Source organism: Patella vulgata, chromosome 4, assembly GCF_932274485.2.
Source record: "Patella vulgata chromosome 4, xgPatVulg1.2, whole genome shotgun sequence".
NCBI lineage: Eukaryota > Metazoa > Mollusca > Gastropoda > Patellidae > Patella > Patella vulgata.
Window position 1 is genome coordinate 15,428,076 of NC_065882.2, and position 72,089 is coordinate 15,500,164.

The 72,089-nt window shown below is 37.8% G+C and overlaps 1 protein-coding gene, 2 long non-coding RNA genes and 1 pseudogene across 6 annotated transcripts; 2 read left to right on the top strand and 2 right to left on the bottom strand.

Moving 5' to 3' along the window:
- The first annotated feature begins 17,431 nt into the window (after window positions 1-17,431).
- Window positions 17,432-23,439, top strand: LOC126818693 (uncharacterized). The gene is made up of 5 exons (XR_007679310.2): window positions 17,432-17,673; window positions 19,632-19,717; window positions 21,320-21,564; window positions 22,125-22,230; window positions 22,718-23,439. It is a non-coding gene; the product is annotated as an uncharacterized LOC126818693 (long non-coding RNA).
- A 4,545-nt stretch (window positions 23,440-27,984) lies between these two features.
- LOC126818633 (uncharacterized) lies at window positions 27,985-39,074 on the bottom strand. 4 transcript variants are annotated; one of them, XM_050546156.2, is made up of 3 exons: window positions 38,707-39,074; window positions 31,325-32,057; window positions 27,985-28,720 (listed from the first exon to the last, which is right to left on the bottom strand). In XM_050546156.2, the coding sequence occupies exons 2-3, from the start codon at window positions 32,034-32,036 to the stop codon at window positions 28,164-28,166; spliced, it is 1,269 nt and encodes a 422-aa protein (XP_050402113.1). In that variant the 5' UTR covers window positions 32,037-32,057; window positions 38,707-39,074; the 3' UTR covers window positions 27,985-28,163. The 4 variants fall into 4 exon arrangements, 3 of the variants coding, with proteins under 3 accessions (XP_050402113.1, XP_050402111.1, XP_050402112.1); XM_050546154.2 differs by lacking the exon at window positions 38,707-39,074 and adding an exon at window positions 37,593-37,758; XM_050546155.2 differs by lacking the exon at window positions 38,707-39,074 and adding an exon at window positions 37,476-37,607.
- A 3,662-nt stretch (window positions 39,075-42,736) lies between these two features.
- Window positions 42,737-48,398, top strand: LOC126818685 (uncharacterized). Its single transcript, XR_007679301.1, has 3 exons — window positions 42,737-42,952; window positions 45,116-45,130; window positions 47,915-48,398. It is a non-coding gene; the product is annotated as an uncharacterized LOC126818685 (long non-coding RNA).
- Window positions 48,399-51,458: 3,060 nt separating this feature from the next.
- Window positions 51,459-53,066, bottom strand: LOC130012495 (cytochrome P450 2D16-like; annotated as a pseudogene).
- Window positions 53,067-72,089: the final 19,023 nt, after the last annotated feature.

Consider the following 72,089-nt stretch of genomic DNA (forward strand, 5'->3'; position numbering starts at 1 on the left):
GAGTCAAGGAGTAACACCCCTACGCGCAAGCGAATTATTGAAATGAAATTAAACCATATGTTAGTCCCGAAATGACCTAGTTTGTGTCGAGTGGACGTTAAACCCCATTTCTCTCTCTCTCCAGTGCAAGGGCAAGTCACGCACCGAAAATGGTGGTTGTCGCGCCCGAGGCAGATTGTAGTAAGATTTATAGAATTTTTGCTCTTTGAATTAATAATGGCATTTATATTATATCTTTAATTAATAATTGGGTTGACATACATGCATTGTAGGGAAGTCAGATCTTATCCAGATTTACAAATAAAGAGTTACAAAACTAAAACATAACTAGTTCCATGTGGAAACAAAATATCACCAGATAACACGTGTGACAGTTTTTGGTGGTAAGTTTCCATTGTCCATATAAGGGTGGTTTTTGACGTCATAAGAATAATTAACCAGTCATTTAAATAATTATGCCATATTTGACAAAGATAATTGAAAGTCCAAAGCTACAAAACTATCATATATCTGGGCATTCGTCAGACAGCCGCTGGATTCCAGGGGGAGAAGGTGTAGCAATTTCTATCAGCAGACTGGCTCAAGCGGGTCTTGGAGGACTGGGATTGAAAGAATGACTCTATTGTAATCTATACTTGTATCTTATGTAACCAGTGCTTGATATACAAAATGTAAAAACGAACTGTTGCATTGTTATTCCTGGGGGCGGGGGGGGGGGGTGCTCTAACCCCTCGTTTCTTGGGTTCTTCGGAACGAGTCGCATTTCTATAGTTCCTGGAAAGACCGATGCCGCTCTCGCGGTGGTGGCCAAGAAAGTTCCTCGGGAATTTCCTCTTGTTGGTGTAGCAATACCAAGGGCCTGGCAAAGACAGCGTCTAGTCGTTTGGATGAGACGAAAAAAAACAAAGCTCCGCGTCATGATGGCGTACACGAAAAAGTTGGAATTCGATATAAGAGTAGGCTGTAGTGTCTCTATTGTTCATAGATGTAAGGTGTACGCCCATCTACATTACCCCAGTCGACGCAGACAAGTGGCAGTGTGAAGCTCGCTTTTCGTGACTGGTGAATAACGAAACTCGTTTTTCGATATTGGCAAATAACGAAAAACAAGTAGCTCGTTTTAAATTATTCAGACTTGAATCCCTAAAAGGCAGATTTCAAGGGTGTATATCTACAGAATATCTACCAAACAAATATCATTAAATAAGTTGTCTAAAACGAGTAAAAGAAATCATACAGAACTCTTTCATGTGGAGTCATTGACAGATATGAGCCGATGTAGTTTTGTGAGTAAGGGACTGGTTCGCTAACCTGGAGGTCCCAGGTTCAACCTCGGTGTTGTCCACGAAAGTTCCTGGTGATTTTCGTGTTTGGTTGAACTTGAACTTGAACTTTTATTACAGGCGAAGCAAAAGGTTTGCTATAGCCAAAAACATATATACAGGTATAAATAGTATGCATTGTAATTAATATATACGTATAGATAACTGTATAAAATATATTATCCCCCTCCCACCTTTGATAACTGAAATATAATAACATATACATACATAATTAAATAACCCCACCCCAACAGTTTTTTGTCTAATTTTCATTGAGTGATACAGATATTTCCAAGATTAAGCAGTTTTATATTATTATTACCGTGATTCATGAGGCTTTTAGTTTTTGAAGAGATGGAAAAGACCAAAAATATCGCGAAAAATATTTTCTACGGATGGATATATAAGCGGGACAGCACAGCAGAAAGTGAAATTCATCTTCAACAGCTTTCAGGTTACAACAAACATTTGCAAAATCTTTTATTTCTTTCGATTTTATTATATCGCCCGGTTTCAATGTTTAGTTGGAATAGACCACAACGAAAATGATATATAATAGTTTTATATTTTACTTGAAAATTCGATTGGAGGTAAATTCTGGTTCATGAATAGTTTTATATAATTTGTAAAACCGTAGTTTACTTTAGTCTTCTATTGTGGCGAATAATTTCTGGTAAAATTGGTCTTTTATACGAAGTTCTATTTGTGATAAAATTGATATATCAAAAGCATTTTGATGATCCCATATATAGGAAAACCCAAGTTATTTAAAATTAATTTAATTTCAGCTGCCCAGTTTAAAGAACCACGTAGCGAATCGTTATATAGAAGAATATAAACATTAGATAGTAATGAATTCTTTTCTTTCAATAATTTGAACCAATATCTTATTATTCTTATTTGAAGCTTAATTATAGCTGGAAACATTCCTAATTCGCCTAGCATACGACAGGACAGTTTTTGCCTAGTTTTAAAATATATCTCATAAAATCATTTTGTACTTTATCAATTGATTTAGCATTATGAAAACCCCAAACGTCACAGTTAAAAACAGACGAAGCTAAAAGGGCCCCCGTTGCTTTTCTGTCCTGTTACGCCACACGTTTTTCTGTTTTGGAGAATTTACCATTATCACATAATAAAAACCCTCCAGATGTATTGATTGACAATATAAAATTTTAAGTTTATCGGTAGCCTACCACGGTAAAATATAACTATTTTGGTTTTCTTAGCATTTATTTCTACATTCCAAATTTTACAATAATGGATACATTTATTTAAAAGTAATTGTAAAGTTTCCGGTGTCGTAGCAAAGAGGGCAGTATCATCTGCAAAGAGTAATGAATATATATATAGAGAATCTCCTACCAGTCTTTTTTTATATCAAAAAATATCAACACAAGTTGATAAATTAATAAAAAACGAGGCTCTGCCGAGTTTTGTTTTACTTTATCAACGAGTGTTGATATTTTTTGTTATCAAAAGAGACGAGTAGGAGATTTTATTTATCACCCAATCCCTTCTTACATGCACAAATAGATAAATATAATTCTTTGTTGTAGATTTCACTTTTACTGAACATTACGGTGTAGGCATACATCATTTTTTGACAGCAATTCAACCATTGCAAAGTCCTTTATATTGACCCAGTGTTTCCATTAAGGTCAATTGAATAATAATAGTTCATTTTTTAATTAAAAAAAGATACTTTTAATAAGAAATGAATTGTTCTTTGAAAATAAAAAAAAGTAGTTCCTTTTCAACTGACCAATCAAATTCATGTAAAGCGATATCTACTGTAGAATGTATTATTGGGTGATAAAGTGATATAATCTAGGTGTATAAAATTTGTATCGTCGTTGAATAAAAACTCTCTTAGGTCGTTAATAAATACTAAAAATAAAAGAGAGGACAGTGATTCGCCTTGTTTAACTCCTGACATACTGAGAAATGACGTAGATAATTCACCTTTAAACTTAACAAAACTGCTCACTTTACTGTACATTGATTTGATTATAGTCACCATTTTAGAGCTTACACCGATTGAATTAACTTTATACAACATCTGATTTCTGTTCACTGTATCAAAAGCGTTACGCAGATCTATAAAAGCACAATAAAATTTTTGGCGATTGTCTAGTGAGTGACTAATTAATCCATCAAGAATAAAAATAGCATCAATTGTACTTTTATCTTTTCTAAATCCAAACTGAGTTTCATCTAATTTATTATTGTTTTTGCACCATGTGTACAGTCTATGATTTAGAATGATAAAATAGATTCTTGAAAAAGTTGACATTATCGAAATTCCCCTGTAGTTGTCCGGCAAATTAAGATCACCTGCTTTTGGGTACTGGAACTAATACGCCTGCAGCATTCAGGTTAACAACCACTATCATAAATTGAATTAAAAATTGTAACCATTAGAGACAATAAAATATCAATACTTTCAATAAAAAATTCACTACATATTCGATCAATGTCGCTACTTTTATTTCTTTTCAGTTTTTTAACTGCAAGTGGTATTTCGTCATTTGATATAGGTTTGTTTAGTTGATCAAATTTTCTGTTATTGAAAAAAGTTATGTCAAATTGAGGATTAGTTTCATAACCGTTGCCATACACGCTTTCAAAATACTTTAAAAATTCGCATGATTAAGATTTGACGCTTTCAGATTTTTATTTATTTGTAGAGCATCCACGAATCCTTTGGGATTAGATTTAGAAAGGGCACACAGATAAGATCCCCATGCTTTATTGTATTTCAACTTAGACTTTCTTTTAATTTAATTGAACCCACTTCGATGCAGATTAAATAATATTTTGTTACACTTACAACGATTTTTTAGAAAAGTATTTCTACTTTTATTGAATTTATTTCAGGCTAATTTACAAACACTGTTAAACCATTTAGTTTCTTTAAGATTCCGTTTTTTATTATCTCGAATGACATCATGGTTGGTTTTAGTTTTTTTCAAATAAAGAGACAGTTATGTGACGAAAAACATCAGTGATATCTCTGACAAGAACATGAATGATACCGTTATTACACAGAACAGTGCTATTTAGAGCTTCATACGATGCACTCTGTCACATCCGACCGCTGATCACCCCGGCACTCTGTTACATCCGACACCATTTTCATGTCCCGATTTATTTCCTTATTACTTCAGCCAAAAAATCTCTGGGTAATTCGACCTCTGTACTTGCTTATAACTACCTCACGAAATTCATTAATCCTATATACGTCCCATTTAATAACCTGTTCTATCGTCTTGTTTTCTCTAGCGTCATTAATTATACTGCCATTGATATAAATTAGAGATTTAACACGGACGGAGGGACACAAAACTGATCCCCAGTGTAGCAAAATAGTACGCTAAACCCTATTTCAATCAATTATTGACATATATTGACACAACTATACATCCTCCAATATACATTTTCATGTGGACGTATATTGTCGTCGCCCCTATCCGCCCGGACGTCCACAATTTGTTTGTGAACACTCTACAGGTCACAATTCTTATCCGATTTTGACGAAACTTGAAATATAGGTTTATCGCCAAAAGATCTCGGTTGTTTTTGATATTGCCATGTATCGGATCGAAACTATATGGATTATGGCCCCTGCTTGTACGGAAAATCACTTTTTAGCTTGTGGACCCTATAGAGGTCACAATTTTTTTCCGATTTTGTTGAAACTTGAAATATAAGTTTAAAACCCAAAGATCTCGGTTCCTTTCGATATTCACACATATCGGACCGTAACTTCCTGAAATATGGCCCCTGATTGTACGAAAAATCGCCTTTTGTTTAGCTTGCTCTCTATCCATCTCTTGCAAAATGTGGGTGTATCCTGCCTGGCAGCCGCTGGTTGGATAATTTGCCGCTTTTGACCGGAATGTTCACACCCACCTCAAATCTGCTTCTAATTCGTATTTTACACTAACACCACATTCGTTGATGCAACTGGTCATTAATACGTATATCAATTACATGTAATACATGTCACAAAATTTTATAAAAACAAAAGTAAATATAATATAAACCAGGAACAGTATGCTCCGACTTTAGCTGAAATAATATGATGCAATTAATCAATTACGTAAGAGGCTTGACCATATCTTGTGGTCATTTCTCGTTAATTATAAATTAATAACAAGGAACTAGATCATCACGAATTTAACCTGGCTGTTACCATTAGTAACATCATTAAAAACTCCACCCTTGAACATCCCGGAAATCCCCTAAAACCTATAAAAGTAGCTCGAACGTCCAAAGTTTCAGTCACATCAAGGATTAACCATGTTTGCTAAGAGTGTGTTTGTGTCTGCTGTAGTCTTCACCGTAGTTCTCCAGCATGTAATGGGACAAATGTGGTGGATGAATAATAATCGACTACAATCACAGACACAATCAGCAACCGGTATGTATTTATTGTTTTTCTCTTTTATCTTAGTCATATATATCTAGATTAAAGGGCCAACCCCGATAATATTTTGGAGAATTAAACTGCTTAATTTTGTGCTAAAATCCCATAAAATTCTCTACCTTAGGACCGAGCAACTAACTCAACATATGTGATACGTTTCCAAACAACTTAAAACCGGCAGTCTTTATCTGGAAATGGATACCGGTGTCCCAAGCTGTATTATGCGGTGTCTGGATAAAACCAGACTTTTATTTCATAAAAGTAATATGTAGGTGACTCTCTCTTGTCAGCGGTGCAGGACAAAGGGCCTGACAACAGACAACACGTAGTCATTCGGACGGAACCTAAAGCCGATATCCCGTAAATTCGATATAAGAGTAGGCCATAGCGCCGCTGTCCAGACAAAATTAGCCCAGTCGGAGCAGAACAGTGGGAAGTTAAATCCCTTTCTATTTCATTTCATTTATATATCTATTGTCTTTGTCATTCATCGTAGCCATAGCCATATATATTTTGAGAGAGTAAAGTGAAAATACAATTATTTTTTTTTCTTTGGGCGGGGCGCGGTGGGGGTGGGCAGTTTGCGGGACGTTAAACCCCTTTCTTATTTCATTTGAGAGAGTAAGGTGAAAAAAGAATTTTTTTTTTTTTTTTTTTTTTTTTTTTTTTTTTTTTTGGGGGGGGGGGACATTTTTCCTTGTAGTCGGCATTTCTAAGTCTTTTACATGACAATATAAAACTAATGTAACATCCTTTATGCCGAATGTTTAAAACCAACAATGTAACGATTATTTTAGACGAGGTGATAACCTGCGTAGGTAGAAACTTTGGCAACAACGGAGAAGATAATATCGCCGTTACAATCAAAGATGCTCCAGCTAGTGCAGCTACTATAGCCAACAACGGATGGTTTGGGGTATGTCAAGTTTTAATTGATTAAAGGAGCTAAACCTGTAACTTAAGTTTTCCATAAATTCGAAACTAAAACCACGAATCAAAATTCAATATTGGCCCATTTCAATCTATACTGATGTTGTTATTTTGTCGGGACAATACGGGATCCTAATATCCTATACTTAAGACATACTGGACATTTTAAAATTAGTACACGGGTCGTATCTGCTATGGTTTCCAACGCCATTTGTAATGAACATGATATTATTGTCATCAGTTGCAGGCGAATTCACATAATTGCATTTGATATTTTGCAAGAGTTTTAGTCAATGGATACCATGTCCCAATCCACGCTAACATTTAATTAAGAAAACAGAACTAAAAGTATATGATCGAATCACCCGGCTTTGATTCAATCGGATTAAAATTTGGCCCAGTACTTATAGCTGGCGCTTGCTTTATCGTCTTCAGAAAATGACGAAAGTTGCGAAAGTCTCAATTCATCATATCCTTTGAAAACTGAACGAAACTGAGCCATATTATTTTTAGAGATTCAACTTTTGTGGTATTGCAGCTTGCAAGGGATTCAATATACCTTGAATGATGCTCAGTTGTTTTTTGAAAAAAAACCCCAAAAAACAACAAAAAATAGTATTTTTGCATTCCGAAAAAAACAACAAAAACCCCCCCAAACACTTAAAGCCATTTGGAGTGTTATGGCGGATCGCCTTGCAAGAAGAAACAACGTATAGTTATTCGGATGGGAATAAAAACAATTGGCTTGCACCCTTGACAGTTGGAATTCTAAATAAGATTAGGCCGTAATGCCGCTGTCCGGCAAAATTTCCTCATAGCACGCTGCATGGCATATGCCCGTCTTCATTAGCGCAGTAGGAGCAGAAGAGTAGAACGTTAAACCCTATTTCATTTCATTCCATTTTATTTGAAGTGTATATACGTTTCTCTGCTTTTGATATTGTGGGCGAAGGCACTGCAGCAGTGACAAGAGAATAACATTTTTGTATTCCAAAATAACAGTAAATTTAAATGCATATCACGTTTCTCTTGTGTTGATATATTGGGTGAACGCACTACAGAAGCGAAAAATAATAATAATTGTATTCTGAAAAAAAAAAACCCCAAAAAACCAATTTGAACCATTTGACGTGTATTTACGTATCTCTGTTTTTATATAGTGGGCAAGCGCACTGCAGCAGAATAATTTAATTGCTGAAATACGAGTAAAATCTAAAAATCTGGACGGTGTGTACTATATAGTGGTAACAGAACGATCAAGAGATGAGCAAGTATGTACGACTGATGGTGTGGGAGAAATCTCTATTAGGTAAGTATCAATTTAACGTTTTATTCTCATTTAGGCCACCGCGCGCAAGCTTTTTTATTTCCGTGTGTGCAAGAAAAAATGGGAATCCCTCGTAAATGGCGTCATAGGTGAGGATTTCTCTTTACAGCATGGACCCCGACATTGTTTACGTTCAGTCCAAAACATCTACTAGTTGCAAGCTGAATTTTCAGCAACAAGAGCGGTTGGTTGATTTAGTTGAAGAGTACCTGTGTTTGTACGTCAGAAAGTAAACATCCGATTGAACACGCATGCGCACACTTCACGCGAGAAAAGATGTTGCGAAAAAGCTGCGAAAAGGTCTCTTCGATCAATTTGTCTTCCGTCCTTCTTTTCTTCAACAAATGGGCTAATGGAACTGGTAAGATATACAATGAGGGCAATTTTGCCCCGCCAGCTGAGCTACGACATCTCTTTTTTGACTGTTGTCAGATGATCTTTAACTCACGCCTTTACATGCCTCTAAAAGAATAACTGACTTGTTCAAAAATTTTGCTAATTTGGTTTATTTTTCTTCAGACAATCCACACCAGTTCAGACCTCTGCATTCGGTAGGTGGGGTTGGAACAACATGGCCGCAGCTACAGGAAGTGATGATAATAATGGTATTTTACGAGAACTGGTTATCCGCGCTGGACATACTCAAAACATTGAAATACCATCCAGTCTGATGCCGTATTCAACCCTTAGCAATTATGCTGGTCACGGTGTTTCTGTAAGTATAGTTAGTCGTAAATCAAACGAAATAGAGTTTAAAGACTTTTAAAGACTACACCAGCCGAATTTAGCGCATTACGAGGGATATTTGCGAACAGCCGTGTCTCCGCTTCGAAATCTGTTCTCAATTTTGTCGTATGGATTTTGTTTGTTGACTTCCGGTTTGAGAATAGGTTGACCATATTGATTAATGGTGGCCTGTATCATCCAGGACATAATAACTGCTTTATCGGTTGTTGCGTAAACTCACGAATGTTGTGTAATACTATTAACATACGCTACTAACTAGTTTCCGGTTTAAATAAATGAAATAAAACTGAAATGGAATGGGGTTTAACGTCCTACTTTTCTTCACTGATTTAACTAATGAATGTCATACATTGTGCCACGAGGGTAATTATACTCTTCAAAAATAGTAGGGGATATTCAGAAACAATACAAAACTTCGGAAATGCACTGCTGTTTTTTATCAGAGGTAACCAGTGTATGTTAATAACAGGCCAATTGTCTACACATGAACATAAACAGTTCATATGGGCGGCTTATCTGACGGCCCCATTTCACTCGCAAAGAGATACACCGTCAAAAGTGAAAAAGGACGTTTTTTGATTTTTCTCTTAATAATTAGTAATTACTCCACCAATCCGCAGACATTCAGCAATTCGTCGTGGCATACTCCTAATCAACGGTCCAATCACGTTTCGGGGCAATCTGACCCACTCGTGTTGCAGTGCCACGGCCAATTCTTGCAGTGTTGTCGGTTGACGTCGACGAACACGTCTCCCGATCAAATTAAACGTAACACACTAAAGCACAGATACGCTAAACAGTAAATCTTATGCAAGAACCGATAGGAAAGTAAAAATGGATAGATAAACCAGCACGCGGCAGTTTTCATCAACCCTTACTTGAAGTGTCAAATTTGACAATGAACCCCTCCGACGTGTATGGCGCTATTGCATGTCGCATGTGAGGCTCAGTGGTTCTGTTGGGGCGATACATTCTTCATCTGTGAACATACTCTCAAAGCATGTCAAATGTCCATGACTATTTATCATATCGTAACCTGCATAGGTATTTGCATTTCAATATCCTCTACTTTTTTGAAGAGTATAATATATCCGTACAGTGGCGTTACGGCCTACTCTTACACTGTCCCTTGTCAATCCCCTGTCCTGCACCACTGACAAGGGGTGAACCTCACCTGAAAAATCCCGAACTTTTTCGACCAACAATGGGATCGAACACGGGACACCGCGGCTCCCTTGTGTCAGATTGTTCAATTACTATCAAAGACATTTCTGAAAACAGTTTTATTTAAACATCATATCATTAACTATGTATTTTATTTGTTTTACAGCTATGTTCAGTAGTTACTCCGTTAACTGAAATTAATATCGCATCGAATGCCTGGGGTATGCCTGTTGGTAACCCCCAAGAAATTACCAATGGCGCAGTCTGTGAAGGAGAGATACCACTGTGTTGTAAACTAGGTTATGATAACACAGATGCCATGCCTTAAAATATGTAAACAGAATTTATCTTTCCTCTATTAAAAGAAAAGGGACGTGTTTGATTAAAAAGATTTTTTTTCAAATGGATATGACGCGTATTTTGAATCATTGGGGGAGGGTGGGGGGCGGATGTATAATCTTACATTATACATGTATGTTCTGCATTTTAGCGGAGATGACCAATTCATCACAAAGTTAACATAATCCATGATAATATCTGGTGTGTGATGATCAAATATTTGATGCCTATTTAGTGTTTTAATATATTATGTACATTGTGAAATGGGACATAGTATAAAATGGGATCTAATTCAGGGGTAGCACCCTATGATATCAAATAAATAGCAATAGTTGATGAAATCAAACCAGAATCAAAAAATCTAATTAAAGGGCGCGTGACTCTATTTTTTATAAAAGTACATATTATTATGTCGTTTGTGATATCAGACGTTACTAATTTCTTCCACATTGTCTTGTAGGTTTTTTTTTTCTTCAGTACAAATGGCACCCGAAACCATAGAATACACGGCTCGTGTACTGATTATAACGTGTTAATTGTGTCTTAAATATTGGATATTATGATCCTATTCTTTTCACGTAAGATAACATCATCAATTTTGATTGAAACTGACCAATATTGTCAATTCGCTTGTTTAATTTCGACTATTATGGAAAATATTGAGTTAGAGCAATGATTCTCAACCAGTGTACCTCGGTACACCCGTGTGCTGCGAGATCTTCCTAAGTGTGCCGGGAAATTTTGAACGGCACACTAAGAAAATGCGAAAAACCACGTGATCCCAATTGAGTATTCACTGGTAAGTTCATAGCTGTGTTTTTCTTAAGTCAGTTTGAGTCATTCTATGTGTATATGACTAGTTCGTGTCTATGGTTGTATGCTGTCTATGACTTGTCATGTTTTTAGTTTGCAAAATTCAAATATTTTTCATATATTATTTAGTCAGGTGTTCCAAGTTGTGCCATTGGCAAGAAAACGTTGAGAATCACTGAGTTAGAGCTTTAAGCTAAATAAGGTTTCTATGTCTGTTAACATTTGTTTTTACTGGTACATTATGTACGAGCTAAATCTGTCCATTTCTGGTCTTTTTTCTAACTTCAAATGGTATATTAATTAAAGTAGTATAAATGGATTTATACACCCACGTCATTTAATAAATTAACGCGGGAGAAAAGGGGATACACATCTTTGAGTTAGAGGGTGATGGGTGTCAAATGGGATAGACCTCTTTGAATAATGTGCGTGTTAAAGGGGGAAACTCTTTGATTTTGGGGCTGGGGCCGGAGTAAAGGGAATAATTTTTTGTTTTGTTTTAGGGGGTTGTGGGGAGTTAAATGGTTAAATGGAAGAAACCCCCCGTCCTTTAAATGGTATAAATCTCTTTGATATAGGTTCTACTAATTTAAGTTTAATTTTTAGCTCACCGTATCAACAAAAGAACATATAAAAATTTTATGACAATTTAATATAGACATAAATCAAAGATTTATATTTTCAAATTAATATTGGTGTAACAAATATTTGAGTTTAAAATATATTATTCTATTATGTAACAAATATTCGAGCTTACTGTGTATTATTCTATTATATCAAATATTATATGGCATAGTTCAGCAATCCATGTTATTATATTACATGTAAAAAGTATAAATGCAGGCCATGTGTTTATATTATATAACAAATATTCGAGTTTAAGATTGTACTGCATAGTTGTAGAGTCCACGTGTTCATATTATGTAACAAATATTCGAGTTTAAGATTGTACTGCATAGTTGTAGAGTCCATATGTTCATATTATATAACAAATATTCGAGTTTAAGATTGTACTGCATAGTTGTAGAGTCCACGTGTTCATATTATGTAACAAATATTCGAGTTTAAGATTGTACTGCATAGTTGTAGAGTCCACGTGTTCATATTATGTAACAAATATTCGAGTTTAAGATTGTACTGCATAGTTGTAGAGTCCATATGTTCATATTATATGACAAATATTCGAGTTTAAAAGACTGTACTGCATAGTTGTAGAGGCCATGTGTTCATATTATGTAACAAATATTCGAGTTTAAGATAATATTAGTATATTGTATATTTGTCAAGTCCATGTTATATAAAATGTATAATAGACCTATGACCTCTTTATTAGAAATATCACTAGGGGTTTAATTAAATGGTTGATTTGGAAATAAAATTATTGTCATATAATTCCATATTTTATTGTTCATGAAAGTTAAAAAATTCCTTTAATATGTCTCTGATTAGCGCCCCTTGTGTAACAATATTGTAGTGAGAACAGTGATCAGTTACATTAGAACATAAATATAAAACAGCTACATAAATTAAATAGAATCATAAATTAAACAGGAACTAAACTATATCAGGAATATAAGCAATAACATCAACACAGTGCATGCCACTCGCCGGTCTCTGTTACTCTCTACCCCTCGCCTCTCTGCCTATCGCCCCCCCCCCCCCCCTTACTGTCAGTAAACTCTTGGTTGCACGCGACAGCTTTTACTGCACGCAAATTTGTCTACATTTTCAATATCGAGATACTAATTTTACAGAATGTGTTTGTATTCCATGAATACAGAAATCAATTTCCTTCCGTCGTGTATTGTTGACAAAATTTAAAAAAAAAATACTCTTTCATTAGAGCGAGACACGGGAAGAATGGGGTTTAACGTCCACGCGACACAAACTAGGTCGTTCCGGGACTAACATATGGTCCCATTTTATTTAAATAATTCACTTGCGCGTATGGGTATTTAGCTGTTGGGTGAGTCGGGGTAATCAGGGAAACCCCCACGAGATTGGACAAGAGACTTTCATTCGCCATAAATAAAAACTGTTTATCTAGTGAGTTATTAAGTTATTTGTGTTTAACGAAATGCACGCAGCTTTAACAGAGGCCGAAACGATTTGCCACTTCCAGTAGCAGTAGAAGCTCTCCCGGAAGACTAGTCCATACAAGCGCAATGAGCAATGAACAGAATCAAATATGGCTAATGTGATCAGTTTATCTACTACATTTCGTTTCATTTTACGTCAATGTTATCCAAATCCAGACAAATCCAGTTGGGCTCGGAACATTTCAGTGTAGATTTGGAAAGATGGCAGTCAGGAGAGATAACCATAAAAAGTCAGGACTTTTCAAATTACAGAGCTTGTCTACGATATCGCCCTTGGTGGAAGTGGACGTAAAACCCCAAAAAGAGACAAATTACAGTAGGTGACCACCGTCTGTAAATAGACTGGGCTAATGAAGGCACTCATACGCAATACAATGTGGTTTGAGTGAGAAATGTCCCGAAAGCCGCGCTACAGCCTACACTTATTTCGAATTCGTATACTTTCAATGTTTATTTTACGTTCACGCCAATTTGTACACAAGGTCTCGGGTGTTCGTCCCATCTGAATGACTAGACGTAGTTCCTTGTCAGGCCCCTGTCATGACAAGGGGAAACCACGTCGGAAAACCCCAAAGAGCTTTCTCGGTCCACACCGAAACAACGCGATTCCCTGAAACCATCTGTAAATTTCCATTTATAACTTCGTTGTTGTTGAGTGGACGTTAACTTACATTTCTCTCTTGCCTGGACTGGTTTCAATCTATCAGGATGAATGCAATATTTTCATAATATTGACGCGAATCATGTGTCTTGGACAACGTCGTTTTGTCTTAATTCTCTTACGGCATTATTATAAGCGAGAACTGACCGTGACAGGGGAGCTGCGGTGGCCCAGTGAAATAACCGTTGGATCTCTAATCTGTAGGTCTCGTGTTCGATCCTTGTGTTGACTGATAATGTTTATCGAGTATTTTCCGGCGCTGTATGTCCGTCTTCATTAGCCCAGTCGGGGCGAAAAAGTAGGACGTTAACCCTCATTTCATTTCATATCAGAACTGGTCAAAGTTTTACATCTGCTCCACGTGGAATTCGAATAAAGAAGATTAAGTGGAAAAGGCACTGTTAGGGTCAAATCGTCCTGTCACACTGCGCACATAAACCTTTGTTTTTGGGAACTTTTGTCAAAATAAAAAGTCATATGACCAAATTATTTTGCTGATGAGACGCAAACCCCAATATATACCGTTCAGTATTCACATGAAACATACGTACAGGTACAAACTGTTCAATATGCAAGAAACATGGCGTCGGAAGTTGGGATAATGCAACTGACGTAAAACAATCAAAACAAGACATTATAAGGTCTAAGGTCTCTGAACGTCATTTCAGAATACTGGGGAATCCGTTGCAATATTGTCACCGTTAAATCGCTGAAGGATACCATTCAGTATTTACTAAGATATGGTGAATTGAAAATCTGGCCAACTTTCGGCATCCACTGCCGGCGATATAAATGGTATATTATCTTTAGAAATAAGCACTACCAATGTAATCTTCAATAAAATCTGTTTTTGAGCCTATTTTCGATACATGCCGGGAAATTATCTACATTTTATGCCTTTATTTTCATATCGAACAACCAAGAGTACATTTTAGCTGTGAAATATAACCGGAAAATGCAAACAGCGGCTTTTAAGCAACAGAATATGGTTTTACCGATGTTATTCATGATTTTTATATAAATTTTGGACACTCCTTTCATTTAATACAAGTAGGAAAACCTATTTAATTAGTATTTATTACTAATAAATTTAATCGATTATTTAGCCCAACATAATGCCTTATTTATGAGAATTTGCCAAGGGCAATGCAATCAATTTTACTAAATATTTTAACAGATTTAATTAATATTCATTTTATGTGAACACCGTTCATGTTGAAGGGAACACGATAACCGGAAATGAAACGAAATGAAATGAGGTTTACCGTCCTAATTTTCGGGGATGTTGTTGTTTAACGTCCGCTTCGACCGAACGTGATATCGCAAACAAGTTGTCTTATTTTGATTTTATTATCTTAGCGCAAGCCCATAGGATTTTCCTGTGGGAGGAAACCGGGGTACCCGGGGTAAACCAACGAGGTGGAGAAGGCGACGCCCCTATCTCTAAGCCACATACGCTTACACCAAGGATCGACCAGAGGTGACCGGCCAGCAGGATACATTTTTATTTCGCGTGTCAACAGTTTGCTTAAGCTGTGGGAGGAAGCCAGATAAGTGACTTAGAAACCATAGATCGAAACCAACAAAGTTCAAGGCTTATAAAACTCGACCACCCAACACAATCAAACCAACATACTTAATAATATAGTATTTAGAGGGGATTGAAATGAAATGAATTGGGGCTTTACGTCCTACTGTTCTGCACCAAATGGGATAATGCCGACGGGCATACGTCATACAGTGTGCCATGGGGGATATTTTGCAAGGACAGCGGCACTACGGCCTACTCTTATATCGAATTCCAACTGTCAATTTCTTTTTACGTGCATGCCAATGTGTACACGGGTCCGAACTATTATACCTTGTCACTTGTCACACCCCCTGTCCTGCATCACAGACCTAGAATCCTAGTGAACTGTCTCGGGGATTGAACAGGTTACGTTCAGGTTAGCGGCTCCCGTTTAGAGGCTGCAGTTATATACCCATTATAAATTATATTTAAAGGGACTATGCCGATTTGAACAGAGTCTCAAAAATAAAAACCTGAGTACGTAGGAAATTTTTGGGATGGTGTATTTACTTTGTCTCAAAACTTCAGCTCAAAATATTGAGTCGTTTGGACGTGAACGTCAAAACTGCTTTTCCGGACACGTAACCCTTTTAAGATATCGGGTCAGTTTTTTCGTTGGGTGACCCGATAATCGAATCCCGTTCCTTTAGAGGTCTATATAATGAATGACCAATGTGCTGTACTTGATAACGAAAGGTAAATTTTACCTACGCATTATTTTTATAAAATAAAAGTCTGGATTTATCCAGACACCGCATAATACAGCTCGGGACTCCGGTCTCCATTTCCAGATGAAGACTGACGGGTTTAAGTTGTTTGAAAACGTATCACATATATTGAGTTAGTTGTTCGGACCTAAGGCAGAGAATTTTAAGGGTGTTTAACACAAAATTAAGTCGTTTTATTCTCCAAAATATTATCGGGATTGGCCCTTTAATGAAAACATCATGGTGACGTATGGGGTCATGGGAACCCCATCTGTACAACTCCATCATGGGGTTTATGATGGTATCTCAGTAAATATGGCGCTGGCTCACTACTCAGGAGGTCTCAGGTTTGACTCCGATATTTTCAGGCCCGGTAAGTGATGCACAACGGGCTCCTTCGAAAATCCGACGATCCCTGCATAGCATTGGTAGCATGTTACCCCCCCCCCCCCTTTGCAGATGCTGTCAAGGTAAAATTAATGTCCCTCATAGTAATTGCAATCTATAGTCTTCAAACGGCCTATAATCTCTCTTCATATCTGCAACAACACCCTTGCTGGAATCGGACGTTAACCCTGAGCTAAAAGTAGTAAATAGTAAAAGGTATTCTAAAAATAAAAGTGCTAGGAGAGGAATTATAAGAATGGACCGAACCCGGACCGAAATCAAATGAAATGAAGGAGATTAGCGCCCTACTGGTCTGCTAAACCGAAATAATGAAGATGTGTGCTAAATTTTGCCCGGGCAGCAATTGAACTCCAACTTTCAAGATGTACCTCGATTTTCCGTGTCATCCATTCCTTGCCAGACTTCCCTCCCCCATTATGTACCATTCACAAGGGGAAACCATGCTGGAAAATCCTGCGGAACTCTTTTCTCGTCTAAACGGTATGAGGTATTTAAAACATATATAGCAACGGTAGGAATAATTTTAAAAGAACATTAGAGATCCGAAGCATTGAATAATCGTGTAGTAAAAAATTGGATTTACGTAGATTGGTAGAAATGCCCAACCTTGGGTAGACCTACATGATGGATTATTTCCTAATTGAAAGTTTATTGCAGAAGGGCATCATATTAGTGAACTGAGTACCTTGGAGCTAAAAACCTGTTGATTTATATATGACCCGTGTTATAATAAACTTAAAGTAGATTAAAACTCATTTTCGCTAAACAAAAAAATCCTCAGGGCAAAAAAGTAAAACGAGAGCTATATTTTAAAATCAGTAATTGATTGATTGTTTTTTTCTTGGCTAGATCGTGACGAGTAGCTTATTGACATCATAACTAACCCTACCCTAAGACACGACAGACCATTGGCTAAAAGGACCTGTCCCTCTAAATCTACTTTAAAAGTCGGATAAAGCGTTAACAGGTCGTCTTCTGTGTTAGTTAACTATTAATCCTCAACATGGCTGGCCAGAGTTGTATTGCGTTATGTGTCGTTTTAGGACTTCAGCTAGCAGCTGCCCAGATGTGGCCACCTCAAGCCTCAACCATGTGGCCACAACAACAAAACTGGTTTGGAAATCAAATGAATGATATTACTCAACAAGGAGGTAATAGTTTTAATATCAACGTCATATTTTGTCACTTTTGATAAATTCTTATTCTTCAATACCTTTCTTATTTGTACTAAAGTACCACATTCGAAGCAGTATTTTCAAAACTTTGAGATCTCCAAGCGTTTTTTTTTTGTGTTTTTATTTTGTGTTCTTCCTATTGTGTCAGATTATACCATCCAAGGTTTGAAGTACGCTCTCGTGCCGTTATTTCTTTCGTGAGCAAGATGACTTTTAAATCAAGCCTTCGATCAAAAAGGGTGGGCAGAAAGAGTTCATTTAGTACCACAAAAAATCTCCCAAATGGTTACCCAATGCACGGAAGGTTACTCTCAGCGATAAGTGAGCGTTTGTGAATTTCCAAGACAGCTGCACACAAATGTTTGGTGAACTGCGGCTCTAGCAGAATTGCTACGAACCAGAAAAGGTGAGGCCGGCCCAGAAAAACGACACCCCGAGACGACATTAGACTACCATGGCAACAAACAATTACATGGTCACCAGATAGTTCTTGCAAGTATCTGCGTTCTGCACACGCCAGATAAACCCATCATGCTTTTCTGGCGAGTGCAGCTAACAATAATCTGCAAGAACTAACTGTTGTCTGCATTGAAGGAACACAAATTAAAAATAAGACGCTTATTGGTCTAAAACCTTTGCAAATGATTGTATTCCAACGAGAGTACTTTGTCTATTTATATTCTTTGAATGGCATTTAGTAATTGGAAAATGATCAAATAACACACTTTTATGGAATAACAATATAGTCCGGTTATGGCGAACGTGCCATAAAAGTCCATTTCATTTTAATCATTTCTGATTCTAACATGGGTAGCCATGGTGTCCCAGTGCGTAAAAACGAATTCCCACTATCCAGCGATTTGTTAAACAAATTCGGCCAGTGTTCTTTGTGTTTAAAAACTATTTAATGACATCAAAATTAAACTGTTAAGAAAACAAACAACAAAAGAAAACCATTTTTTTTACTCAAAGTATTTAATTCGAACAGTCTTCATTAGCAGAAAAGTAGGACGTGAAACGCCTTTTAAATGTTTTAATTCATTCCTTTCGTTTAATTGGATGAAATTTGTTTTAAAATTAAAATTTAAAATCAATTTATTACAAGAAAAAAAACCTTGAAAAATTCGCGCATTCTTTTTCAATAATTCTAGAACATTTATTAATTGTGAAGAACACATTGTTAGTTTTTTCTACATTTACGACAACCATTTTGAAATATATATGCGGAGATTTTTTAAAAATGGTTGACGCGTCAACAATGGGCCTTATACATGTTGAATGTGCGCCACCCAGAACCGTTTATGTACTCTTTGCTGAGTATGTTTTAAGTTTTATGACTAATTTTATAAAATGGGGTTTCTTGTCCTACATTTCCGCACCAACGGGATAATGTAGACGAGTGTATGGAATGTGCAATCGAATTCCAACGATCAACCGTTATTTAACGTGCACGGCAACGTGTACACGGGGCCTCTTTTTTTCGACCGCCCAGAGGACTGGACGACGTTCCTTACAGTGTCCTTTGGCACGTACCCCACCTCCACCCTACATCCCTGACAAAGGGAAACCAGACTGGAGAATTCCAAAGAACTTTGTCAATCAAAACGCTAGACGTCCTGCTTATTGAGCAAGGGCCTTACCCACTGAGCCACCGTGAATATATCAGTATAGAATTATATATTCATAAATAAACATGCATTATTGAAACTTTTAACCCATGGTTACATGGATCATGCGCTATTAAGAGCCATAGTTTGAGCTTTAGATCATAAGGTATGTTGATGAGAGTCATATGATGTGATTTCCACACCCAAACTTGGACGTGGATAGGATCGCCTCTCTAACTTCGTGGGTTTTCTCCGCTCAAGCGAAATAACATTGACTCTCTCTCTCTCTCTCTCTTTACTACAAATATTCATATTTTATTATTTCAGCCCAATATGCCACCTGTATGGTCCAAACACAAGGTAACGATCAATTAAGAGTTACCTTCGAAAGACCAACACCAGCTCAAAATCAAGTATGATATATATTTTTTAAAATTCAATAATACTAGTGTATTAGAAAGAAACGTTTCTATCGGTTAAATTGGATATGTTGATTATTTTACCGTTATTATAGAAGTTGAGCGTTTGAAAAAACGATATACGGTAAAACATTCTACTCTTGCGCAATATAGTGTGATATGGGAGAAATCGTGCCCGGACAGTGGCTACACGGCCTGCTCTTATTTCGAATGTTTTTTACGTGCATATCAATGTGTAGACGAGGTCTAAGCAATTGCCCCGCCCCCCCCCCCCCCGCCTCGAAACCTATTCCTTGCAAGGCCCTCGGTCCTGCACCATTGACAAGGGGAAACCACACAGGGAAATCCGTTGGCTAACTCGAGACGCTTGTTGAGCCATTGTCTTAATCGCTGATGCATCGCGGCTGTTCGGGTGTTTGGCGAACAGGACCCGAAGACCGAAAGCTGTCCGAACAAACCCTTCGCCATTTTAAAGACCTCACACGGAATGAGTTAGCTGTCAATTCCAGTGGGATTCAAAACGTTGTACCTTTTAGTATGCACGCCAATAAACACTTTACCGTAGGATCTTAAGTTGTAGTGGTGGACCCGCCACCGCCCGGGCAAAATTCTCCTACATAATGTTACACAAGTGACCATAGTACATACAGTTAATAATATTTGTGTCTTAATATCACCGACTTATTGTGTTGAAGACGTGTTGGGATAGAGGGTGGCCGAATAGTCTAAAGTGTGCGCTTTAGAACATAAGGTCAATCATAATGTTACACAAGGGACCATAGTACATACAGTTAATAATATTTGTGTCTTAATATCACCGACTTATTGTGTTGAAGACGTGTTGGGATAGAGGGTGGCCGAATAGTCTAAAGTGTGCGCTTTAGAACATAAGGTCAATCATTGAGTCAAGTGACGCCATGTTGATCCCACACAATCGTCACCTAACCAAAGGTAAATACAAATGAAATGAAATGGGGTTTAGCGTCCTAATGTTCTGCTCCGAACTGGGCCAATGAAGACGGGCATACGCCATACAGTGTGCTATGAGGGAAATTTTGCCCGGACAGCGGCACTACGGCCTACTCTTATATCGAATTCCAACTGTCAAGGGATCTTTTACGTGCACGCCCATGTGTACACGGTTTTTCGTCCCATCCGAACGACTAGACAGCTGTCGTAGTCAGGCCCTCCGTCCTGCATCACTGACAAGGGGGAACCACGCCGGAAAATCTGGATGAACTTTCTCGGTCAATGCAGGGATCGAACACCCGACCTCCAGACTAGCGAGCCAGCGTCTTACCCACTTAGCCACGTGATCCCCCAAAAAGGTAAATACAAAATCGAGTAACAAGAAGAAGAAGACACACCACACATGGTGCGCACATCCGGCAAACGCCCGATAATTTTCCACATTAATTCTCCTTATCATATTATTAATTGTCATTTTTATAGTTACGTGTACATCGCGAAGCGAGAGGTGTATTTTCCAAAACAGTTTCAACACCAATGCACAACGATTCAGTTAATCCAACCATTTATACTGATCCTAACCAAATTGTTTTTTTTTATTCTAATTTTTCTGAATTTAATTCGCAGGGCTGGAATCAATGGGTGAACCCTTCAGCACCAATCCGTATGACTGCTAATATCGTTTCTGGCACGATCGCGGGGCAATTGCAGATGATAATTACAGAATACGGGCGAACATCTGGCGGTGTTTGTTATCCAGAGTACATGGGAAATATTATTCGCGGTAATGCACAAAATGCTATGATGAATCAAAACAATTTCTGGCAAGCATTCATGCTACAGGGACAACAACAACAAAATAATGAAAGACTGTAAGCATTATTATTACTACTGCTACCGCTATTACTATTATTATTATTACTGCTACTATTTCTACTACTACTCTTACTACTACGCGAAAGCGAATTATTGAAATAAAAACCGAATCATATGTTAATGTTAATCCCGAAATCACCTAATTTTACGTCGAGTGAACATTAAATCTCATTTCTCTTTCTCCCCTTTACGTAATTTGATAATTATGTTATAATCTGATCAATGTCCCTTTGCGTGACTTCAGTTATTGATAATTATGTTCAAACCAGGCCCTTTGTCCAACTTCACTTATTAAAAATTATGTCCAAACCAGGCCCTGCGCCCCTTTATGCGAGTCAGTTATTGAGAAATATGTTCAAACCTGAACCTATGTCCCATTACACGACTTCCGTTATTGAGGATTATGTTAAAATCTGCCCCTTTATGTGACTTCAATTATTTGAAAAATATGTTAAATGTCCCTCGACGTGACTCACATATGTTAAAACTATGTTAAAATATCACTTTCTTTTCCTGTGCCATTTATTATACCTATATATTGCAATTTGTGTTTCAGTGGTGGTGTTATTGGCAGTCCCATATATCTTAATCAAGGACAATCCGCCACTATGTCTGAACGGGTTGACGTTAATTTCGAAGATCTGTTTGGTCGTGGAATAGCGGTAAGTTCTTAATATGGGTTGCAATAGATGTGTAGTGTCGGAATTCATCTAAATAAAAAACAACAGAAAATTAAATGAAATGGGGTTAACGTCCTAATTTCCGCAACGACTGGTCTAATAGAAGAACATATACCACGCAGTGGGCTATGAGGGACTGTGACTCTACGGCTTACCCTAATATCGAATTCCAACTGTCAAGGGTTCTTTTACCTGCGAGACAATGTCTACACGAGACATCGGTTTTTCGTCCCATTTGAACGACTATACGTTGCCCCTTTCCAGTCCATGCATTCTACAGGGATCGAACACGGGTCTAAGTCAAAACATTGTGATCTACCAAACTGAATTTTGCGATCTATCAAACTAAATTTGTTGCTGTTATGTCAGCTCTGTCAGAGTCTAAATTTTGTTATTGTTATTTCTGCTCTGTCGGAGTCTAAATCAAAACATTGTGATCTATCAAACTAAATTTGTTATTGTTTTTCAGCTCTGTTCGACTTTAAATCAAAACGTGTGCTCTAGAATGGCACAGTTGTGTTGCACTATCGGCCAGGATAAAAATGCAGCTTCTAATTTGAACAACATAGGCATGAACGGCGCCATGAATGGTGGTATGGTTGGTGGCGTAAACAACCCCCTGAATGGTAATATGAACCAATTTGGAATGGCTTCTAGCAATGGGCTTCAACAGCCCATGAACTCTGGTCTAAACACACAACCAACGGGCGGACAACAAAGTATTGCATTCGGAATTTAAGAATCTTTTTAAATCGATTAAAAAAAATGTATGTATCAATGTTGTGCAAACGATACCCGCCTTGGTCTAAATTAACAGAGACGATGTATCAATTAAGTAACTGTATTTTCAAATTTGTATTGAATTGAAAACCTAGCATACATGTAATACATGAGTTAAGTATTTAACATAATATTTTTATTTAATCTTTGAAATGGTAATATATAATTAGTAGAATTTATATTGTATAATTTTTTATGACTATCCACCGTGCTTAAGTTCAGTTTCCTTCCATGGCCGTTTCAAACTTAACAAAAACTATTTCTAATATCATTTCTCTGTATTATTATTGCAATTATGGTTATTAAATGTAAAATTGTATCTGGAAATGGTCTACATGTTGTTGCGTAATTCTTTGGGTTCCGGGGGTGGGGGGATGCGCGTTGTATCATAAGATCTGTCATTGCGTCAACTGGCGTGGCTCCGATTCCCCGTTGTGAGTGACAAGGAGTGGGGTCGCCTGTCCGACTTTGTGGGTTTCCCCCGGGTCGGCCGATTTCCTCCCACTGTTAAAGATAATTATTGAAGTAAAATTGAACCATATGTTAGTCCAGAAATGACCTAGTTTGTGTCGAGTGGACATTAAGACCAATCTCTCTCTCTCTGCGCTTTAAATTATTAGGTTCGTCCTTCAGTCAAGTGTCGGGGTTTCGATTCACCACTTATAGTAATGGAGGAGTATGGGGGTCATATTTCAAACCTCGTGAGTCATTTTCCGGGTCATCTGGATTCCCCCAAGACCCATAGGCACATGGTGATTGTTGAAATAAAGTGGAACAATAAATGTGCTGCTTCTAGTTCTAAAAGAAATTTGGTACCATAAATAAATATGTTATTTATAGTGTTGTATAAATCTATCTATCTACAATGGTGAATATTAAATGTAGGCCCGTTGGGGAGGTTCGGGAATTTGCGAAGTCCACAATGGCCACTTTATATATAAATGAGTATTTTTGGAAATACTAAGAAGGGTAAAAGGAAAATTTGATCCAACTTAAATCTTCTAAAAAAAGGTTAGGGTTAGGTTTAGTATTCCCAAAAATACCCATTATATAAAGCGGTCATTCCCGAACCTTCCCACTCGGCCTACAATTATCATCTCCCATTCACCTTGTCTTTCTCCTGAATCAAGAATCAGTCACCCCAAAGGTTATCCTATACCAAATAGGTCAGCTGTATGATTCCAACCAATACTCCTCTTGGCTTAAAGCATTGTCTGATATCATGCACGGGGCAGGATATGCGAGCTCATCAAATGGAAGCACGTACGTGGAACACGTTTGTTTTAAATTATTTTGTGAGTGATTGTAACATAATCTATATTGTGTGAAATCATGCCGACCCTAATCCTAATAAAATAAATTTCCTTCTGTTATTTGCCAAGATAAGACGAGAAAGGGCTTAATGTGTCTTAACGTTCACTCGACACAAACTATGAAACGTAGGCCCATGTCTAAAATAATCCGTGTTTAGGTTTAATCGGTAACTAGCTAATTAGAGATTAGTAGTTGGCTAAGTTTGGCATTCTCAAATGTCAGATTAGCTAATCTTAAACTAGAATTTCTCTTCGTCAACGATTAAAATTAAGTTTTAAAATTTGAATCACTGATTTCATATAATCATTGATTAAAGTGTTTTTGTTTATCAATGACGAAAGCGACCAGTTACCGGAAGTAGATTACAAAAACATGAACGTGTTTCCCAACCTGGGGTTCAAAAGGATCGGTAGGGTGTAAGCAGGGAGAAAGGGACATCCAAGTAAATTAGAGTATGAACTTTTTGGTATTGTAGAAATTTTTAGTATTGGGACAGTGCATTTCAGCAGTTGGTATCCGTCACATTTCCCAGAAACGACCTAGTTGAGTTCACAAAGTAAATTAGAGTATGGATTTTTTGGTATTATAAAAAAAATGTAGTATTGGTAAAATGAATTTCAGTAGTTGTTATCCGTCACATTTCCCACAAGAGACCTAGTTGAGTTCACAATGGGGAGGTGCGGTGGTGTAATCGTCTTAACTACAATAGAGAAATCTCTCGGATTAACACCTGAATTTATCATTATTTGTCAATTTTGTATAAACTTGCAATATTTCAATTTAAAGGGAACATCCTGGATTTTAACACTCAAAAACAAAAGTGTACGTAGAAAATTTAAACGCCAAAATATAGAATAATGGTGTATTTACCTGGTCACAAAATGTCAGTTCGAAATATTGAGTTGTTTTGACGTCAACGCCAAAACCGCTTATCCGGATACGTAACCCTTTTAAGGGTTCGATTTAATTTTTTTCGTTGGGTGACCTGATAATCTATTGCCGTTCCTTTAGAGACGGCGTGCTCAACTTGATAACGAAAGGTATATTTCACCTACACGTTATTTTTATAAAATAATAGTCTGGTTTTATCCAGACACCGTATAATACTGCCTGGGAAACAGGTCTCCGTTTTCAGATGAAGACTGGCGGGTTTAAGTTGTGTGAAAACGTATCACGTATATTGAGTTAGTTGCTCGACCCAAAGGTTGAGGATTTTAATGGCTTTTCACGCAAAATTAGGCAGTTTTATTCTCCAAAATATAGTCGAGGTTGGCCCTTTAAATAAGACCCCTGGAAGATGAAAATGTAATTATCATTTTTAATAAAGTTGTTCGCACCGCCCCGCTTGGCATGTCATTATATACACATAAATTGTGTCTATTTCATGTTTCGATGGAATTTAATTGCATATAACTGAGTGCCAATTACATAAAATGCCATGAGATAAATTAAATATAATATCGTTTATTATATAAAAAACATAAACATTGTATTTGTAATTATAAAGCTTCAAAGACATATAAAATACAATTACTGAGTTCGCTCCGCTTTGAACTTGGCTTTTTTTTTGGGGGGGGGGGGTTCATTTCTTTCATCTTGTTGTTGGGACATATTGTGTGAAACTGCAACAAAGAATGTAACAAACTCTTTTAATGCAACGAATATCATTACTAGTCGACTTTGCCTTGTGTTTTTTTCACTACATAATAACCAGCGTTGGTGTTTCGGGGGGCCGCGGGCGTTTTCCCGTATAGCATATCAAGGTTGTAAACTGTCGGTCGTTGCTTCATGAACATGCATCCTTTACGGCTCAAAAATTTCTTGCACCTTGTTTTTGTAAACCGAAAATATAGAGAATTATAGGCAGACAGCGTAAGTTGAGTGTGCGAAGAGACGAAGAGTGTGTGTGAATTATGGAGAAAGGGGGTTGTATGGTGTTAAAAAAAATAAAATAAAGGGAGCTTAGTGAAATAAAGGGAGCTTAGTGGATAAGATGCTGTTGGCCGAGAAGGTTCATCTGGATTTTCTGCCTGGTTAGTTACCCTTTGTCAGTGGTGCAGAACGGAAGGTGCGAAAAACCGAGGTCCCGTGGATCTAAAAGAACCCCTTACAGTCGGAATTTGAAATAAAGAGTTGTTCGTAGTGCTGCTGTCCTTCATAAAATACTCAGATAGCAGAAACAAATAAAAAAGACGTAAACCCCTTTTCTTTTATTTCATTTCAAAATAAATGTCGTTCCATGCTTATTTGGTTCATATCTGCATAACTGAATGCACATTTCCTCAACTACCTCCCTGAGATGACAAATATTTGGTGTGACTTAATCAACGGTTAAGTACAAGTTAACGTTCAAGAATATCACATTTTATGGTATTCACGAACAATGATTAACTCAGTGATTAGGTTAATCAAAGTTTATAAAAATCTTAGTTTTAAAATTTAGTCAGCTTTCCAGAATATGACTTTTCAGAAAATCGGAGATTACATCTATAAGTAGCTCTAATCTACTATCAAAAGTATGGGCCTTTGGGACTAAAATATGGTTTAAATTTATTTTAAACATTCGCTTGCGCGTAAGGATATTTAACAGTAGGGGGAAACCGGAGGACCTGAGAAAACCCAACTGGGCCCACACATGCATGCATTGTCCTCTTAAACGCCTTTCGCATAATCCGTCTTCATTAGCCAGGTCGGAGTAGGACGATAAACCTCATTTCATTTTCTTTCGCATAACGTAAAAGATTACTAAAATATTTGATATCCACGAGTCTTAGGATGTATGTTTACCCCACAACAACGCGCTGTAATTTCTTGTGTCATGTAATCCTATTTAGAACGCGCGAAATGTATTACGTTCAATTAACTAGTATCTAACAGAATATTGCAGAAAAACTAATTCTGTGATCAACGAGGTTATCCAAAATAGCTACAATGTAAACATTTGGTAAATGCTTACGTGGAATCTTTTTATTATCTCACATATTGCATGCAGCGACCCATCTGCTTCATACCTAAAGAATACATCACTGCCCTAAATGCCGTCCATTTAAAACGCCCACGTGATCATTCCGGGCTGGTTTGTGTAAACAAATATGTCAAGTTAGCAAAATGTCGACCTCTTCTACTCCGGTAAAAGCGATATATAGTAAGCAGAAAAAGAAATGTCAGGTTGGTATGTTACTCTGAATAGACGCATTGCATAAAACTTGCCAAATGTTCTTATTGTATATTTGTTACCACATCTCCAACTTTACCTGAGCAATAAGGCTCCTTCCCAAACACAGAAATGAACTCAGGAAATGTTCTCAAAATCGCAACCTGACTTCTGGTTACGTACTCGAAACCACACCAATTAAATCAATGACAGACACTGTGATCTAACGTGCACGTTTAACCATTGACCCCCACTCCACCCCCTCCCCTCGAGCGTTAATTAATATCGTGACTGTCGTATGAATATCTGGCTGGTATGGGTTTGCGGCTACATGTAGGGTTGCCCGATAGCTACAATTTGGGTGGGATATAAGGGCAGCTCGAGTCATGAGTGACATAGGCCTGGGGGTGCTGCACTATCGCTTCCGGCTTCCGAGTCATACTAATTTCGGTTGGGCTGTACATGTACAACGTCTTGACCACAGCTAGTATGTTCTGTGTGATATTTATTTTCATTTTTAATATTGGAATACAGTACGACTGCTGTATATGGCCGATTACCATCCCATTCTTCTTGGGTTGCACCTGAAGCGAAAATATCCCCTTTAATTCATCTCAGATTGAAAGACATTAAACTTTAAAAAAATATATTAAGATTAACACTGAATTCACGATTTTTCTCGTGATCTTAATTCTCTGATATATTCTATTAATATTTTAGCTTTGATTAAATTAACACCAAGTCCATAATGAGCTCCATCAAAACTATTCACACCATCAGTTAAATTAAAACTGTCAAATACAGGAATATCCCATTTGCTTAAATAAGTTCCGATATGGTCAGTAAACTTTATTACACTTGCATGACTTTGTTCCGGAACTCTTGGAGTCTTTAACATTCCTGGTGCGTGCGGAGCTGCCCATACGATTTTTGGCCACGTCAAATTAAATGACTTTCTATGCCTGAGAATTGGGAACAAAAGCTGGGACCACAACCTAGCATGGTCATAATTGTCATGAATACCCTGTCCTATGATACAAATTGTATTACGTTGATTGGAGACCGATCTTATGAGTCTACTGATGTTGGCTGCTACAGGGAGGCTGTTATATTCCTTCAACTGAAGAAACGTGTTGCCATTACACAGACTTGGATACATGTCTATAAGTCCGCGACATTCCTTCTCTGTAAACATGTACAAACCGACACATCTATCATGTTGACCTGCAAATACAAACACAATCTGATTAAATGCAGATCTATTTTTCGTTTCGTTTCGGTTTTTTTTTATACTTTCGTTGGCATGCAAAAGGGTATTCGGAAAAACAAAGATCGCTGAGAATGTCCCACAGTTCCCGTGTTAGATAAGAACTCGACTCAACAGATCATTTAATTGGCTAATCCTTCGCAGTATCCAGAACGCGGGTTATTTAACAACTCTTCTAGATCCTACTGTAGTAAAACGAAATTTTAAACTATAAAAAACTAAATAATCAAATTGGTATAAACAAAATAACTATATATGACAGAAGTGGTACTGACGGTTTAGTTATCAGAGATATACGTATACACCGCCAAACAAAACAAACATTAGCTAGAACTATGTCAACTATACGCCATACATTGTGCTACGAGGGAAATTATTGCCTGGGCAGTGGCGCTACCGCCTACTCTTAAATCGAATTCGAACTAATAAGGGTTCTTTTAAGTGTATGCCAACGTGTAACGGCGTGGACCTCGGATTTTCGTCCCATCCGAAAAACTAGACATTGTCCTGACCAGAATATCTGGCCTGCACCAACTGACAAGGGGATACACCACTCGGGATATTTCGGGCACTTTCACGACCGAACCCCGGACGCCGTAGTTAGTGAGCCAGTGCCTTAACCGCTGAGCCACCTGGGTTACCAAAATAACTATATATGTGAGAAGTGGTAACGGGGTATAGACAAACGTATGCACCACCAGCGAGAGAGATAGATAGATGGTCTGTAGCAATGGGTGGAAATCAGAGAATCATGAGCAAAACTACAAGGTTGGACTGACGACCGCACTCCCTGTACCGTACAGGCGGGGAATCAAAACCATAAAACTTGGCTTAATGACAGACCTGATGATCTAAAGCGCATATGTCAGACCATTCGACCATCCAATCCAATAGCTGTAAACCTACATAGATGTATATTTAGAAATACATGTACTTCTACCATAATAATACAGAAGTATATACGGAGCACCCTGCACGTTTCAAGTCAGTAGCTTGAAGCGTATATATGGTATTAGTGTCAGTGGCTTGTGGCACGAAGTAACAGTATATTGTCGCATACATAATATATTATGTCAACGCTTGGGCGACATAATATATTGTGTTGACGCTCCAAGCGTGTTAGCATATTAGACCTGTAGACTCAGTGGAATCATCAGAGCGGATCCAGGGGTTGGACCATGGGGACCGGTCCACCCCCTTAACAATAGAAAGTGTCCCTGTAAATAAAAGAGGGCATCCTTATCAGAAAAAGGGCACCTGTGATGTCAGAATTTCAAAAAAGGGCACTTTTCTTTCGGATTAGGGTTAGGGTTAGGGTTAGGACACAGAAAAGAGAGAAAAAACAGAAAAGAAAAAAACAATCGAAACTTACCGATTCCATGATGGAAAATACCGCCAAAATATGTCTCCAAAGCATTCATTGGTTATCAAAGCGCCAATTAAATCTATCGTTGCAAGTTCATGCCTAGTCACCTCCATCCTAGTTCCAAGCGTTGACATAATATATTATATCGCCCAAGCGTTGACATAATATATTATGTATGCGACAATATACTGTTACTTCGTGCCACAGGCCACTGACACTAATACCATATATACGCTTCAAGCTACTGACTTGAAACGTATCGCCTGTACGGAGTTTCTGTTAACTACTCACGGAGATCGAAAGGACAAGAGTACTGGGACAATACCAACCAATACTAGAAATCCTACCCCATTCTACCTCATTATTGTGAAAAAAAAACCCAGATTATATTATGCTAATTTAGATTATTCGTGGTAAACTTGCAGAAAAGGGTACGGCAAATGTTATGGCAATATCTCGCTATTTAAGTTATCTCCCTTGGTTACCCAGCACTTGCAAATTTTAACCCACAATATTAAATTATTATACCAGTACAGTTTTGTAAAGTAATGGTTCAATATTACCAAGGTATTATATAATAGTATCAAGAAACATCTCAAATATAGCGTTTAGTAAAGAAGCAAACACATTTTCAATTGACCTGGTCACCTGTTCTTGCATGCGCGTTGTATCATAAAGTCTGTCATTGAGTCAACTCGCGTGGTTTCGAGTCCACGGTTGTACGTGACAAGGAGTAGGGTCGTCTGTCTAACCTCGTGTGTTTTCTCCGAGTTCTCCGGTTTTCTCCCACTGCTAAAGACCCCGACGCGCAAGCGAATTATTGAAATAAAATCGAACCATATGTTACTCCCGAAATGACATAGTTTGTGTCAAGTGTACGTTAATCCCCATCTCACCCACACACGTGAATGGGTTTTGTTAACTACTCCAAGACAAACCTAACGTCGGAAAACAGAAACAAACACATATTTTGGTCAAATGGTTCCTAGTCACGTACACTTACCACACAATGAAGATTTAATGTATAAAGCGCAAGTTTTAGACTAGTCGCTAAACCAACACCAACACGTTGCTAATGGAAATGTAAAGGCGAATCTAATACTAGACCGTCAAAATAAAAAAAAAGTTAAACACAAACCGGCCATTTGCGAACAAGTAACCCAAGAATTTCCGTTTTTAATATAAAACACATTACCTTTTGTGATATATTTGCTCATTCCGCCATCAAGTGTATTATTCCGCAGTAGCAGAAGAAAAGCAAGGTATACATGTCTAATAAAAGAGTCCCCAATAAAAATAATCTTCATTTTGTTTAATATGTCGCACATTTCCGTGTTATTTCTCTCTGGAATGCTGCATGCTCTGTTATCGGGCACCCATGACGCGTGCTCGGCATTAATGGTCTGTCTCATATCATAACAATCATCGCATGCACACTGACTAACATTATGATTAGTACAAACGTTTTGATGGCAACATGGCGTAGCTCCATACGGATCACACAAGGCACGAAACCACAACAGATTGTGGAAGCCTTTCTTTAGGTTATCAAACGTCACATTTCCACATTTACCGTCTGTTCGCTGTAAAGATGGCGGAAGTAAATGTTGAGTTCTAGCTCTCTGTAAAAACGTTTTCATCTCTATATGTTCCTCTGACGTCACTAGGCGTGTCTTCCAATGTCCCCGTGGCATGTACTTCAAAATATCTGGGCAGCTCGTGGGTTCCTTTTGGGTTCCCGTTATTGCAGAAATATAGGCCAGTAAACCCCATTTCGTTTCGTTTTGGATTAATCTTTTAATTCCATTCGTTAAATTAGTCTCCCCATGACTGATATAAAATAGTGCTAAATATACGGTCACAAATAAAACGGAAGTTCCAAATAAAACCACTTTTATCTTAACCATAATGGCGGCATTAATTTTATTCTGAAAATTACAAACAAATAAGAGTTAAAATTATCTGAGAAAACTTAGATATTCTATGTATACCTGGCCCCGAATTCACAAAGCATTCTCGGACTTAAGTTAAGGATTACTCAAAACTGTTCGCTTTATTTTAGCTAAAATATAGCCCTTCATAAAACTTTTGTTGTTTTAATGTATCAAATACTTCAATAAGAAACTATGTGCAAAGTTTTGTGTTTCTGGATCAAAGATATTTCTCATGTACAATGATTGAAAGTTGAGTTAATTCTAAACTTGAGTCTGTGAATGTTGTATAAACTCTGGACCTGGGGACTCATTGATTAAGGGGCTGATTTACTAGCCAAGAGGTCTCGGTTTCGATCCCGCGAAAGTTTCTCTGGTGGTGTAGGGCGCAGGTCCTAACAACGAAACAGTTTCTATTCGTTTATATGGAGCTAAAAACCGAGGTCCACTCCGTGTACTCCTAAAATTAATCTTGGCTGATGGAAATATCATGGGGCTTTCTGCACCGACTGGGTTAATGAAGACGGGCATATAATGTGCCATTAGCAGTGCCGGACTGGGCCCACCTGTCCGTGACAGGTGGGCCTAAGCTCATTAAAAAAGGGGGCCTAAGTCTATAAAGAAAAAAGAGAAAGAAAAAAAGAAAAGAGAAAGAAAGGAGAGGGGGAGGAAAGAAAAGAAAGAAGGAAGGAGAGGACAAGAGACAGGACAGGAGAAAGAAAAGATAGGAAAAAAATGACAAACAACACAAAAAAAGAAGTGTACTAGAATTCTCAAATTCATCTAATGATAGTGCTCTTAGGTCATTCTGTTCTCTAATTGTATAAGGAAATCAAACATTTGCCTTCTTTTGCTTTGGTCTGAAATGCTTGGAAAATGGGTTTGCGGTTGTCAATTTTAAAATTTTCCTGGGGGGAGATCCCCAAAGACCACCTCGGATCGCGCTCGTGACACGCCTTCGGCGGGTACTTGTGTGGGCCTTGGTCAATGACGTAGGCCCACCAGTCCGGCACTGGCCATTAGTGAAACTGCGCTAGGGCCTAACCCCCCTCCCCCATGTATCGGATCGAAACGTCATGGATTATAGCCACTGGTTGTACGAAAAATCATGTTTTTAGCTTGTGGACACCCTAGAGGTAGCAATTGTTATCCGATTTAACAAAAAATGTTTAATATATCACCATTACACCCTAATGATGTTTGAGTTTGAATTTCGTCTAAATCGGACCAAAACCGCCGGACAAAATAGCCGCCCCTCGTAAGCAAATAGTGTAAATATATGGTATATCAAGGTTGTGGACCCTCTAGAGGCCACAATTTTGATCCGAACGTAACTCCTTGGATTATGGCCCCTGATTGTTCGAAAAATCTCATTTTTAGGTTGTGGACTCGCTCGAAGTCACTATTTGTATTCGATTTTAAATATATCACCGTTACACATCAATTTGGCAAAACCTTACCCAAACTGCCGGGCAAAATGGCTGCTCCTTGTACGCAAATAGCGCAAGGTTGTGGACCCTCTAGAAGTCACAATTTTTATCCGATTTTGATGAAACTTGAAATGCATGATTATAATCCAAAGATCTTGGGTTTCTGTCGATATTTGCGCATATCGGACCGTGACTCCCTGGATTATGGCCCCTGGTTGTACAAAAAATCTCGTTTTTAGCTAGTGGGCCCTCTAGAAGTCACAAGTTTTATCAGATGTTAATGAAACTTAAAATATATCTTTATATCCCAAACATCTCAGTCCATTTCAATATTCGCGCAATTCAGACCATCACGTCATAGATTATGGCCCTTGATTGTACGGAAAATTGCTTTTTTTAGCTTGTTCTCTATCCATCTTTTGTAAAATGTGGGCGTATCTTCAACATTATCCGCCATTTGTATGTATCGAACTGCCTGCCTATCCCCCCCCCCCTTCCGCCGCGACACACTCACAAAAAACCCCGCTTAATCAACAATAGGGTCATATATACTTATTTAGAGATGTAAAGTTCTATTTTAGATGATCATCAACATCATCACATTTCATCCCAATGTTAGAAATTGGACCCATCCCACTTAGTCCACGTGACAGACCTCGGATTTTGGAGCATCATTATCAATTTGATGAATAGATTCAACCATGATTTTCAGTTAGCCTGGTACATGAAGTATTGGAAGTTGGTTGATGGATTTTAGAGTCACTTTGCTAAATTCCATTTTGAGGGCCATCTTTAAAACTGGCAACCGTTATTTCATTGAAATATGAAAACCTTCATAACTCCTGAACAGATTGACCTATGGATATGGAATATGGCTCACAATGTACGCCCGAAAATGTTACCTCTAATGCTATATGATACGTGTTGTTGAATGAATCATATATTTTCCAAATCAACAGATTATTCTGGAAAAAAGCAACATTTTGAATTTTTTTTTTAAAGATGTATTATACAAGTTTACTACCAATTATGTTCAGAGTAATTTTAGCCACATTATGTATGTGGTCTTCTTAAGTTATTCATTCGGGATAAATAAATACGCTCAGTGGTCCTCTCTGTACAGCTGGGGTGACCGCAAATTCAACAAAAGTGTGAAGTAGACTGTCAAATTTAAAATGTTGAAAGTCGGCGAGGAAGGGTACCAATTTAGCTAGGGGTGTCACAATCAAAACAATATTTGGGGACTGGTTGCTTCTTGGGAAAAATTTGTCACTAAAGACAGTTGTGAGATTATGGCACCTATGTGACGTCATTTTCGGTTGGGGTTCTGTCCGAATTTAAAATTGATATCTAAAAATGAATTATTTATTGGAATTTTCAATGAAACTGAAAGGTTTGTTCCGCACAGGAATCAGCTTAGAAGGGCCAAATACAATTTGTAGAACCAGATATTTGATTTTAGTGAACCCATTTGTTTCCATTTATAGCTGTAAAATACTCGACTAATATTTTATACCAGTTGTTAATTTGTAACACGTTTAAAACCTTATCTTTCTACGCGAATTAACAATAAATATTTCATTGGATAAAACGGAAACATTTTTATACATGTAAAATAATTACTGCTCTCGAAAAACTAGGTCTCAAACTCTTCTCTCGCCCCTCCCCCCCCCTTCCTCCTCCACACACACACACCACCACCACCAATTATCCACCAGACTAAAGACGAGAGGTTGTATTGTATTGAAATGTGAAATTTGGACTGTATAATTGGGTCTAGTCAATATAGAGCCTGTTTCACAACAGATGTAGCGTAAATAGTTTATTCATTATTCTGTATATTTCCTAAGAAATTAATAATACTTTAAATATCATTTGAAGTTTATTTAGTGTTGTATTGTTTTGTACACGGGAACCCTTTTTTAACGAATTATATGATTTATAGTATAAGTCACGTATGACTCTTAATTTTAATGATATAATTATATAGCTCAATTTAGAAATGAAATGAGGTGTAACTTAACGTACTACGTTTCGTCACTGGCTGGGCTGAAAACGGCGGGCATACGCCAAAGAGTGCCGTGTGCATCGAGAGGAAATTCTGCCCGCTGCGGCGCTACGGCCTATTCTTATTTCGGATTCAAACTTTTACGTGCACACCGGGAGTGGGCCCGAGGCCCTTTTATTAGTCAGCCAGCGGCTTCCACCACCTAGGATTAGGTGAGAACAATATACATTAGATAATATTATATACTAATGCGCTATGTATTACCAATAAATCTTTAGTAAGATTTAGCTATCGAGAACATAACACAACTCAGTGACCGAACTTGGCTTGCCAATGCCCGGGGCGTTAAGCCCTATCTACTATCAATAACATTACCTTTAAACCTGACAACCATACTTATTAAGTGTAATAAATCAATAACTGTTGTCCGACATAAGAGGGGGGTCACGTGGCTAAGTGGGTAAGACGCTGGCTCGCTAGCCTGGAGGTCGGGTGTTCGATCCCTGCATTAGCCGAGAAAGTTCACCAGGATTTTCCGACGTGGTTTCCCCTTGTCAGTGGTGCAGAACGGAGGGCCTGACAAGGACAGCTGTCTAGTCCTTCGGATGTGACGAAAAACCGAGGTCCGGTGTATATATTGGAAAGCACGTAAAAGACCCCCAGGCAGTTGGAATTCGATATAAGAGTAGGCGATAGTGCCGCTGCCCGGTCAAAATTTCCCTCATAGCACACTGTATGGCGTATGCCCGTCTTCATTAGCCCAGTTTAGGAGCAGAACAGTAGGACGTTAAACCCCATTTCATTTCATTTCGTACCGGACCGGTCCATTTACCGGTGACGACTTGTAAGCAATGACCCATTTCGCTAAGCGTCTTTGCATGAATGGTATGCAAAAAGTAATTCGCCATTCGTTTTCATTATTTGCCATTCTTTTTTTTTAAATTGGTGTCGGTTTCTCTATCTTTCGCTTCGCTATGAACGAAGGTGGCTGTTTACAGTGTGAAGCTTCATTTAACAAACGATAATTAAAAAGGGATTCTGGCGTTTTTTGTTCAATAAATGGTTTTTCGTCTCATCCGAAGGACTAGACAGCTGTCCTTGTCAGGCCCTCCGTTCTGCACCACTGACAAGGGGAAACCACGTCGGAAAATACTGGTGAACTTTCTCGGCTAATGCAGGGATCGAACACCCGACCTCCAGGCTAGCAAGCCAGCGCCTTAACCACCTAGCCACCCGGTCCGGTACACATTTACATAAAACACGGTATTGATCTAATTGATATACAAGAGTACTGGTCAATAGAGACTTCACATAAGGATAGTGTCTTGTTTACTATAAAAGCTATTATATTTAACTGAATAGAATATGTGCCGTATTTACAAGGTTATTAATAGTTCATTCTTATTATCTTATTGTCGTCACGAAATTCATTTTTATTTTTATAGAAAGTGTATCCTTTTTTCTTTTTAAAGCTAGGTTCCCACTGTCGTGCGATGCGTTACGATAGGATTGTCCCCATTGAGTCTACGATCTGCTACGTGCAGATGCGTTCGGATAAGTTTCGATACGATCAACGCGATTGCTACGACTGGCCTCAATGTATGATAAAGACCTGATAGGAGAGAGAGAGAGAGAGTCAGAGAGAGAAATGGGGTTTAACGTCCACTCGATACACACTAGATCATTTCAGGACTAACATATGGTTTAATTTTATTTCAATAATTCGCTTGCGAAGCGAAAGATAGAGAAACCGACACCACTTTAAAAAAAAAAAATGGCAAATAACGAAAACGAATGGCGAATTACTTTTTGCCATTCGGATGGCGAATATCCTCTATCGAGATATATGGGAAGAAACCACTAGTTTATTACACAGAAGCACGACGTTCGATAATTATCCTCGTGCATTGGAATGTCGATGTAAAAAAGGCTGTGCTGCAATAGACTGTAACTAAAGGATTACTGTAAAATACTTACAACGATTGTTAATTTAAGTCCTTTTCCTAGCTGTTTGAATTATTACACGTAGTCCATGCAGTAATCAACAACAGTGTCCAACTATTCCAACTACACTGTCATAATAATACTACCTACCTTTCAAGCAAAGCCGTTTAGCGAAACGGGTCATTACTTAAGGCCATCACCTGTAAACAGACCTGTCCGGTATACATTGCTCCGAGCAATATGGGACTGGTTGTTCAAAAGGTAAAAACCAAGGTTTTTTTCACATGACGATTCAACCACATTTAGAACACGGTATTGATCTAATTGATATACAAGAGTACTGGTCAATAGAGACTTCACACAAGGATCTTGTCTTCTTTACTAGATAGAATATTTGTCGTGTTTACAAGGTTAATAATAGTTCATTCTTGTTATCTTATGGTCGTCACGAAACTCTTTTTTCTCTATTTGTTTTTAGAAAGTGTGCTCTTGTTTTTCTTTTTAATGCTAGGTTCTCAGTGTCGTGCGAGGCATTACGGTAGGATTCTCCCTATTGACTCCACGATCTGGTACGTGCAGATACGTTCGGATAAGTTTCGATACGACTGGCCTCAATATATGATAAGACCTGATATGATCACCACGATTACTCCACGATTAAAACCACGATTTCAATCGTGATAGTGGGAACCTGGCATTATGAAAGCTTGGCTTTATTAAACATACATTATGCAAGAGCTAAATCTGATTATTGCAAGTCTTTATTTAGGCTTCAGATGTCATAGAAATTATAAATTAGATCTTTATTTACACAACAAGCACAAAATCAACTCTGTAGACCCACGGATGGCTTGGATTTAAACGGGATTTCGTTGACTGATTTGATTTTAAATGGCGTCGTGAGCGGAGATTAACCGTTACGTTGACGTGATACTCCCGGATCGAGGCTAAATGATAGAGTGTACGAAGCGAGGCCGCTGTTGAGCGATGCCTTAACAAATAACATCAAAACTATTTAAAGTGCAATAAACTAAACAGAGATAATGACAAATTATACAATTCCTGGAGACCGTGTGATGACTAATACAGATGGACAGGAGGTCTTCTGTCTTAATAATATCAATAAAAATATTTTTATTTCCCCAATAGGCACGACGCCACTGGTGTATACCTATAGATTCGTCATAATTCATATTATAATATTATGTCCTATATTCAATTGATTTAATGCCTGCCCAAAATATAAGTAAGAATGAAAATTTACCCTCTCACTCAGTTTGTCCAATTGTTATAAAAATCCAAAAAGGTAAAGCACAAATTCGGATATGATGACAGCAGACAAAAGACAGCAGAGATTATGTAGGTGCAGTTAACGCCTGTCAATCAAACGATCAGCCATACCAAGAATCGGTGAAGATGGAATTCAATCCCATTTCTAGCCAAAAATTACACTGGTGATAACTATGTTCAGAATAAAGTAATTTGACTGAAATTTTCAATATATTCTTCTTTCATCATCTATTTTGAACTGTTATAGCAAGAATGGCTAACTCCTTATAAAAGTCTCCCATAATGTATCTTTAACTACAGCATACAGTTCAATTCTGATATGCATTATAACATCTAAACGCGCTCAATAGGGCAGACAGCTAGATTATGATTTTAAGTATATCAGAATGAAGAAGTAAAAATGTTTGATTTTTTTTTATCTTGATGTATTTTTAATGTTTTATGTATTATGTAGAAGTATTTGTTCGCTAAGTGGGTAAGACGCTGGCTCCCTAGCCTGGAGGTCGGGTATTCGATTGCTGCATTGGCCGAGAACGTTCATCCAGATTTTCCGGCGTGGTTCCCTAGCGATTGAATTTTCGACCTAGCCTCGATCATCATTACTAAAGTCGTTACGATAAAAACAGTCTCGATTATCCATTTCATGATTAAATTACGAATGGAAGTGGAACAGGAAATCGGATACTAATCCAATAAACATCGCAGGCTAGCGATGGCATCGAAAATTGATTATGGTCTGCATAAGTTAAGTAATGTCTAATTAATAATTTAGATAACATATAAGGCCTAAAGAAAGACCTGCAATATGCAGAATTAGCTTATGCATATGTTTAACACAATATGTTATTGGGGGGTTGGATAGCTGAATGGTTAGCACGTGCGCGCTGTACCATAGTCTGTGATTGAGTCAACTGGGTGGGTTTTCTCCGGGTCCTCCGGTTTCCTCCCACTGCTAAAGACCCCTACGCGCAAGCGAATTATTGAAATAAAATTAAACCATATGTTAGTCCCGAAATGACCTAGTTTGTGTCGAGTGGACGTTAAACCCCTTTTCTCTCTCTCTCTCAATATGTTATTAGCTACAGTATTAGTATTAATCGATATAAACATGACACTTTGACTTGTCGCACAGCTGCCACCTCTCAGAATTAATACTTGGCATTAGCAATGATCCAAAAAGCTCACACTATGTTGGGGGTTGGTAGCAGAATGATCTAATACGCGCGCTTTAGGTCATAGGGTTGATGGCCAAAATGAAGGGTTTTCTCCGGGTCCCCCTGTTTCTCTTCCGACTGCTGATAACCCCTACGTGCAAGCGAATTATCGAAATAAAAATGAGCCATGTGATAGTCCCGAAATGACCTACATTGTTTTAAGTGGACATTACCCCCCCCCTCTTCTCTCTCTCTTGATAATTAAAGCATTCATGGTGATATGTCTAAAAAAAAATGTCTCTAACTCGCAGTCTGGCTCTTAACGTTTAACGTAATGTCGGGGATACGGTGGCTAAGTGGGTAAGGCGCTGGCTCGCTATTAAGGAGGTCGTGTGTTTGGTCCCTGCATTGGCCGAGAAAGTTCATCCGGCGTGGTTCCCCCTCGTCAGTGATGCAGGACGGAGGGCCAGACAAGAACAGCTTTCTAGTCTTTCGGATGGGACGAAAAACTGAGGTCCTGTGTACACATTGGCGTGCACGTAACAGATCTCTTGGCAGTTGGAAGTCAATATAAGAGTAGTCCGTAGCGCCGCTGTCCGGGGAAAATTTCACTCATAGCACACTGTATGGCGTATGCCCGTCTTCATTATCCTAGTTCGGAGCAGAACACTAGGGCGCTAAACCCCAATTCATTTCATAACATAATGTCTATATTAAGTGCAGGAGGACGACAAAATTAACTACAGCAAAATTAACTTCAATCAGTATGACCATTCAATGTGCCTTTTTTATTTTAATTTCCCAGATTAAATAATTTGACTGTTCGTGTAATTGTTTTCATTTTTTTCAAATCAAAACGTTTCTCTTAAATTACTTAATTTACACTGACATTTATTCCATCATAATTTTTAAATAAAATGTGTTAATTATCAAAAAAGAAAGGTTGGAGTTACGTATGGAACATGTCTTGTTAAATGTTACTAATTATGTCAAGTTAAATTATAACAATAGATGTCGAATGATTAGCTACACTGTAAACTCCAATGTGTATTTTCTAACAACTACATTGGGAATGTACTTTTCTGCACCAAACGGGGTAAATGCAGTGATGCATACGCCATGTAGTGTATTGGCAAGAGAGAGAGGGAGGTTTAACGTCCAATCGACACAAACAAGATCATTTCGGGACTAACACATGGTTCAATTTTATTTCAATAATTCGCTTGCGCGTTGGGGTCTTTAGCAATGGGAGGAAACTGGACGACCAGGAGAAAACCCAACGGGTTGAACAGGCGACCGTACCCACGTACAAGCTGGGAATCGACACCACGCCACCTGACTCAATGACAGGCCTTATGGTTTCAAGCGCACGCGTCAAACCACTAGACCCAACCCCTTCCCGATCAGCAAGTTTTTTGACTGCTTATAATATAATTCTCCACCTACCATGTGTATAATGAAGACCTTGAATTTCCGATCCGAACGACTAGACTCTTTTTGTTGCCAGATAAACAGTCCTACGCTACTCTCGAGGGGAAAGCATGAAGCAAAATCCAGAGGAAATTTCTCAGCCAAAACCGGAAAAGAACCCGTGCTAGTTAGCCAGTACCATATTCATTAAGCCAAGGTGGCTCCCAAAATGGTAAAAGGATGGAATTAAATAGAATTTAACCTGGCGACAATATTTGAGTTACATGGGCACACCCAGGTAATTTTAACAAGGGTTGCTACATGACTTACATAAGGCCAAGGTGGCTCCCATAATGGTAAAAGAATGGAATTAAATAGAATTTAACCTCCTGGTGACAATATTTGAGTTACATGGGCACACACAGGTAATTTTAACAAGGGTTGCTACATGACTTACATTTCATTACATCATCTTTGGGCATATATCATAATGCAATGATGGGGTCCACGGTGGCTCCTTGGGTAAGGCAGTGACTCGCTATCCAGTCGATCAAGGTGTTGGTCGAGAAACTTCCTCGGATTTATCCGACTTGGCTTAACGTGTCAGAGATGTAGGCCAAAGGGTCTGACAAGGTTTCGTGTCTGTTCGCCCGTGCAAAATGTCCCCCATAGCACAATCGGTTATTGCAAAAAAGGGGGGGGGGGAAGTTAAACCCCATTCCATTTTATGTATTTATACGTTGCTTTTAAGTATGCCCGTCGGCATTTGCTTTGTTGGTGCGAAAGATTAGGACGTTTAACACCATTACGTTTCATCATTGTCTTAGATTTCGATTCCCCGCTTGTACGTGACAAGTTTTAAGGTCGCCTGTCGAACCTCGTGGGTTTTCTCCGTGTCTTCCGATTTCCTCCCACTGTTCAAGACCCCTACAGCGAAGCGAATTATTGAAATAAAATCGAACCATATGTTAGTCCCGAAATGACCTAGTTTGTGTCGAGTGGACGCTAAACCCCATTTTTCTCTCTTTTAGATTAGTTGCTGATGATATGATAGATATGAGATAATTGTTAAACATTCAGCGTGTGACTTTAGATCTATAGAATCCCTTGTAATATCAGTCTAACATGGTTTAATTCTGTTCAGTATTAATACAGATATGACAAATTGAAACACTAGGACGACCGCCATCTTTATTTGCCGAGAAAAACAAATAATGGGCGTGTTTTAAATCTTACTGATATTATTTAGTGTTGGTATTTTCATTGTGTTTACTTAAATAAATGTTAAATAATCAATGCAAATCACGCATCATTAATTTAAGTTGTCGGTTAAACGTAAATGTTTAAATTAAAAGACAATGTTTACAGTGTAAAGATTCGGTTAAGTTTACAAGATTGGCCTTCGCAGTAATGTGTTAGTCTTTGTCGAAGATTATAAAAGTCAACGGAGAGGTTTTTTTGTGAATATATTGACAAGTTTAAGACAAAAGTGATAATTCGTAAACTTGCGAGATAGATCATGACTTCCGTCCCGTCGTGGGGATATAAAACTCCAATCGGGGTATGTAACACCGTATTTGTACACAAGAGTTAAAACGCGAGGCAACATGATGAACTATCTTTTGTTTGCTGTCTTTGTTCTTTGTTTGTTGAGAGGTACGTCTTATATTTCACATCTCTTAAACTTTAGATATATCTAATTGATTTCAAAATATTTCAGTAATTATAATTATAAAACTTAAAGATACATTATGTAAAATTTAAATAAAGAGCTAGCCATTCCTGCTATAATAGTTCGAACATAGATCATGTAAAATTAATAATTTGAAAATTTCATTCAAATTATTCTATTGCGAGGGAAGATATTAACCTTTAAAGGTTTGACTAGACGTCTGGAATAATTTCAACCACCGTTCTAATCTATTTAATATCGGAGAAATCCGGTGCCGTTGAGAGTTGATTATGGCCTGGCCCAATTAATTAATGTCTAATTAATAATTTAGAAAACATTTCAGGCCTAAAGAAAGACCTGCAATAGACAGATTTAGCTCTTACATAATGTATGTTTAAGTCGAACAAGCCTTGTAAAGTTAAATTTGTTCTAAGTAAGATGTACGTCTTACAATAAATATTGTTCGTGCTTTTAATATTTTCGTTAACCAAGCTATTAATATTTTCGGTTGTTAGATTAATTAAAACGATCCTAATAATTTAAACTTTAGATATTTCTAATTGATTTTAATGTATTTCTGTGAATATAAATATAACATATATGCCGAACCTTTAATCGCCAAATCGTGAAATTCTAACAAAAGTTTTGAAGTACGATTTTTAAAGTATTATTTATACGTCCCACAATTGATATTGTACTTGGCCACGCAATTGATATTTTCCTTTGTGAGATTAATTAATATTTTCCGATTATTTAAACAGTACTTTGTACCTTTGATTTCCATTTTCCTTTGCTAGATTTGGCTTTAATTGTCAATTGCCCGCTTAGTTACTCAATTACAACACATGCACCGTGATATTTTTTGGGGGTGGGGGTATATTTTAAGGATAAAAAAGTATAATGAATAAAAAAATGAATGCACCGGAGTTAACGCCCTGCTCTTCAAATAGATAATGACGGAAGCTAATAGTTGCCCTCGTTCAAGCGACACCCTTTATTAAAGAATTCGAATCTAATGGAATTAACGCCCTAATTAAAGAATGCGTTAACTCTGTCTTTTTTGTACACATAACTTTTTCATTTCCTATTTGATATCTTCTCTTACTTAGGTCTTTGTCCATTGGTTAGGGGGTGGGGTGTTGGTTCCAACAATGAGTGAAAAACGTTTTTGTTTTGATGTAATTTTAGCAACATTAGTGATAAATCTAGTCTTTCTTCTCTCAATTTACCATTCGTATAGCATTCCATCTGATTAAATCACAGATCCTATTTTATTTCGTTTTCAATAGTTCAAAATTTCGTTTTACTTGCCTCCACGAGAGTTGTTAATAACCCGTGTTCTGGTTGATGTAAGGAATTGAAATGAAATGAAATGGGGTTAAACGTCCTACTGTTCTGCTCCGAATTTGGGCTAATGAAGACGGACATACGCCATACAGTGTGCTATGAGGGAAAGTTTGCCCGGACAGCGGCACTACGGCCTACTCTTATAGCGAATTCCAGCTGTAAATGGATCTTTTACGTGCACGCCAATGTGTAGACGGGACGTCGGTTTTTCGTCTCATCCGAACGACAAGATAGCTGTCCCTGTTAGGCCCTCCATCAATGACAAGGGGGAACCATTCCGGAAAATCTGGATGAACTTTCGCAGCCAATGCAGGGATGGAACACCCGACCTCCTGGCTAGTGAGCCAGCGTCTTACCCACTTAGCCACCGCGACCCCCATGGTTGATGTAAGGGCAAAGTTGTATTTCCAATACCAAACATCAACGCTGATTGGTTAATCAAATGTCTGAGGACACAGAGACAAAGGCCGCTCGTATGACCAGTCATATTTTCATGTGGTGGAGGCCATCGGAAGTGTAAAGAAACGAAACGAAATATAGATCTGTATTTTAATCACAGTGCTTGACATTTGCGTCCAATTGATATCACCGACAAGAACGCTCGTGAAAAATACTCAATTGAATTTGATTATTCGTTGGATTTCTGGTTATTATGTTTGTCTTAGGTTGTATTATCTATACGTTATTACATAGAATTAATTTAATTTATTACAAATCTTTAATATTTCTGCAAAATTTGTTTAATTAGCTCGTTTTACATTTGATATTTTTTACAATTATATTTATATTCTGTTTTGCAGGATGTTCAGGATACGGTAAGTTCTATTTTTGATATTCAAATGTCTCTTAACATAAACATCATCTCTAGAAATGCTAAATCTTTGAAAGCATACCCTATTCTGTGTAAAACTAAATCACCTATCGCGATCTACCTTGTTTCTGATCATCGCGTACATCCCGTGAAGTTCAGTGTCCAAGTTATGGACAGACACTGTGATTGCAATTACAGGCTGGGGACGGAACATGAAACGACGGTGTCGGCCGTCTTCGAGAGGCGAAGGCGTGGCGCTTACCGTACAGGACCCCGCTCCCACAAAAAAGAAAACGAAAATGAGAGAGGGTTTAACGTCCACTCGACACAAACCAGGTCATTTCGGAACTAACATATGGTTCAATTTTATTTCAATAATTCGCATGCGCGTAGGGGTCTTTAGCAGTGGGAGGAAACCGAAGGACCCGGAGAAAACTCACGAGGTTGGACAGCCGACACTACTCCTTGTCACGTACAACTGGGGATTCGAAACCACGCCAGTTGATTCAATGACAGACCTTATGATACAGCGCGCACGTGGTAATCCCACCCCCTTTCCTGGTACAAATAGTGATAGTGGGAACATAGCGTTACTATGGTTGTATTAACATCTTCTAATTCAATTTAACTATTGTAACAAATAAAATGAATATTCATACCTTTTATGATCCTTAACGCCGTAACACGTGTAAAAATAAAATAGATATTTGACTAACATCCTTGTTGAATAAGTATGCCATTAATAATATAAAAAAGATGACGTGTGAAATTATATACGTATGTATAACATCAATGATACTTCAATTCATTATTGATACATTTGGATTATAAAATGACTTTTAAATTGTTTAATAACCAGAAGCCTTTTATGTTTTATCTGTGTCCTCTTACCAAGATAAATATAGAAATATAACATAAATTTATACATAATATTGTCCCGTGATGCATAGGCGTACAAGCTCGATGTAATTTAACTGCCGCAAACGCGTTTTCCTGCTATACCAGCCTGTGAATACAGCAACTTCAATGTGGTCTAATATAGCCTATTTCAGTGACTTCCCTGAATCCCAAACAATCGTCACTGGGTATGGGGAATTCGCCCCCCCCCCCCCCCGAGACAATTTAAAAATTTAACTGCCGTAAATGCATTTTTCTGCTATTCTAGCCCATGAATTAAGCAGCTTCAAAGTTTCCAATCCCACTCTATGCCGACTTGAATTCCAACCATCTAATCAGACTGCTGCCGCGACATTCACAAATAATAATCGATACCTCAAAAAAGTCGCACAAAGTAGAGTGGCTCCAGACAAAGTAAATTCAGTACGAAATCGTGGTATTCAATTAAAAAAAACTATAATTAGTGTTTTATTAGATTTCGGGAACTTTATTTTGCCAACTAGATGAAATAATATTTTTTTTTCACTTTACCCGTCTGCCCGAAAAGTTGGATTGACCTAAAGTTAGCGGGACAGCTGTCCCCCGCCCCCTGCATCACTGGCTAGTACGCCTATGGGTCAAGCCCTGTATTTGTCGAGAAAGTTCTTCAAGGCTGTCCTGTGTTGAAGATGGAGCCTTGGAACGGACAAATGAGTAGCCGTTCTAATGGTAGAAAACAATGAACTCGTTAGCGTACTTGTAAAAGAACCCCCGAAAGTTCAGTCTGATTATAACACAGATCCTATTTCGTTTCGTTTTTTACAGTACAAAACGCCGATTAGTTAATCACATGTCTGAATTTATAGGGCCAAAAGTCGCCCGAATAACCCCTGACGCGACCTCTCACTACAACCGGTCAGATCTTTATGCTGTGAAGGCCATCGAAAGTATAAAAAAAACGAAACGAAATATAGATCTGTATTTTGATCGATTGCCTGGAAGCTAGAATTCGCACAAGAGTAACCGAATATGCTGCTGTCCGGCTAAATTTCTCCCATAGCATAATAGAGTATGTCCATCACCGTGTTGTTCGAGAAATTTCTTCAAGATTGTTGACAGGGTCTGGCAAGGACAACTGACCATTCGTTATGATGGTACGAAAACCATGGACTATGCCAGTTAGCGTTCCTGTAAATAACCCTTAATGGTTAAAATTCGATTAACGCTACTCTGACAAAATTTCTCTCATACCACGAGATGGGCTCACTAGTCCGCGGGTGCACAATTCCGCCGCTATAAATGAAATGAAATGAAATGGGGTTTAACGTCCTACTGTTCTGCTCCTATACTGGGTTAATGAAGACGGACATACGCCATACAGTGTGCTATGAGGGAAATTTTGCCCGGCCAGCGGCACTATCGCCTACTCTTATATCGAATTCCAACTGCCAAGGGATCTTTTACGTGCATTCTAATGTATACAGGGGACCTCGGTTTTTCGTCTCATCCGAATGACTAGACAGCTGTCCTTGTCAGGCCCTCCGTTCTGCACCACTGACAAGGGGAAACCACGTCGGAAAATCAGGATGAACTTTCTCGGCCAATGCAGGGATCGAACACCCGACCTCCAGGCTAGCGAGCCAGCGTCTTAACCACCTAGCCACCGTGGCTCCCCCGCCGCTATAAGAAATACTATAAATATGGGTATCAATAAACCTAACCCTATCCCAACCTTAACACTATTAATAGATATCGGCGGACTAATGAACCCTAACCTTAATAATAGATATGGATGGACTAGTGAACCCGCGGACTAGTGAGCATTCCCCCATACCACACTGCATCGATCCGTACAAACAGAACAACGTTAAACAAAATTACTTTTTATTTCAACTTATCTATTTATTTGTAGAATGTTTTTATGATGACAAAGTGGGTTATGGAATAACAGCTGACACCAGACTCTTTTACAAACTAGTTGACACCATCGAGATATGCGAGGCTATGTGTGAGGCCTCGGAAGAGTGTACCGTTTACAGGTACGAGAGGTTTGGTTGTCATCTGTTGCAGAGACCGGTTTTAGATCGACAGGTCGTGGATGATCTGGATGAATGTAAGGAGGCATGTGAAGCTCACGACGAATGCAATCTACTTCAGATTGTTTATTCTGAATATGAAGGAAACGTCTGTTGGTTGTATTCTTATTCAGACATCAAACCAACGATATACCACAACGACGTGGTCAGCATCAAAAGTTGTCTTAAATAAATAACCAATAATCAAGATAATCCGTGCAATAACAATTCTTTGGTTCAGATTATTGTTTTGTGTAACATTTCGTTCAAATTGATGTAAATGTCAAGCAGTCTTTTGTAAATAAATTAATTCATTTTCTATTTCTGATCCTTTATTTTATTGATGCTATTCAACCGATTTATGGACAAAGACTGATCAGAACATAACGGAGGGATCAAATTGTCGCGGGTGTGTCTAGGGGTCCACATGTATGCACATTGGCATATACGTAAACGGCCCCTTCGTCAGTTGCAATTGCATGAAGAATAGACAAGAAAGTCGCTGCCCGGGCAAAATGCTCCCTATCATGGCACATGTAACCATAGAAACGGTAATTACCATATCATGTATTGTGTTGACCAAGCTTTAGAAACCATTATGTGCTTGTAGTTTCTATAGTTCAAAACAAAGCATCTAGTTGTATAGAAGTCATATATAATTGATTTTAAAGGCTCAATACCACTCTTGTAACTGAATAATATGTCCCAATCTTTATTCTGGTCAACAAATTGTACTATTTTACAATATTCCAATTAATTGATGATACAAATTTTAATGGAAAAATTCAACTAAATGATTTTAAAAGTCAAACGTAAAGCTTTTCAAATGTGACTTGGATTTTAAAATATTTTTGAACCTTTGGACAAGTAAAATAGGATTTAATGGATAATTTACACAACAGGTAGGACACCAACACATCTAGTACTTAGAATAAGGCTATTTTTTTATTTTCTGGAGTGTTGTTGTCCCTTTAAACAGACACGCCACGCCACTTGACTCATTTTTGACCGTTCGGCCACGTAACGCCCTGCTGTTTAATAGACATGGAGCGTATTTATCATTTTAATTTGTGTTCTACGTACGTAAGTCTACCCAAGAAACTCATTTCCTCCGTAAACAACCCACAACCAGTCGTTAATCGGATTACTGGGATGTAGTCTTAGTAATGAATATTAATTCTGTCTTTCCGACCACGACTTTTTCATTGTCGAAAGGTTAATATGAAAGGTATTATACGAACATGTTCCACCCAATCCTTTTGTTTCCTGTCCCGAAATCTCTAGAATTATGTGAAATGACACGAGTCTGCATGGCAAATTTACAATGACGTCAGTTAGATTCAAAGGGAGAAATTTAGCGGCCAATTTCGCGTTAACTATAATTTATTTGTGATTGAAATCACCTACATTTTCATGTGGACATTTATTGTTGTCGTCCATCAGTCCGTGCACATTTTGTTTGTGGACACTCTACAGGTCATAATGTTTATCCGATTTTGCCAAAACTTGAAATATACGTTTATATCCTAACGATCTCAGTCCCGGTCGATCATAGCATATTTCGAACCGTTATTTCGTGCATTATAGCTTGTGGACAGTCTCCGGGTTACAAATTTTGTTTCCGATTTTGATGAAATGTAGGTTTATAACCCAAAGACCTCGGTACCTTTCGATATTGACAGTGAGTTCGAATTTCGTGAAAATCAGACCGAAACTGCTCCACGTACGCAAATAGTGTAAAAGTGTGTAATACTATAAGGTCGTGGACCCTCTAGAGGTCAAAATGTTTATCAGATTTTGATGAAACTTAAAATATGTTTATATCCCAACGATCTTGGTTCCCGTCGATATTAGCGTAGATCAGATCGTAACTTCCTGGATTATGGCCCCTGATTTTGATGAAACTTTTTGATAGTAACGCATGTTTAACCGTAACATCCTGGATCATGACCCATTATTGTACGAATATTTGTAAGCTTGTTCTCCGTCTCTTGCAAAATGTGGACGTATCTTGCATGGCAAGCACTTGTTACTTTGGCAGATAACCAAAGGTGAGTGCCGTACGAGACCGTTTACCCCTATCGGTTGTGCAGGACGGAGGGCCAGGCAAAGATTCCTTTGGCATGTATCGGACCATATCACAAGTTTTAGCAGATTTGGATGAAATATAAAATGTTTAAATTCCAAAGATCTCCGTTCCATATGATATCGGTGCAAATCGGATCGTAACTTCCTGAATTATGGCCCCTGGTTGTACGATAAATCACGATCGTATCTCGTGGATTTTCAAGCGGACACAAATTGTATATGATTTAAAAACCGTTTATATATATCACCGTTACACCATAATTATTACGGGTGCCCGTCAAGCACGCAATGACCATCCTCGTGTTATGGCATTACCGGTGGATGAATGTGGTCAGGATGCCAACTTTTCTGGTAGTGAGGGCACCCATGGAAGGCTCATAATCACCCGATACTTAAGCTGAGGAAACCTTCGATAAAGACTGTAGATGAACAGCAGCAGATATAAACACCTCTTAGTTGTTCAGTGACTATCGTAAATACAATGACCAATATTTAGCTTTCTACGACTTCCCATTCCGGATCTATCTCCCTTTGCCGGAAACCTTGTGTACGGTATAGGGGTTACAGGTTTAAACGGATTCTTTTCACATTTGTTGTGAAACATTGTAATCATACGAGGTCACATCAATATTCACGTTCCACGACCTTGATTACAAGGGTTATGTACCATTTGCCGAAATCCTTAAGAACGCAAACGAGGAAAGAATATTTAATGTATTCTTTTCAATGATGAGAGGACACACCCATATTTAGTGTTCCGCGACCTTCTATACCCCCTTTGCCGAAAACCACGTGAACGCGATACCGGCTAGTTTCTAACGGATTCTTTTCATACTAGGTGAGAGGCAGTGTGGTCATGAGAGGACGGACCCTGTCAATATTCAAGCGTTCCGCGATCTTACGTACCAGAGTTATGTATTCTTCGCCGAACACTTTTGTGGAAAGCATTCGCGCCAAGAGAATGCAATCCTTACATTGCCCCCACCCCAACACCTTGTTAACTCGATAAACGAGAGGACAAATTATAGTGATATCTAGTGTTCTTCAATATTCCGCCCCCCCCCCTCCAAATTCAGCGCTCTATCGATATTTATTTTCTGCGACTCCCTGTCCCTGAGTTATTCCCCCTCCCCCCAAATGCCAAAAACAGAAAAATGAAATGGAGTTATATGACACGTTAGCTCCGGCCGGGATATATTGCGCCAAGCAAATAATGTGGCTAATTCATATCACAGAACATAATTATTCATATACACAATACAAACAAATATTACCCTATTCAAAGCATGAAAATATTTAAAATGTAAAAATGAAACTGATCATTATACATTTATGTACAATCAATAAATATAATAAAAATGTCTTTTTGTAAAATTTTGGTATCTTACAATAACCGGTTGGGCAATTAATTGATGTAATGAATGGCAACAACAAAATGCCACCCAAAATGCTTACACGCATCATGTGTTAAACTATCAAAAAGATTGCTTATGAACCATATTCAGCATATCGCCACTTTCCATTCCGGAGTTATCTTTCCTCGATTTGGCAAAGATCTGTGAACGCGACAGTGGCTAAATATTTGGACATACTATTTTTGGTGTAAAGGATTCTGGTCATGAAAGGGCCAACTCTATGATAGATGCTAAATGATATTTGTTACAGTCTTTCTTTTTTTAAAGCTTGTGACCAAAATAGAGGGATACATTCCTTATCAAAATTGGCTAACATCCAAATTTTCCTCTCTGATAAGCCGATTTCGTACGTATACCGTATGAAGCCTGACTATCTTTGTTAAAGGGAAGCCATAATGTATATTTCAACAGACGCTTCCACATAGAAGAATAAAAACACGATTCATAAAGAGTACAGTCGGTAGTGCACGGTATTAAAATGTTAAATCAAGAATATTTGCTAACCAAAGAAAAATTCCAAACAGTACAAAACATGATTTATATAAAGAAAGGAACGAACATGATCTTATTCTGAGCAGTGGTAGTCTAGCTGTCTGGACAATGCACACTCTCAAATAAAATGTCACGGGTTCAAATACCCTTGGGATTGGTCAAGCATAGCCTCCGCGACAACATACGACCACATTAACAAATAACGTAAAACCAATTACTATTTTTCAAATTGACACCCAACGTATCGAGGTGTTGCGACAATAGTATAGTCTGGTGTTGACATGCGCATTCCACAAAATCCATCGGTACTGGGTTTCTCACTTCCGGAAATCGATAGAGAAAACCTCTGTAAGATATTTGTGAAAAACAGGAATAGCTCCATTCTAGCCAGTGGTTCTCCTGGGCACATCCGTGGACCCGTTGAAAACGGCATGAATGTAGCAGGCGGTTTGGATACTTTTCCTGAGCCATCCAAGAACCGGTCTGGTTTAAATTTCAAGGGTTCCTCCCAGTATCTAGAATCAAGATGACAGGCGTACAAATTTGCAAAAACCAAAGTACCTTCAGGGATGAGATATCCTTTAACTACGGTGTCTTTGTCCGTGGTGTGAGGAACTGACATCGGAACTGCGTTTTCCAGACGTTGTACTTCCAGTGAGTTGTTTCATTATACGACATTTTAGATTTATCAGACCAGTCTACCATACGACCATCACCGACCACACTGTCGATTTCCTCTTGGCATTTCTTCTGGACTTCCGGATGAAGGACCATAAAGAGGAATGCCCAGTCCAGGGTGGTGGCTGTCGTGTCGGAACCAGCAAAAAATAGATCTATAATGATTCTTCTTGTGTTGCCATCACTGATAGTAGTGGTCTCATTGTTAGCACACATGTCAAAGTATACATCCATAAAATCCTTTATATCATTTTTATCGAAGTCATTTCTCCGTTTCTCAATGTGTTTAGCAATTAATTGTTCTACCGCCATGAACGCAGTACGCCCTTCCAACATTTTTGAAGCTATGAAAGGTATGAAACGAAGCTTTGGAAAACGATTAAGCGGTGTAAAAAATACCATATCACTAAATCCATCTTCTGGAACCTTTAGGATTTGAAGATATTCTGGATCACTATAGTCATACCTCTTACTTAATACAACCATACTGATGATGTTGATTGTAGCTTTCATCATCAGTTCATGGACTTTAATTGGTTTTCCTTCACATTTTGTTAGAAAGTCCAAAATGAAGTTAGTTTCGTCCTTAATCCTGTCTTCGATGGTTGATTTGCCAACTCCAAGATCGCGAAGAGTGCGAAGTTGCATTCTTCTTACAGTTTTCCATTCTTGTCCATTCGCCCAGATAACCCCGTTTCCATCTTTTCCGACCTGTTTAAGCATCCATAACTGTTCAAGTGGTCGAGTACTAAAAAGATCCTTCTGCTTAACAAAAGCCTCCTCTATAGATTCAAAATCATTTAAAACTATCAGCAACTGGTCGCAGAAATAAATTCGAAAAACATCGCCATACTTTTCTTGAAGTTCTGCGTAATATTTGTGTCTCTTGCCTGCGAGTTTACCTCGCATGTCTAGCATGTTTCCCACAATTGGCCAATATGGTGGTCCAGGAGATATGCCTGATTTTTCCTGCTTTGAGATGACATATCCAATAACTAATAGGAGAACAAAGGCCACTAAAATTGTTGTTACATCAGTTAGTACTGTTACGATATCCCACACGTTAATCATATTTATAAATGTAGATCACAAACAACCACAATATATCTCTATTAAATAAACATCAACATCTACCAAATTTCGTAAGCAGTATGTCTATAAATCATGAACGATCTATTAGATATTTTCATTTATCCTGCTCACTTTATAAATACATGTACTTACTACACATGTAAACACATAACAAGATAGTCTACTGATACGTCCACTAAATTAATATTGTAACTCATGCCCTGAATTGTGCCTGGTTGGCTACATTCACTAACCACCTTTACTCCATTTTAAACCGACTACAATAACCGTACCAATACTCAAGGTTGGATCTTACCCTGGCGAGGCCTTGAACTATGCATCTTGGTTAACACGACACAAATAAAACCTACAGTAGGCCTTCACATAAACCAACATAAATCTGACACTAACAGCATATTTCTGCTTAAAGGAACATTAGACGATAATGATTTATATTGAATTTTTTTTTATTTTAAAGTAGATAAGTCTCTTACTCAATATCATCCAAAGTCTTCGACATTGAAAACACGAATTATTTGTCAATTTAAATCAATATTGATTTTCTGATCTTACTGGGAAAAGATGGGCTTCTGATATCCAATACTTAAGACAAAATAAATATTTTACCATTGGTACACGAATCGTGTACCATAATGCGTTTCAGCGCCATTTGTAACAAAGGACTCAAAGAACGAGACTAGATATTCCACAAGTCATGACAAAAGGTGACGCCATATTCTTATCTGGAGATCATGCGCAATAAATACTTTCTGAGTAGACTGGAATAACCAGACGCAAGAGATTGCCATTCGATTGAGAGTTCTGGCGTATTTCACCGAACATAACTGATTAGAAATTACAGTAAAAACAGAAAGTTTAAATACATTCATATTACATTATTATATGCGTTGCGACCCATTTGTGTCAATTTCTAGATCCCAAATATTGGCGATTTAGCTCCTTTAAATATTGCAATTTCTAATCAATTATGTTTAGTGAAACAAGTGAACAGTTAAAATTAAATGGAACATTTTAGCCGAACATTAATGAAAACATTGTTCCCAAAAAACACGAACAAAAATGTGCCGAAAAAATGTTCGTGAAATCAAACGTGTTGATATTTGGAACTCTGCGTTGAATCCGAACATTTGCAGTACATTTTTTTCTACGCAGCACCAATATGCGACCACATCCCATTTTGATTGGATGTGGACGTAGCAATGAAGCATGTTAATATATATTCGTCTACGGAACCGTGTTCGTCGTCTGCTGACATCAAAAATATTTGTTCCGTGTTTTTGTTCGTCGACATAAGATGTTCCATCGTCTGTGCTAGGCTCGAGTCTATACTCCCCCTTCTTTATGGTTTGTGAATCGGCCATTACTTATTATTTTCGCGTTGTGTTGTAGGACAAATGGTGCCCGTAACCATATAATACACGGCTTGTGTACTGATTATAAAATATTGTGTCTTAAATGTTGGTGAGATAGCATCAATATTGATGAAATCATAATTTGTTTTATTTTTTTAAATTTCAAATAGTTTGAAAAAGATTGAGTTGTTTTGTTCCTTTAAACGGCTCTAATAGTGTGAAAAAGATTAAGGTTAGAGGTTTTGCTCCTTTAAACGGCTGTAATTACCAGAAAGATGAGCGAGTTTATACAATGTTAATGGCCACATTTATTTATCATGCACTAACCACCTCAACTTAAAATTACATATATCTACGCTACGGCATGGTTGTAATATATGGGTTGAACATATCATTCGGTAATTTATCACAAACTGCAGTCTTGACCTATTTGATTACAATTGGCCATGACTTACAGTTAGTTAAAGGAGCTAAATCGCTAATATTTGGGAGTTAGAAATTGACACAAATGGCTCTCAATGCATGTAATATGAATGAATATAAACTTACTTAAATGAAATCGATTATCTTTTTACTCTAATTTCTAATCAGTTATGTTCGGCGAAATACGCCAAAAGTCTCAATAGAATGGCAATATATAGCGTCTGGTTATTCCAGTCTACACCGATAGTATTTATTGTGCATGCTCTCCAGATAAGAATATGAGGTCACCCTTTGACATGACTTGTGGCTAGCCTCGTTTTTCGAGTCACTTGTTACAAATGGCGCTGAAACGCATTATTGTACACGATTCATGTACCAATGGTAAAATGTTTATTTAGTCTTTAATATTGGATATCAGAAGCTCATCTTTTCCCGGTAACATCACAACATCAATGTTGATTTAAACTGACAAATAAATCGTGTTTTCAATGTCGAAGACTTTGGGTGATATTGAGTTAGAGACTTAGCGACTTTAATTTATACTGTTCAACACTAGCACACTCACTATCCACACGACACCAATTAACTTCTTTTGACGTTTTTATTGACCGACATTTTAGTTTCTAAATCGGCGAATTTAGACGAAAAACCATTTATGCTTCGATAATTTTGATCATATAGCTTCAATGAAATAAAATTAGAAATGTTTATTTAGTCTTTGTATGAAACAAAAAAGAAGGATTAGAATCACGTTACAAAATATTATACTATATTTTGAATATGACGGTAATTCAATGTAGAGATCTATTCTCAAAGAAGATTGTTCTCTGTGTGCAAAATGGGAAAATCGTCAAAAAATGATGCCATAGTGAAGTATTCTGTAAACGACCTCGGGAATTCTCAATAAAACCGTTGGCCCATTATGGTATTACTGGTGTTTCCATTTTAACAATGCGGCTGTTTATTATTGCAATTTGACACCCTATCAACTCCCTCACACAACCACCTAGCTGGAAATAATGCGGCTGTGGAACAAGGTAGAGGGATAGACAGATAACTCCTACTTAATCTGTTCTACTGGGAATAAATAAAAGTGTCGCTAGTAACGGTGGGTCTGAATGGGGTGGCTATCACCGCGCCCTTTAAGATACGCAAATATAAAACGAAATTTCTTATAGGAACGAATAACTGAAATATACAATAATAATACCGTGAATTAAACGGAGATATTATTACAAGCGTGTTTAAAGGGAGGTAACTACAGTTAACATACAGATTACTGCTTCGATAAACTTGACAAAAACTTGTTAAGGGAACGGTAAAGTGACAACTCGAGCATCGCCACCACATTCTTGCTTTGATTGATATGGTCCATTTTAAAATGAAGAGAACGAAATATGAAATGGCTGTAACGACTGTAATATGACAAGAGGCAAAGAAGGCTAGGAGTTGGGTTTGTTTTGACAAATTACATAAAATATAATAACAAAAACGTATGCGTGACAGCGCCTCTGGTATGCCAAGTTTCAAGATAACACATTCAGAATTGTGGACTTCGGGCGCTGCTCAAGGGGGTCGGATCGTGCACCAAAATCAATAGTTGTGGTATCCAGAATACATATATGCCCGGTTCCAAGATGATCCTGTCAGAACCGCGGCATTTATATGATAAACAGAAAGCTTGGGCGTGGTTCTGACCGTGGGCGTGCGGACACGCACCAAAATCAATAGCTGGCGTACTTGGGGTATACGGAATACATATGCCAAGTTCCAAGATGATTCATTTGGAATTGCAGCCTGTATTATAGATAAACAGAACAATTGGGTGTATAAAAACGTTATAGCACTGAAGCCATACTTAATGCATTATGACTAAATTACGAATTTACGAAATTATTTGGAAGACAAAGAAAACAGTAATTAAGTATATGAGAGATTTGTTATCCACCATAGTTTTAACATAAACACGAAATTTACTTATATAAAATTCTAACCCGCAAACACGGTGGACGTGCAATTTCTCAAGAATTAATAGGCATTGTGAAAGCCGCGAATTTCCAGACTAACAAAACGACACACCCACGAAAAGAAATACAGCGTAATGGGTGAGGTAAGAACAGTTAGTGGTAGAGTTTGTCAATAAAAGAGCTAACCCGAGACCCTTAATTTGAAGTTCAGATTAGAAAAAGGCGTTTACCATGCCAGATAAGCCCACATTTTACAAGAGATGAACAAAGCACGAGCAAAATAGGCGATATTTTTTTATACAATCAGGGGCCATAATCCAGGAAGTTACGGTCCGATATGCACGAATATCTAAATATAATATAAACATATGTTTTAAATTTCATCTAAATCGGATAACAATTGTAACATCGACAACCTCGGTCCGATTTTCGCGAAATTTGAACCGTTTTTAAAAATTGAATATAAACTGTGCATTCTGGACAGCCCACAAGCTAAGAAGGTGATTTTTCGTACAATTAGAGGTCATAGTACATGAAGTTATTGTGCGAGGCATGCCAGTTTCGACAGGAACCGAAATCTGGGATCACGTATTGTCAAAATCGGATAAAAAAATTGTGACCTGGACGAACAGGAGCGACGACAATATACGTCCACATCAATGTTTCGTCAAAATCGGCTAAAAATTGTGGCCTGTAGTGTCCACACACCAACTGAGGGCAGGCAGGAGCGATGACAAAAAACATTCACATGGAAATGTGGACGTATAAAAAGGTTACATTTTAGGAAATATATTATATTCTAAAATTGAATATCATTGTCAGTTTTAATAACTAGTTTGTTCAATCTACCTTTAAGTACATTATAAGTAGATATTAATAGGATTCGTGTGAGACAAGCAGTTAAAACTTTATTTTTTACTAAACACTTACTAACGGTTTTGATTTCAATCAAATTTGTAACATACTCTTAGATTGTAATTACTCAAGTGAATTTAATAAAACACTAATGTCACTCTAGTGTTTCGCTATTCTCAGCACATGAAAGTTTTCCTGTTTTTTAACATGAGCTCCTATAGGATAGTACTTCTATCCCCCTAGGGATTAACACTTTATCGAGGTCAAAAGTAAGATGTAAAGTGTTACTTAATTTTCATAAAAAGTTATTTTTTCGCCCAATATCATTATTTAATATCAAAAACCCTTTGAAATGGGTTAATTGTCAAGATATTATCGAAGCAAAATAAGTAGTAGCCATGTTGGTCTGGGGTAACACTAGTGTTGTCTGGAGACTCTACCTTTTGATTTTATCCACATCTGACTGAAAATATAGTTGTAATGATCTCCCTTTATTTTGCTTTGGGGTAAGCCACTTCTGTGTTTCCTGCAGATTAAGGAGGTATTCTCGTATCCATCTCTTCCAGAAAATATCACTTAAATACTGAACCCGTTTCCTTTTTCTCTTAACATAACTATCTGTTTTATTCGAAACAGTAATAATGCCATTGCCGGATACCACGTTGTAAAAGTTCACCAGCAATCTTGTTGAGTTCCTGAATGCTCCTTTTACGAACAGGAGCACCAACCAAGTTATTCTCATTATCGCTCCTAAATGAATGCGTAACGAATCTTCAACCTTTTGAATAAATAAATTATCTTCAACTGACGTTTCTGTTTAATAACTATTTTTCTGGGAATTCAAATTCGAATTTTTACAAGCAAGTCTAAAGATTTAAGACACTGTTGTCTCTGAAATAATTTTAGTTTATGTTCTATTTACTTGAACTACACTTCAAGTAGAGCCAACGTCTCGAACGACATTCGGCAATATCCAACCGAGAGTAGATCTCGAAGCGTAGGGTCTTCCCTTGGGCCAAACTTTAATATCTTAATATCATAAGGGGTATATACCCCTATTATAGTATTTCCAATATGCAAACCAATATCAACGTATTTGGGTAAGTCAAATGTATAAAACTCTGAAAAGTGGGCCCAATTTTTGATGTCACTTTTTACTGGATGTGTTGTCTGGTAACTAAAAATGCTGTCTTTGGAATAGCAAGTAGGAATACAGTCATGACCAAAAATCATCTCAAGATGCTTCCAATAATACCGTTCCCATTGAAGCCGACAGCTTAGATTCGCAGTCTCACCACTTTGATGTAAAAGGCCATATGTCGCCAGGCTCTCGTGGAAAGTCACACGACCGCATTCCAAATGACCAAGCAATCAGCCCTCATTCCCAACTGTATTAAAGAATCCAAAGGAGAACAGAAGTTATAAGATCCTTTAGTAATTTCTCCATTTATAATGTTACGATCACTGGAGCCAAGAGATCACGGAATCCAGAAGCTGGTTTCTACTGTTAGTACCCCTAAAGAGGCCAACAGCATAGGTTCATTACCATCCGTCTTTGATCAAATGAATATAATTCTTTCGTAAATTAGGAGTCGGTCTGTGCTAATATCCACCACCTCAATACCTCTACAAGGACTAACAGATACCTTAGTTCACTTGTCTAAAATCAATTTGCTGTTAATCAACACCAGAGAGGATGTGTCCAGAAGGAGTACCCTGTGATTTCTCTCCAGCTCCAGTTCCTCCGTCCATTCCGAAAACCATAGCATCTTATTGATCTTTGCTGAACAGAGGACCGCGTTTATCAAAAATTATGGATTTGAATAGCTGCTTGCTGTTGGGACCCCTACAGAAGTTTAAAGCATGGTTTCATTACCACTCCTCTTTCATCATAAGAATAGAATTCCTCCACAAATGAGGGGTCTATCTGTACTAACATCCACTACCCCAATATCTCTAATAGTAAATGCAGGAGGACCGCACTACACGCAAAACAAAAATCTACAAACAAGATAGACGAAGAAATATATCAATTCAATTGCCTAAAATGAATTTTCTTTACGGTTCCTCCGTCCACCCCGCAAACCTCAGCACCACTTTTATCTTTGCTGTACAGTAGACATCGTTTATCAAAAATTATGGACTTGAATAGCTGTATACAATTTTTATAAAATTTCCTTGATATACCATGCTTTTATGTACATTGCGTTATTCGGCAAGACTCGAATGACCAGTACGGTGGTTATGACCAATGCACACATCTTGCCAATACTACAACTATTGATAAATTCGCTCAAAATAAAGTAAAACATTTGATCTGCAGGTTGAATGATCTTGTTTTCTATCAGAGAGTGAACCCACATTTCTTAGCAATAGATGATAAAGTTTCATGGTTACCATAAATTTTTACTGAATCTTCGGTTGGCAAATATTGCGACATGTTATATGTGGCTTTGAGCATACTGATTAACGCCCTGATTGGGTAAATGTACAGGCTCTCGCTCACGTATAAGATCCTGACGCGGGTTTATTTCAGACGCATCACAACTATTATCGGATTCAATATTGTCAGGAAACTCTCACATCTTTTCTCTTTCCACTTGATGGGGATTGGATGGACGATGCGCGTTGTATCATAAGGTCTGTCATTGAGTCAAATGGCGTGGTTTCAATTCCCCGGATTAGGATCGACTTCTAGCCTCGTGGGTTTTCCCCGGGCCCCCCTGTTTCCTCGTACAAGCAAATTATTAAAATAAAATTAAACCACGTTAGTCCCGAAATAGCCTAATTTGTACCGAGTAGACGTTAAACCCGTGCAGCTGCCTCAATAGCTATATCTGCAGCTCTTACTGAGTGCGATAGTGACGCAACACTTTTGTATGTACCATTACCACCGGATATGCACCAAATAATTATAAACACCTACACTAAGTTTGAAAATTTACGCTCAATAAGGAGAGTTATTGTGTACCAAAACGGGTACCAAAATAGTCCCCTGCTCTCTTCGATAGTCGGGGGACAAGAAAGTTTCATCGTTAAAGTAAGGACCTAATCGCTATTCTTTGGCACCTAGAAATGGACACAAACTGATTTACATTTAATCGCTTCTGTTTTTACTGTAATTGAATGGCTGGCTTTGGCGTCTGATTATTCCAGTCTACATCGGTGGTATTCTCCTGTGAGGTATGGTTAGCCTTATTCATCGAGTCGCAAAATTACAAATGACGCATGTAAGCCTTCTTGCACGTAATTCGTGTGCAAATTTTAACATTTTTTATTTTGTCTTAAATATTAGATACTAGAAGCCCATCATTTAACGGTAAGATAACAACACCAATCTTGATTTAAATTGACCAATAAGTCGTGTTTGTAATTTCGAAGAGGATGATATTGACTTGGCTCCTTTAAACACGAATGTGAATTACAACTTTTCACTATTAAACGGACATTGTGCAAGTGCTAAATCTGCCTATTGCATGTTTTTCTTTGTGCCTAAAAGTTAAATAAATTATTAATTAGACATTAACTTACAAGACCAAAATGAACTCTATATTGTATAGTCTAGATTTTTAACAGATTTAAATCCGATCTGTGGTTGAAGGGCGGTTGATGATTTACGGTAAAAATGGAGTCCCAATCGTAAACGACGGTGTATAACGAGGATATCTCGGCTTAGAGGAAAGTAATTTGATTGAAATTGTCAACATATTCCCTTAACATTATCTAATTGTTAAACTATTATAGTGAGAACTGTCAGCTCTTTAACTAAGCTTCCATATTGCCCATTTAACAATGTGAAATAACAGTTCTCACTTTAACAGCAAACCTGTATCTCGGAAGCAGCCAAACAAAATTTATAGGACCCATGCAGGCAAGTCAGTGCTTTGTATACTGATACATTTGAAAAACATCTGTCAAAATATGTATCTTGTATCGCGTTTAAACGTTTTCTGAAAAGGCGACATAAATTGCTATGATATGGCAGGTCACAGAACTCTGGATATTGACAACAATGCTTCTCATACAAAAACAAAAAGACAACACTGTTAAAAAAAACCCCGAACTGCTTAGACATGCGCGTGGGAGTCTTGAGCAGTGATTGGACAGGCGACTCTACTCCTTGTCGTGTATAAACGGGGAATCGAAGCCACGGCACTTGACTCAAAGACAAACCTTGTGATCCAGCGTTCAGCTGTTAACCATTCGGCCACCCAACCACCCGCATTATGAGAACATTTCAGTATGGTAATAACATCACGTTATTTTTATGGTAATATTAGAGTAGTATAGCAATAACAACACTGCGTAACGCTGATAGCAAAACTTTATTACGACAATAGCAATATTATACGAAAAAAAAATCTCAAGCAATGTGCAAAATGCACCATAAGAGCAAAGCAACATTGAATTATGAGGCAATGAAGATTGAAGCAGGTCCCCGTCTATATAGAGTAAATGCACATTAATCGTCAATACTGAAGTAATCAACTAGTTAGCAATTAATTAAATTCCTGTTATATTAACCGAAGAACTGGGCTATCTATTTAGACATTTCTTCAAATGACAAGGCCTACCATCGAAGATAAAAAAATGTAACGATGAGATGGATAATCGATTTACATTATTTATGTTTGGCCTATTATAGTATTACAGCGCGAACGGTCAGCCCCATATCGAAATCTTACATAATGCATCTATATGTAGATTCAATGATCGATCCCGATGTGTCAGTGTGGTACAGGACAGGGAGATTGGCAAGGAGCAGGGTAAGGTTGAAAGGAACCCCGAAGCCGTGTCTGTCATATGCACGTTAAAGAACCCTTTAGGAATTCGACGAGGAGCAGGCAGAAACTCGAAGCGATGTGTCCATGTCGTAAACGCGTTAACGAATCCTTTAAAAAATCGGCGAAGAGCAGGCGAAAACGCCACAGTCGGGTCGAAATGAAATGAAGTTTAACGTCCTACTGTTTTGCTCCTAAACTGGGCTAATGAAGACGGGCATACGCCATACAGTGTGCTATGAGGGAAATTTTGCCCGGCCAGCGGCGCTACGGCCTACTCTTATATCGAATTCCAACTGCCAAGGGATCTTTTACGTGCACACCAATTTGTACACGAGACCTCGGTTTTTCGTCCCGTCCGAAGGACTAGACAGCTGTCCTTGTCAGGCCCTCCGTCCTGCATCACTGATAAGGGAAACCACGCCGGAAAATCTGGATAAACTTTCTCGGCCAATGCAGGGATCGAACACCCGACCTCCAGGCTCCCGTCAAGAGGCAAAACCTAGTAACTCACTTTTTTATCAAAATTGAGTTAGGACCAAATTTGAAGTTACTAGGGTATGTGCCTCCTGTTGTTGTACTAGATATTCCAATCTTTTGATTTTGTAAGCAGTTACACCCATGACATAACCTAGCAACTCCCTTCATTTGCCTAGTATACCACAGCAAAACCTAGTAACTCAATAGTCAAATAATGCTCCTATATGCAGTACACATTCACCAATAACCTTATCTTTAAATATAAAAACATACAAACAATTAACATACAAAAGAACTATTAGAAATTATAAACTTGCAGATTATGAAGGTTTAAATAACGAATTATTAACTGTCGATTGGTCAAAAAATGTTTTTAAAAATGATGATATTAATAAAATTTATCAAAGCTTTTTAGATGTTTTAAATAAAGCATTAGTACAATATATCCCAACAAAAGTAGTAACTATAAGACCAAATGATAAGCCATTTATGAATAACGCCATACGTATAAAAATTCGAAAACGAAATAGAGCACACAGACGCGCCAAAAAAACAAATAGTCCTAATCATTGGCTATTATTTAGAAAAATAAGAAATCAAGTAATAACATTAATTAGGGAAGCTAAAAATAGTTTTAAAGAGAAATTAGAACAACAAATAAATAATAAAACCTTGCAACCAAATAAATGGTGGAAAATAGCTAAATCTATTACAAATTATGATAATGTAAAGGTACAAACCTCCCCATTATTATTTGAAAACTGTGTTTACACACACCCACTTGATAAGGCAAACATCCTAAACTCTTATTTTGCTTCGATTTCAAAATTAAATGATGTACCTGACCTTCCATACTTTGCTTCTCGCAGTAACAACGAACTACAAAATTTTATTGTAAGTGAGCAAGAAGTGAAAGACCAGTTACTAATTCTTAACTGTTCAAAACCTACTGGTCCCGATAATATCAGTCCAGCTGTATTGAAAAAGATAACTCCATCAATCACAAGCCCTCTCACTAAACTTTTTAATCTTTCATTAGAACTCCAATTATTACCTGATATCTGGAGGACTTCACATATCATTGCAGCGTATAAAGGAAAGGGTGATCCGCAGTTCCCTGAAAACTATAGACCAATTTCATTAACATGTTCATTGTGTAAAATACTAGAGAAAATCTTATTCAAAAATCTTTATAATTTTATAAAAGAAAATAACCTATTATATAAGTATCAGTCTGGTTTTCAACCTAACGATTCTACAATAAACCAACTTTTAGAAATTTATGATGTTATAATTAGTAATCTTGATAAAGGAAAGCAAATTCGATTTATATTTTGTGATGTATCAAAAGCGTTTGACAAAGTTTGGCATATAGGCTTATTGTCTAAATTAAAACAATATGGAGTTAATGAAATATTATGTAAATGGATTGAACACTATTTAAGTAATAGACAACAATGCGTAGTTTTAGAAGGTTTCAAATCAAACTATTTGTATACTGATTCTGGAGTCCCCCAGGGAAGTGTGCTGGGTCCTTTCCTATTTTTAATTTATTTAAATGATATCTCCGATAATATTACTAACAACATAAGGCTATTCGCCGATGATACTTCACTTTTTACCATTATTCATAATGATCCTCTAAGTAGCGCGAACTCTATGACTGAAGATCTGAATATTATCTCATCGTGGGCTAAACAATGGTGTATAACTTTTAACCCCAATAAAACTAAAGATATTATTTTTACTAGGAAAAATACAATCCATCCAGACGTTATTTTTGAAAATACAAAAGTTGAAAACGTAACTACTCATTGTCATTTGGGAATAACATTTCAGTCTAATGCATTATGGTCAAAACACATTTCAAATATATACCAGAAAGCTTGTGGTCGACTAAATATTTTGCGTATACTGAAATACAAAATTAACAGAATTTCACTTAACAAAATATATATTGCTTTTATTCGTCCGATTTTAGAATATGCCGATATTGTATGGGATAACTGTTCAAAGAAGGATTCTGATCTATTAGAAAGTGTTCAAACTGAAGCAGGTAGAATAATAACTGGCCTTAGAAGAAATTCATCTAAAAACAATTTATACAAAGAGCTTGGTTGGGAATCATTGTCTAATCGCAGAATAAAACACAAATTAATTTACTTATACAAAATAAAGAATAACCTAAGTCCCACTTATCTATCTGAAGCCTTTAAAAAATTTGAACCGTCTGTATCAAATTATAACCTTCGAAACGAAAATCTGAACCTCAATCTACCATTTTGTAAAACGAGTTCATATTCTAATAGTTTCTTTCCCTGCACAATTAAACTTTGGAACAACTTACCTGAAAATATTAAAACTTCACAAACGTTAAGTACATTCAAATTAGGCCTTTCACGCGTGTATCCTTTAATTAGACCACTACTATATTATAATACTGGAAATAGGAAAGAGAATATTATCCATTGCCAATTAAGAAATAAAGCTAGTAACTTAAATAATCACTTATTCTACCATTTTATTAGTGACACAAAGATGTGCCCTAGGTGTAATTCTGCAGACGAAGATAATTACCATTATTTTTTCATATGTCCAACCTACTCTGCCCCAAGAAAAATTCTAAAAAATAATCTACACCACCTTAATCAAAATGTTACAATTGACCTGATCCTATATGGTAACCCCTCTCTTTCAGATAATACCAATTCCAACATATTTGAAATAGTGCAAAAATACATAAAAGACAGCAAGAGATTTTAAAACTTTAACATTTAAAACTTAAAATTACACTTCAAAATGTATATATGTTTGTTACTCACTGTCTGTACATATGTCACCACTGTATTGTAAACATAAGATTTAACTATTTTATATGTTTGGAGAGAACTTATATAGGCCTTGCCTGTTGTTCAATCCAATTCAGTTTATTGAATAAAATATTGTTTAAACTAATAGTCAAATCAATGGATGAGCTGGCGTTTAATATTCTTTCATTACGTTTTCCTTTGTTTTCTCAAAATATGAAAAAAGTTAGTTACTAGGTTTTGCCTTTTGACGGGAGCAGGCTAGCGAGCCAGCGTCAATTTGTCCCTCCTAGTATGTTCACATTTAATTTCATATAGGTAATAATGCTAGTACAATATACATATAATATGATTATGCATGAATTAAAAACAACCCATAATAATATACATTTGAATAGAAAACACCATACCATAATAATAATAAGTAAATATTAATCAGGCAACACAAGTCTAGACTACAATGAATATCAAAATAATGATCAGCTGTCAAGAATGCGATCTTGAACATCTAAAGTTTCGCTGTTCAGTTTGTTGGTCTTAAAGTCCGCTTCTATGTATTTTGATATAGCGCTGCGGACGTATATTTCAAATGACGACCACTTACGTAGTTAAACACGAAGTACATGATAATACCTACTAAATTAAATTAAATATAAACAAACAGAGGCGTACTGGGGGCTCCGAAGGAGGGTAGTCAAACCAAATTTATGGCACTTTAGGAGAGGGAGACAGGACCTGGAAATCCATATAAAATGTATTTGTATATCCTGAGTCATGGCATACCAAACATTGACACTTGGTTATGGGATTATGATTAAGTTCTGAAGATATGAATATAGCTGTAAACTAAACGACCTGTGAGTAAAGAAATACAAGAATTGCGTAAAAGCAGTACTGACGTAAAATCACCTCAACAATAAAGTTAAACCATGAACTATTGAGTTTGGCAACATCCAATACCTATTATTGGATACCTATCCAATACATCCAATACAAAGGTCATTGAAAGGTTAGGTCAGTAGATAGAAGGTTAAAAGTTGAAACAAAATTCGAAGTGAAACCGGAAGTAATCGAAATTAAAATATCGACTCCCTAAGAATTGTCTCCATTTGGAGTAGGTTAAAAACAAAAAAAAAGTTTTTTGAAAATCGGAATAAAAATATCGGCTGAATATCGATTTTAAGCTATTTGTAAAATCTAATATGGCGGCCAAAGGTTTGAAATCAATTTTGTCATTTTTAGTCTATTTTTAAAATGGAGGGAACTATTTATGTTCAGGAAATTTCGGAAGCCGCCACAAAAGTTATTAATATTCCATTTCGAAGGCATCGATGTATTCCGTATCAACTTGATACCTCAAATACTAACTGCGATACACCATTTTGAATGTCGAAAAAATGCTGAAGAACACTTTCGCAAATCTTTGATGGTGAAACTAATCGAACAAACTTCCGAATTTCGAAAAATCGACAGTCACAGCCCTATGGGATTCATCCAAATAATCCAGAAATGAAAATCCGACGGAGATTCGTTGCAAATTAACCGTAAAACACTTCTCGTTTTTCAAAAATGACCTAATATATATTTAATAAATAGTTCCACGGAGGCCAACCAAATCTACCGCGTACAGTTTTGGCTGCAAACTCTGACAAAATCTCCCCCCCCCCCCCCCCATGCAAATATAATAATAATAAAAACACAACTTACAGAAACAATACTGGTATTCCTTACACAAGTTACATACCAAGTTTCATTCGATTCTGTTCGCTAAGGAGGGGGAGGGGGTACAATTAGAGTAAATCTGACAGCTTAAATGTCAATAGGGTTCGTGGTAACGATTAACGTATTGGCCTTTTAGTATGCAAACCGCCAAAAACGTTCCCGTCGCCCGTGTTGCAATTTTCGATATTTTTTTTCTAAATTCGTTACGACACATTGATTCTGAATATTATGGAAATATTAATCCGGCTGGGAAATTTAATCTGAAAGCCATCCATCGAAATCAGGGCCGGATTTTGCTTGCATGGAGTCTTTGCATCAAAAACGGACATAGTCTGTACGTACGTTTATAGTATCTTTATAAATTATGGTTGGGACAAGGGAAGGCAGCAGACAGAAAAAGAGCGCACACGATTTGTAATTAGGACATATCCTTGAGTATGGGAGGTATAACTATGTCAAAATTCGACGGCACTGTTTTAGAAAAAGGGCACATTTTCGAAACGGAGGGCACATAGCCACACACACACCCCTATACCCTGGTAGAAAATATCATCGGATTCGAGCGTTATCAAGCATTCACAGGTTTTTTTTTTCGTGTCTGCATTTATGAGGGCAGGGCAGCACGCCTCTGATATAAGCAATATATATATATATGTACCTGCCGAAATTATGTAAAGCTATGCATACTAGAACTTATAAATTTACTTAGTTTTGAAAATGTCATTGATTTTGTTATATTCATCAGTTGGATTCGTGCCATGTCATTGTTATGTGCCGATGCTCATCAACACATGCACAACAATCACTGATACTACAATGACCGGAACCGACGCACTAGACTCGTCAACAATTGATGCTGTGGTTGTGGGTTTGTTAGTTTGACTGGAAACTGGTATTGAAGCACCTGAAATATACATACACAATTTTTATTTTTATAAAATATGTGGGTAATACCCCCGTCAGACTGGGGTGGCGTTGTTAGTGCGACGCTACGGCGACGGAAAATGGTCGCAGAGTGCGTCAAGATCGTCATAAGTGTGGTGAAAGCGTGGTGGAAACGCCAGATATGGTGCTGTGTTCTCCGTGGTCGTGAATGATCGCCGACTCACGGCGTTTGTTTTGAGTATCTGGAAAGTTGTAATGCCCTCGTCAGACGGGGGTGGCGTCCTTACTGCGCCGCAGCGACCGTACGGCGACCAGAAAATGCACATGGTCGCCGGCAAAAGTGAACACAACGCGCGAAAATGTCCCAAAATATTACAAAAAAATCGCATTTTCACATCTTTCCAGGGCAGATCGCAGAACCTTAGCGTTTGTTTTGAAGATACTCAAAACACACGCCGTGACTCGGCGATCATTCACGACCACGGAGAACACAGCACCATATAGCGTTTCTACCACACTTATGGCGATCTTGACGCGCTCTGCGACCATTTTCCGTCGCCGTAGCAGCGCAGTAAAGGCGCCACCCCGGTCTGACGGGGGTATAAGAACGCGACCTTTTTCAAGTTTGTGATTTTTTGGGACATTTTCTCGCGTTGTGTTTACGTTTGTCGGCGACCTTGTGCATTTTCTAGTCGCGGCACGGTCGCAGCAGCGCAGTATATATAAAGGACGCCACCCTGTCTGACGGGGGCATTATCTAAAGTCGTGTTATAGCCATTAACAAGTCGTGCTATACTTGTAGGTGAATAAGATGGATTGGAAACTGGCGTTGATGAATTTAATGATACATTGAAATTATAGGTAAAGGGGGTCTAACGTTGCATGTTCAAAGTAGACAGGCGCCGGGCCATCGTGTAAATACATAAATACTCGTTTGCTGCAGTCGTTGTGGGAATATATCATGGATCTGAAACTGGGGTGACAAAACCCATCCTTGGTATTCCCAGTGGTATCGTTCCGTTCTACTCCACTAACCCCTGGGTGGATCCAGGGGTGAGACACATTCAAATTATCCTCTCTTATAATTATTGTGATATTATCAAAAATTCGATAAATATGTAGCAAGTGGGTGAAAAGAAGTAACTCGCATTTTGTTGAAACTAAGATCGCCGAATCATCTTTTTGAGTGCCTGTCACTTCTTTGATATTAAATGTCCTGAAAGATTTCTCATAATGAAACGTACAAGCGGCTGTATAGTGATGAACTGGTATGTAATCTGTTTTTGGATTGGTTTGTAGAAACAACCTATGTGGCTAATGAAATCATCAAGGGTATATAATTTTAATTCGTGAATGGAACGATACCACTGGAGATGGACAGATATATGGTATATCGAAATTGACAGCACATGGGCTAGCGAGCTATATCGAAAAGCACATGGATACTGTAAGGGTAAATGTAGGCTACGGAACAATATATACAGCAATATAAGATGTTCATGCTATTGATGGATGTTCAAAATGGTTCAAATGTTTGTTTACCAAGCTGTAATTGTTTATCGATAGGAGGTTAGCCACGGTGGCTAAGTGGGGTAAGACGCTGGAGAGCTAGCCTGGAGGTCGGGTGTTCGATCCCTGCATTGGCCAAGTTCCTCGGGATTTTCCGACGTGGGTCTGACAAGGACAACTGTCTAGTCAATCGGGTGGGACGAAAAATCGAGATCCCGTGTATACATTGGCATGGACGTAAAAGATCCCTTGGCCGTTGGAATTCGATGTAGAGTCGGTCATAGTGCCGCTATCCGGGCAAAATTTTCCCCGTAGCACTCAGTATGACGTATGTCCGTCTTCATTGGCCCAACCGGAGCAGGACAGTAGGACGTTAAACCCTATTTCATTTCATTTATCGACAGCATACTATAAGGGCAATTGCGAACATAATGAAACGTCCCTCTGTTCTTCTCCGACTGGGCTAATGAAGACAGAAATATGCAATACAGTATGCTATGCGGGAAGTTTTGCCCGGACATCTACTCTTATATCGAATAACAACTGCCATGGAATTTTTACGTTCACGCCAATATGTAAACGGGAACTATATGTTTTCGTCCCATTTGAACGACTATATGTTGCAATGCAGTCTGCTATGAGGGAAATTTTGCCCGGGCAGCGGCACTATGGCCAACTCTTATATTGAATTCCAATTGCCAAAGGATCTTTTATGAGCACGCCAATGTGGACACGGAACCTCGGTTTTTCGTTCCATACGAACGACTAGACAGCTGTCCTTGTCACCCCTTTCGTCCTGACAAGGGGGAACCACGCCGGAAAATCCCAATGAACTTTCTCAGCCAACGCAGGGATCGAAAACGGTTAGCGAACCACCGTGGGTGGCTCCGCAAATTTTGGCCAAACCAGTAACGTTAATATTTTATCGTCCGGTAATACGAACCATTCTACATTATAAATTACATTACCCCGGACATTTAGTTTGATTTGCATAAAGCACTAGGTTACAGCTGTAGCCCACTAACCCCTGTGCAGTGTACCTAACAAATATAATTTACGTTCCCGCCAAAGTTTGAATGTTTTGTTTCAGAACTAACTGCGCCCGTAAAACCCGTTTTTAACCAGATTTCCACGCTTAAACAAACTGCCTACCCGTGCTAGATATAGTTGCACTTGAACTGAAAAAGGCTGAATCCGTTGTACCAAAACTAGTTGAATTTGTTGTACCAGAAGCAGTCGCATTCAATGAATCGTTTGTTACTGGATGTATTGATTCTGTTGTTTTTACTTCCGTTGAGGTTGTTGAATCCGTTGTACCAGCATCTGTTGCATTTGTTCCACCAATATCTGTCGTTTGTCTTACATCAGAACCACTGGTAAAAGTAGACGGGTATGTTGTATCTGGGTTATTTGAAACTGTTGTATCAGAACTTGTCGGAACGGAACTGTGTGTTTCAGATCCAAAT

Bases quoted from the DNA above. Each gene is read 5' to 3' on its own strand.
- LOC126818633 (XM_050546156.2), bottom strand. From the start codon at position 32,036: ATGGTTAAGATAAAAGTGGTTTTATTTGGAACTTCCGTTTTATTTGTG. The intron at 28,721-31,324 runs GTAATGTGTTTT...TTGTATTTGCAG, and splicing joins GAGCAAATATATCACAAAAG to GTCAACATGATAGATGTGTC.